Below are 72089 nucleotides of genomic sequence, written 5' to 3' on the forward strand. Positions count from 1 at the left end.
TTAGTAGCTCGACATATGCACATTACTATATTCTGTGTTTCAATCAGCAACATAACCACCTCCCCCACACCCACCCCCGCCCTTGCTTAACCATACGAAATCAAACAGAAACCCCCACCATTCCCAGTAGCGCCACTATACCCATATACGATGTTAATTAACAGGTGTCTGCCGGAACACTTATCAGCAAAAAGTATTCAAACATGCAAATTGGCGGGTAAAACATAAACCATCCCATAGCATGGTTTATAAATGGGCCCAGTCGAACTACACCACCTTTACCAGCTATATGTTACGAAAGTCGTTTAAACACTCTGTAGAGTGTATTGCAGGGCATGGGAGAGTAAACAAAGTTCTAATTCCCAAACTTTTGATATACAGTCCCTTTACTGTATCTATATTACAGATATTAAATGGAATGAATAAATTGACTAGTGTCTCAAAAGGGATAGTAAAGCTCATCATCAGTAAAACACGAACCACTTCAACACCTACATATATACACTACAGCGACACAGCCTGACAAATAGTATCACTTATAATCACATGAAGTTCTCTAATGTCAACAAACTCATACAGAAAATGTACCGCACATTTACATTTTTTTACCTCTCACACATTTATAAAACATCTCTTCTACAGAAGCACTCCCCAACCACTTCTATTCCATAAGAACAGACAATAATTAATACGTTTACTACCATATATTTTTGTATATCTACCTTTTTATTATTCACTAGTCAGAAACTACAAAAACTATTCACTATACCCAAATGGAAACCAGAAACCATATTCATATTTATCTCAACTTAGAATCACATGATTCAAACTATGCGTACATATAAAAGGAACGTATCACTTTTCCTATCTCCATCTCCTCTCCATGTAATCTCCAAACACTGTACACAGCCCCACTGTACAACAACCTACCCTGATTTACATTCAAACCTACCTCTCAGTGTCAAAAATAAGACCACAACCTGCCCACATAACATTTCTGCATTTTGTTTTATCGCTTTTAACTTAATACCACATACGTCTCCTACCACCACCACCCCACCCCACTATTTCCACAAAAGGTATCAGTTGCAAATGTGCGACATTTTCTTTATCTCCCCAAATACATTACAAAACTCAAATTAAAGCTGTATCTCATTTTCAAAACAATACAGTCCTATAAAGATGACAAACTACACTTCTTCTCTGTGAAAAATTCCTAAACATATATAAAATACTTATATAACAGCTCAAATTTTATGCATATTTCATAACCAATATCAAACACCACACTTTACTAACACTATATTACTTTGAAATAAAAAATACTTTCAAAATTAAAAACATCACCTCAAACTCTTAATCAATACTATAAAACACATAACACACCTTGTTCATTTCTAACTCACCTTTGTAGTTGTTATCCAGATTTCAAATGAAATACACATACAATTCTCTCTTTCTCATGTAAAGCTCCGACTTCATCAAGAATATAACCAGGAATGGCACAATTTCTCTGTCGCTCCACACATAAATACATGTAAAGAACAAATCAGAATACTTCATTCCTTCAACGACATTTCAAAACATACCTCCATTGGTTAATTTAGAATTTTCCTTCCGAAAAGCTACTTATTATTCCACACCACATACAGGTCACAAGTTCAACCTATTTTATCACCACACTTTCTGGAACCTTCTACAACACCTGCAAGTTAAAAGTTCATCTTTTTTTTTTTAACCTAACGGTATACTTTTGCAACATTTTATCGAACATTCAGCGGCACGTGCACGTTAAAACTTCACAATAGGGGTCAGTAGTTCATCAGCTTTATTCCCAACTCCAGCAGCACCTCACCTTATGCCCCCAGCGCCATCAGACCCGTAGGAGTGCTTTCCACTTTCCAAATACCAAATTCATTTCATGCACACAAATTTACCTTCACACTCCCTATAGAACACCCCCTAAGCACCATACACAAGTTACAATGTTCGAAACAAAAGTTCCTCCAAGTAGCTATAACTACATGCTGACACTACTTGCACAGATGTGGCACAGCGGCCAGAGCACATGACTTCACAGCATATGACACAAAGTTTGGGCTCATGCTTTCATCCCAGAGTCCGGCAGCAGCTCAGCCTAGCAGCATGAGACTCTACACACTACCTCACATATTTTCCGCACCCCAGAACTTTCAGACCAGTACGTGTCAGTAGTTCGCCCTAGTAGTTATAAAGACATGCTGACACTACTTCCACAGCTGTACTGCAGTGGCCACGGCAGATGACTTCACAGAATAAGACACACAATTTAGACTCACGCTCTAATCCCCGAGGCCTGCACCACCTCACCATAGCAGCATCACACACTAGCCAATACCTCACTTAATTTTCGTAGCCTAGAACTTCACACCGGTAGGTATGATTAGTTCACTTCGCACCCACTCTATAGCATACCCTAAGCACCCCACAAAGGTTACAGTGCTCCTACCCTCCTCTTTCCCACATTTTTTGCCCTTTTTCCCCCTTACTCACTTCAACGGAATCACAAAATGGTGGCCAACACTTCCTATTTGCAAACCCTCACAGCGCTCGCAGCCAATCAGGAGCAAGCTTGTGCTCGTAACGCCTCAGCCAATCAGATGACAGAATTCCCAAATATCGATATCTGTAAATTTTGATGTTTCTCAAAAACTACTGAACGGATTTACACCAAATAAACAAAAGCGTGCTTTCTAGACCAAGACCCTTCTCCCTGTCAAATTTGGGGATATTCCGTTAACCCGTTCGACCTGTAGCCTTGTCTAAAGTTTCCTATGGAAATTAACATTGAAAAAACATGTTTTGGGACCCTCCTTTTTTCTCGGCCCCCCCCTTGACAAATCACCCCCAAACTTTCAACATAGGAGCTGATCTCAACAAAGAATTAGTTTTGAACATTTCACGAAGATTCATCAATCAGCGCTAAAGTTATTGCGAATAGAATGTTGCCATTTCCCTATAGTAACTAGGTCCTAACTATAACTACCTACTGGCGACTGCCAGTAGGTAATATATATATATATATATATATATATATATATATATTACCTACTGGCGGTCGCCAGTAGGTAGTTATAGTTAGGACCACGTTTCCATAGGAAATCCGCAACATTCTATTTTGAATAACTTTGGCGCCGGTTGACGAATCCTCGCGCATTTTTCAAAATAGGTGGGGCGCTACGCTCCGCTCCTACCCTGAAAGTCTCGGGGGGATTCGTCAAGCGGGGGCTGAGATAAAAGGGGGGTCCCAAAACGCGTTTTTCCCATGCATTTTTCCATAGGACCTTTAGACACAGCTACAGCCCGAACGGCTGAACAGAATTACTTGAAATTTGGCAGAGAGGTAGTCCTCAGGTCAAGGAAGTGCCTTTTGTAGGTTTGGTGTAAATCTGTTCAGTAGATCCTGAGAAAATAGCATTTAAAAGCATATATATATGTGGGCGGAGCCTAACCACACATCTCATCCTGAGATCTGATTGGCTGTCAGCACTTCATCCAAGAAGTGTTGGCAGCCATCTTGGGACCAATATACATGATAGCACCTCATTAAAAAGCATTGCAGTTAATAAAAGGTTTTAAGACTTTAGTTACATTATAAATCATTTGTTGATGGTACCATACTCATTTTAGGAATTGTGGTATGTTCTAAGGTGATTTCACCATGTGAAAAAGCCTTCTGCTGGGATATCATGATTGAGAGAAAAATATTTTCTCATGCTTTTACCACAGAGGTTTGGAAGGTGATCTATAGGCTAAACTGAGAGCTTATTTTCTGTAAATTCACATTATCTTTCTCAGTCATGTGAGAATGAAGTCTGACATTCTCAGTAAAACATGTACATCCAACAAGGGCAGAGACTGTCAGTTGATTCCTTTGTGTTCTACTGCAGCTTCCCAGAGTGTTCCAAAGAACTACTAGAGCGCTAACAGTCCTACTTATGATAAACGTATGGCACACCTGAAGCCATCTTGCTTGGATTAAAGTGGTAACTCTTAAAACATTTAATTTAAAAAGGAACAAAATGAGGGGGTTCATTTTTCAATAAAAAGTATGATTAGTGCTGCAGAAAGAAAAATTAGGGCACATTTTGAGTGACTTCTCAAATCCTCTTCTATTTCATTAAAAAATTCTGACATGCAGACTGAAACATGCACTTTCAATACCAGCAGCAGTTTTCCCTGGTGAGCAGTAGCTTTACTGCAGTGATCTAATGAGCAAAAAGAGTGCTAACATTCTGAATTTATGGCAAATGTGTGACACATCTGAATGCCTTCTTGATGGAATCAAAGTAAAAAACTGAAAGTATTTCCTACTGAGGACACTGCAGTAAATGAGGAAATTAGGAAACTTCATAACAAATAAGTCTCCCAAGATGGCCACCAGAGACAAAAGAGCCCAAATGTAGCCCAAATATCACCCAGATGTAGCCCAAGTATAGCCCAATGACAGAATGTCCCAGAATGTTCTTAAAAACAACTAGAGCGCTTACTGTCTTCATTATGACAAAAGTATGGCACACCTGAAGCCATCTTGATTGGAATAAACTGGTAACACTTAAAACATTTAATTTAAAAAGGAACTCAATGAGGAGGTTCATTTTGCCATAGAAATTATGATTAATGCTGAAGAAAGAAAATGAGGGCACATTTTGAGTGACTTCTCAAATCCTCTTCTATTTCATTAAAAAATTCTGACATGCAGACTGAAACATGCACTTTTAATACCAGGAGCAGACTTCCATGGTGCAGTAGTTTTACTACAGTGATCTAATGAGCAACTAGAGTGCTAACATTCAGAATTTATGGCAAATGTGTGACATATCTGAATACCTTCATGATGGAATCAAAGTAAAAAACTGAAAGCATTTCCTACTGAGGAGACTGCAGTACATGAGGAAATTAGGAAACTTCATAACAAATAAATCTCCCAAGATGGCCACCGGAGACAAAAGAGCCCAAATGTAGCCCAAAATCACCCAGATGTAGCCCAAATATAGCCCAAAGACAGAAGTGTGCAAAACACTTATTATTTTGTGTTTTTGCAGTGTTATATAGTGCAGACTTGTCAGGTATTGGAGTGCTTTACATGAGCATTGGTTACATCACACAAGAACACATTCATTTTGGTTGTAGACATGGGGAGACTAAGTGATTTGACCAGAATCACAGAATGTCGAGCTGAAGCAGAAACTTCAACCTGGTTCCCCAGTTGCAAAGTCTGCAGTTCTGGAAGTAACACCACATCATCTCCCCTAAGTGCAACATTTAATCAAGTGGTCAACTGGATAAAAAAACATAAAGATAACAAATAATTTAAAAGTGCTTTGTCGCTATTTGAAAACTCAGAAAATATGTCCTTATTTTAGCCTTTTAGAGCACTAACCATAATTTTGATGCCAATAAGACCCTCTCATATATGTAATTTCTAAAGGAAATGCTCTAGGTATTACAGTTTTGATTACATCAAGATGATGTCAGGCGTTCCACACTTTTGTAATAAATATAGAATGTTAGCAATCTAGTTGTTCATTAGGATACTGTTGAGAGGCAGAGGCCAGGGGCACGGACTCTGAAAATTGAAGGCAGGTAGGAGGGTGCAAAGGCAACAATTTAACCACACTGAGCAGGCAGGAAGGGCCGTGGAAGCACAACAGACTATGGAGGGCAGTGGAAAGGGGGGCAGGGGCAACAAACCAACAATACAGGACTTGCAAGAGAGGCTGTTGGAGGCAAGATCTATTACGGGTCAAGGAAGCTAGGGGCGGTCCCCAGATCCCTGGGAGCCACCACAGAACTGAGCAGGAGAGTGAGTCAGGGACAAAAGGGGCACCTTAATTTGAGCCGGGGTGCCTAGGAACGCTTGCTCCAAAAATGAAGAAAACAGACATATGAGACATGGAATTGGAGGCAGAATACAATGGCAGTTTAATGAGAAGATGCAACTTCAAAGAAACCGCAGAATAGAGACATAAAGTACAAAATACAGAATCCAGATAATCATACAGCTGTCATGATATTCTCTGTATCTCAATTAATGTACTGACAGAGAGAGAGAGAAAACACATCTATAAATGCATCATGAGAAACAAGTTACACCAAGGAAAATGTTACCTAGGAACACTCACGTTTACTCTTAGAGCAAGCATTCCTGCAATTACAATACAAAATCTTTTAAATGCAAAAGTAAAGAGAACAATGGTTAAACATAACATGACATTTCATATAGGTAAAATAGAATAAGATACTTCAAGCAAAGCAGAGCAAGACATTTTAAGCAAAGGAAGACAAGAGCTCCCAGCTCTTGGGGAAAACCTGCACTGCCTGTTAACCTACATACAGACGGCGAGGTAGTCCGTCGATATCTGTGGGTGCTCCCTTTTTATATCATTTTGTGGGCTCCTTTGCACGCTACATCTACCTACGTATGCTACCCAAAAGCTTCGTCTGCAGATTTTACCAGACATTTCGTAATTTACCCACTTAATGCTGACAATGGACTGGGTGAAAAGGTCAGTCTCTCAGGTCAATCGCTTATCGTAAGTTCCATAGAGCAAGCAGAAAATAATGGGTATTGTACGGGAATTCAATATATTCATGTATAAAATCTCCTCAGTTCTCCTAACTTGACGCTCTGCGGTTGCCACTTCCTTAAAAGCGGCAAACCTGCCCAGGAAGCAAGTACCAGTCCAGGATGCAGCCTACTGTATGTCGACAGCTTCAGGGGGATGTTGAACTTTGATACCGAGCACGGAGCACTCGGGTAGGGTGGGGGCTACTGGTTTGGAGCAGAAGGCCTCGCAGACCTGCCTTCAGACTGCTATACACTAAAATTGCAGAGCTATGGTCAATTTAACAAAGAGGCCTACATATTGAACAGAAGGGCCTACACAGGGGTTTTATACTGGCTGAGTGGTAAGGATGTCTCAGGATAATTATATAGCAACACAGGACCCGCTGGTCAATTTAATACGGCCTACAAATGCAGCTGGCAGGGCAAGGACAAGGGTCTCATACTTCAGGTGTGGACAGAACGGGCCAGGGGCCCCCTGTGATACAAAATCTACCCTCCTTCAAGCCTGTGGCAATGTAATAGACCATTGTGGGCAGAAGGAAGAGGCAATGGTAGTACAACCATACATGCCAACAGACCCGATTCAGCCAGGAAACGTCCAATGTTTTTAAGCTCAAATGGGCTTTATTTGATCTGTCTCCTGTCTACAATATCCTCTTTTTCAATGTAACTCAAAGGGGAAAATCAATACCCCAGTTTTTTTTCAAAATCTCCCTCTTACCAAGTTCAAAATGTTCGCAAGTATGGTACATTGGATCATGGAAGGAAATGGGATAGGGACATGGACTTGGATAACAGAGGACAGGAGGGACATGGAGAGGTGCACCAAACTGACCCTGCAGGGCAGGCATCAGGGTTTGCAGCAGCACAATACACCACACAGGGCATGCAGGACGGGAGTGCAGCACAACAATCCATAGAAAGCAAGAGGGAGGGGACAGGACCATGCACATGGACAACAGAGAACAGAGGGGCAAGAGGCAATGGTAGCTAGCTGACCATAATGGACAGACAGGAGAGAAAGCTGCAGCATAACAGACCATAAAGGGCAGGAGGGACGGATCAGGGGCATTACAATGGAACAGACAAGCCAGGAGGGAGGGAGTAGGGCTGGGGGCAAGGGGGCAGGGCAGGAGCAGCAAGATAGCCATGGAGGTCAGGCAGGATGGGCACTAGAAGCAAGACACACCATGAAGAGCAACAGTGAGACTGTGATGGCATACACACAGACCATGGAGGGAAGGTGGGAGGGGGTCAGGGGCAGCTAACTGACCACACAGGGAAGGTGGGAGGGGCCATGGCAGCACAGAAGACCATGCATGGCAAGTGGGAGGGTTAGTGGCAGCACAATGGCTATGATGGGCAAGAAGGAGGGTGGAGGGGCATGCACAAAGGACGATGGAGGATAGAAGGGAGGGTCAGGACCTGTGCACAGACAAGAAAGTTCAGGGGAAGGGACCTCACAACAGACCACACGGGGCAGGCAGGAGGAGCAGCTGCAGCACAACAGACCAGGGAGGGCAGAAGGGTGTGGCAGTACAATGGACCATGTAGGACAGGAGGAAGAGGATAGGGGCATGGCATGTGGACAGGCAGGGTGGAGGTGGCAGGGACAGGTTACAGTCATCTGACAATGCTAGGCAGGTGGGAGGGGAGTGGCAGCTCAACAGAACACTCAGAGTAGATAGGAGTGGCAGGTCCATGGGACATGGTGGGCAAAAAGGATGGAGCAGGGGCATGCACAAAGACATCGGAGGGCAGGGGGAAGGAGAATAGGGGCAGCAAGCTAAGCACAGAGTTTAAGCAGGAGGTCAATGATGGGGCATAGAATTGGGCAATGGAGGGCAGGAGGAGTGGACTGGTACATCATACTGAGGGCAGTGGCAGCACATCAGACCATGCATGGCAGGAGGGAGGAGGCTAGTCCATGGATTCACACAACAGAGGATAGGGAGGAAGGGGATGGGGCAGCAAGCTAACTGTTCAGAGAAGGCGGGTATTAGGAACTTTATTGTTTTTAAAACATTGTGTCTGTGCGAACTACTTAAAATATGAACAAGTATGCAGCATAATCTCACTTTTATTCAGGAAGAAGAGGATGTTTGTGACTGTGACTCCGGGCTCACTTGGCAGAAACACCCCCTGACCCTCCACCCCCTATCGCAAAATGTAATGCCCGTGAAAAGGGTAGGTGAACAGTGTTATATAGAACATAGTCCTGAGAGCACGATTGAAAATGAAAACTAGATATAGTGTATGGTATAAACTATGCACCAAAAAGTGTGATATAAGATGAACCGGGCGTGAAATATAATATGCAATACATTGTGCGCAATGACAGATTCATTGGAGAGCGCGAGATATCACAGGCACTAGCGCGTGCTATGCGATATGCGCCTTGGAGTGTAATATGCACAGGGCAGTGTTGTGTAACCTAACTAGTCTCTAAAGTTGTAATATAAAATATGTGCTGGGGAGTGTAAGGTTGCATATGCACTGTGACAAAGATATGGATCCCAGATTGTAATATGTATGGCATAGCACTGTGCGTTATAACATAGGCATCGAGAAAGGAACGTTAGATGGGGCAATATAACCCGTGCAAAGACAAGTGTGGCATGACATATTCACGGGGTGGTGTTACAGTGCACATGGGCTAGAGAGTGTCATAGCATATGCACTAGCTAGTGGAATACAACACAGAGGTGTGTGGCACACGGCAGGCAATGGTGGGTGTAACACAGCATTGGGCTCTGTCAGGAGCGCGCTGTGACTCTCAAGTGATGTTCGTCCCCTTTCCAGAGAGTAAAATAAATAGTATTACACATCCGGCAGTGGATGTGTGTTTTATTAACCGTGAGGGGGGTTTCTTGCATAGTTTGTCGAATTTTTGTCGAATCCCCTTTGAATGGCTTGGTGTGCATGTGTATTAAATGTGCCCGTCAATAGCTACCCATGTTTGTATAAATAAACGACAAGGGTCTCTACCGGGATTAGGCACGGTAGGGCATCAGACATGTCAGAGCTTCACTAGTGGTGTAAATACATTCCACGTGGATTCATTGCATGCATAGTCGCCTTTTAATGAATATCACGCAAATCGTCATGGTGATAGGTACGTACGGTTTGTCCAGCATGTCCTAGGTGTGTCTATAAATATATATTTTTTAAAAATAATAAAAAACAGTGGCCGGCCCTGGGGATTGGGGTCAAAAAAATATAATTAGGAGACTGGCCCTGGGGGATGGGGTCATCAGGGCCAATAAATTAGAATAAGAAGGGGAACCAAACAGCCCCCCTTCTTAAAAAACTAAAATAAATAAAAGACTGGCATCGTGCCGGAGGCCATGCCCCTTCCGTGCAGCACTCTGCAAACGCGCCCCCAACAGGTATCTCCAGTATGCGCCAGGGAGCTGCGCTGCAGCCAGGTGTTCTGAGGCCAAGCCCCTTTTTACACCTCTCTGCAACGCAGCTCTGTGGCGCTTACTGGAGGTACCTAGTGGTCTAGTTTGACCCTAGGGACCCTTAGGATTCAAGGGGACTTAATCTCTCAACTTAGAACAGCCACAGGGCGTGTTTACACAGTGGTGAAGGGAGGGGACGGGGCCTGAGGTGACGTGTGCAAACACGCACTATGGCACGTTTTAAATTGGGGATATAATTTCCCTTCAATACTGAGGGCCCCTGGGGGCTAACTAGCCCACCAAGTGCTTCCAGTAAGCGCCACTGAGCTGCATTGCAGAGAGGTGGTCCAGGCCGTGCCACTTTTTACACCTCTCTGCAACGCAGCTCTGTGGCACTTACTGGAGGTACCTAGTGGGCTAGTTGGACCCCAGGGACCCTCAGGATTCAAATGAACTTAATCTCCCAACTAAAAATGGACACAGGGCGTGTTTACACAGTGGTGAAGGGAGGGGACGGGGCCTGAGTTAACGTGTGCAAAAACGCCCTGTGGCCTGTTTTAAGAGGTAGTTTTAATCCCCATGCCCTCTTATATACTAGGGGCTTACAGAGGAGGTCATGCTAATCACAGGGGTACCCCAACGCATAATGTTCCCTAGTGTATGTAGGTGTTTTCACTGTATTCTAAGTGTCTTTTAACATAGAACTGGCTCTAGGACTGGTTAGTCAGGCTCAGTTACCACCAGTATCCGTCTGAAAAAGTTGAGGGTACAGGATGATTTTGCAACACGGCTTCTTTCTGCTCTTCTTTTTGTTCTTTCTGCACGTTATCCTTCTTCCTGCACTTATCTTCGTATTTGAGGACTTCTGTTGCTTCTTTCTGCACTTCTTTTGTTTCTTTCTGTGCCTTTTTTCTTCTTTCTTCACATGTCCTATCTCTGTAGGCATAGTTAGAAATTAGCATTTAAAAAACCTTTGAAATTCACAGAAAAAACCATAGGTTTCAGGCACGTTATAGTTAGGAATTAGCATTTAAAAAACCTCAGAAATTCACTGAAAAAACCATAGGTTTCAGGGGTGTTATAGTTAGCTGGACTTTTCACTTGTACAAAACCATTGAAATTCCCCCGTTATAGTTAGTTCAGCTAACTATAACTCGGGCGCCCGCAATGCACTGCTGATGACGTCACATATTACATCACTCATGACATGGTCAGTGACATCACTCATGACATCACTGATGACATCTCAAATGACATCACTGATGACATCACTGATGACATCATCCTTGTGATAGAGTGGCAGACCTCCTCTCACCCTAATATAACCTTTGATACACACATTCAAAAATAGAGACTAAAATTTTCAAAACAATGGACATACCAATACCAGTTACAACAACCTCTTCAGTAATTCTAAGATCCACATACACATCCACTCATTCACCAACAGTCCTATACAGTCACTCATACATGTACTCACTCATCATATGTACTCATACACCTATACATCCTGTTACACAATGCCACTCATCCATAGAGTTACTCACACACATAGTCACTCATGCTAATAAAGAATCAAACATACATTTACTTGCATATACAGTTATACACACACCACCATACTTACTTCTACGGAAACTTACACATACTTAGTCTTTTAAACAATCACTTATAGAAACACATACTTATTCATACAGGAACTCTTTCAATCTCTCACTCTCACATATACTCACATATATACACCAATAGTCACATATACTAGTTTAAAACATATGTAGTTACTCATAAAGACACTATTGAGACAGTCATTCACTCACTAACACACCCATACACACACTCATCCACCCATACAGTCCTGCACACATGCTGTGTTCAAGACATACAAACAGTGAGTCACTCATTCATGCACCTATGCACTACGTAATACCCCCCACCGAACCATGCAGACACTCAGACTGATACTCAAAAAACCAACTAATAACCTATATAGACACCCATGTAGCTACTCACCAACCCATGCAGCCACTTGTACACAAAGTGAGAGACTGATACAGATATTTACATATTTAAACATTACTCACTAAGCCATGTATTCACTATGATACACTTAATCAGTCAGTTACACAATCAATTTTTCAAAAACAAATCATCCATTTAGACACTTATATACCCATTTATTCTTCCATCGACCTTGAGATATACATATATAAAACATATTTAATTTTCAGAAAAACACACATTCACTGGATGATGTCATCAGTGATGTCATCAGTGATGTCATTTGAGATGTCATCAGTGATGTCATGAGTGATGTCACTGACCATGTCATGAGTGATGTAATATGTGACGTCATCAGCAGTGCATTGCGGGCGCCCGAGTTATAGTTAGCTGAACTAACTATAACGGGGGAATTTCAATGGTTTTGTACAAGTGAAAAGTCCAGCTAACTATAACACCCCTGAAACCTATGGTTTTTTCAGTGAATATATATATATATATATATATATATATATATATATATATATATATATATATATATATATATATATTACCTACTGGCGGTCGCCAGTAGGTAGTTATAGTTAGGACCACGTTTCCATAGGAAAACCTCAACATTCTATTTTGAATAACTTTGGCGCCGGTCGACGAATCCTCGCAAATTTCTCGAAATAGGTGGGGCGCTACGCTCCGCTCCTACCCTGAAAGTCTCGGGGGGATCCGTCAAGCGGGGGCTGAGATAAAAGGGGGGTCCCAAAACGCGTTTTTCCCATGCATTTTTCCATAGGACCTTTAGAACGAGCTACAGCCCGAACGGCTGAACAGAATTACTCAAAATTTGGCAGAGAGGTAGTCCCTAGGTCAAGGAAGTGCCTTTTGTAGGTTTGGTGTAAATCTGTTCAGTAGATTCTGAGAAAATAGCCTTTAAATCAATATATATATCTGAGCCCGCTTACGGTACGCTTACGGTAAGCGTACGGTGGCGTGCGCGAGCGCGATTCTGATTGGCTCTTAGATCTTAGTAAACATTCGAATCGGTCGAAACCAGGAAGCGGCGGCCGCCATTTTGTGTATTTCACTCTGAAAAAAAAGAGTGAAAACAAGGAAAGGGGGCAATGAGGAGAGTTACAGACCCCCTAACATTTGTAAGGGGGTCAAAGAAGGACAGAAAAGTACAAAAAAAACATTTATTGATTTTAAAAAAAATCACGGGGTACGCGTACGGTAAGCTTACGGTAAGCGTACGGTAAAAAAAAAAAAAAAAAAAATGAAAAGCAGATTTAAGAGTTTAGATATTAGGGAGCTCTAAAAAGAGCTGTTGTGTTTATGAAGTCATTTTTTTAGTGGTACCTACAAGGTTTCACACACGTTATAGTTAGGAATTAGCATTTAAAAAACCTTGCAAATTCACTGAAAAAACCATAGGTTTCACACATGTTATAGTTAGCTGGACATTTTACTGATAAAAAACCAATGAAATTCCCCCGTTATAGTTACTGTAGGCAACTATAACTCACGCGACCGTAATCCTCTGCTGATGACATATGTGTCTTTATGAAAAAAAAATATTTGTAATATATGTATAGCTAAAATTTAATGGAAGAAGACATGGGCAAATAAGTGTCTAAATACAGTATTAGCATCAGCAGAGGATTGCGGTCGCGTGAGTTATAGTTGCCTACAGTAACTATAACGGGGGAATTACATTGGTTTTTTATCAGTAAAATGTCCAGCTAACTATAACATGTGTGAAACCTATGGTTTTTTCAGTGAATATATATATATACATATATATATATATATATATATATATATCCTTCCAAAGATGCCCCAGATCTTAGAAACGCCACTCCACCAGGGATGATTTTCACAAATCTTTATTCGCAGAGCAACAATCACAGCCCCAACTGGTGTCTTGTCCCTACGCGTTTCAGTGCACCTGCACCTTAATCATGGGAGAGGGAGACAGGTAAAATCTGGATAGGAACATCACGCCATTGTCCCACGGAGTGGCGTTTCTAAGATCTGGGGCATCTTTGGAAGGATGAATACACACGGCAAGCTCCAAGCCGTGGGAAACGCACCGCTGTAAAATAGGAACAGACCTGCGAGGCTGCAAATCATAACAGCCTGCCAGCACGAGGGATTGCAATTTGAGCCACAAAATCAGCCCTGAAGCCCACTGGAGGGCTTGGAACACTGTTAAAAAATCGGGAGTTAAAATAACGAGGTAAAAATCACGGAACCTACCGGAAGGAATAAGTATGGACTTCACTTCCCAGCATACCACTCACTGGAGAGTGAATGCTAAGTGGGACAATGGCGTGATGTTCCTATCCAGATTTTACCTGTCTCCCTCTCCCATGATTAAGGTGCAGGTGCACTGAAACGCGTAGGGACAAGACACCAGTTGGGGCTGTGATTGTTGCTCTGCGAATAAAGATTTGTGAAAATCATCCCTGGTGGAGTGGCGTTTCTAAGATCTGGGGCATCTTTGGAAGGATGAATACACACGGCAAGCTCCAAGCCGTGGGAAACGCACCGCTGTAAAATAGGAACAGACCTGCGAGGCTGCAAATCATAACAGCCTGCCAGCACGAGGGATTGCAATTTGAGCCACAAAATCAGCCCTGAAGCCCACTGGAGGGCTTGGAACACTGTTAAAAAATCGGGAGTTAAAATAACGAGGTAAAAATCACGGAACCTACCGGAAGGAATAAGTATGGACTTCACTTCCCAGCATACCACTCACTGGAGAGTGAATGCTAAGTGGGACAATGGCGTGATGTTCCTATCCAGATTTTACCTGTCTCCCTCTCCCATGATTAAGGTGCAGGTGCACTGAAACGCGTAGGGACAAGACACCAGTTGGGGCTGTGATTGTTGCTCTGCGAATAAAGATTTGTGAAAATCATCCCTGGTGGAGTGGCGTTTCTAAGATCTGGGGCATCTTTGGAAGGATGAATACACACGTCAAGCTCCAAGCCGTGGGAAACGCACCGCTGTAAAATAGGAACAGACCTGCGAGGCTGCAAATCATAACAGCCTGCCAGCACGAGGGATTGCAATTTGAGCCACAAAATCAGCCCTGAAGCCCACTGGAGGGCTTGGAACACTGTTAAAAAATCGGGAGTTAAAATAACGAGGTAAAAATCACGGAACCTACCGGAAGGAATAAGTATGGACTTCACTTCCCAGCATACCACTCACTGGAGAGTGAATGCTAAGTGGGACAATGGCGTGATGTTCCTATCCAGATTTTACCTGTCTCCCTCTCCCATGATTAAGGTGCAGGTGCACTGAAACGCGTAGGGACAAGACACCAGTTGGGGCTGTGATTGTTGCTCTGCGAATAAAGATTTGTGAAAATCATCCCTGGTGGAGTGGCGTTTCTAAGATCTGGGGCATCTTTGGAAGGATATATATATATATATATATATATATATATATATATATATATATATATATATTACCTACTGGCTGTCGCCAGTAGGTAGTTATAGTTAGGACCACGTTTCCATAGGAAATCTGCAACATTCTATTTTGAATAACTTTTGCGCCGGTCTACGAATCCTCGTGAATTTTTCAAAATATGTGGGGCGCTACGCTCCACTCCTACCCTGAAAGTCTCGGGGGGATTCGTCAAGCGGGGGCTGAGATAAAAGGGGGGTCCCAAAACGCATTTTTCCCATGCATTTTTCCATAGGACCTTTAGACACAGCTACAGCCCGAACGGCTGAACAGAATTACTTGAAATTTGGCAGAGAGGTAGTCCTCAGGTCAAGGAAGTGCCTTTTTTAGGTTTGGTGTAAATCTGTTCAGTAGATTCTGAGAAAATAGCCTTTAAATCAATATATATATCTGAGCCAGCTTACGGTGCGCTTACGGTGCGCTTACCGTACGCGTACGGTGGCGTGCGCGAGCGCGATTCTGATTGGCTCTTAGATCTTAGTAAACATTCGAATCGGCCGAAACCAGGAAGCGGCGGCCGCCATTTTCTCTCTCGCACTCAGAGTGGGGCAGCATAAATGAAGCCCAAAAATGTGTAAAGGGGCAGTATATTGAGATAATAATCACCCAGCAGTGATATACGGGCCCCCAAACAACCCCCAAAGCCCAAAAAAAAAATATTATTTTTTTCGAAAAATCGCCGATTACGCTTACCGTACGCGTACGGTAAAAATTAAAAAAAAAAAAAAAATTATCCACACTTTCCACACCCCATGTGCAAATGGTGCCCTAAGGGCTCCATTTGTGCATGGCATATCAAATAAATGAAAATAATAAACAAAACATTTCACAACGATGCGCATAATATGTCCCCCATGTGCGCACGGTGCGCGAAGCGCATCGTGCGTACATGGCCCATCCCGCATAATGTGGGAACGCGGTGCGCGCACTCGCGAATTTTCAAAACTAATGGGGCGCTCCGCTCAGCTCCTACCCTGAAAGTCTCGGGGTGATTCGTCAAGCGGGGGCCGAGAAAAAAGGGGGGTCCCAAAACGCGTTTTCCCCATGTTATTTTCCATAGGACCTTTAGACACAGCTACAGCCCGAACGGCTGAACAGAATTACGTGAAATTTGGCAGAGAGGTAGCCATAAGGTCAAGGAAGTGCCTTTTGCAGGTCTGGTGTAAATCTGTTCAGTATTTCCTGAGAAAATAGCATTTAAAAGCATATCAATATCTTTACGCGCGCACCGTGCGCGCACCGTGCGCGCACCCTGCCGTGCGTGAGCGCAATTCTGATTGGTTGTTAGATGTCGGTAAACATTCGAATCGGTCGAAACCAGGAAGTGTCGGCCGCCATTTTGTCTCTCGCAGTCTGAGGGGGTGAAAAACAAAGGTGGAGAACGTGAAATGGGGGCAGGGTGGACAGTTCCTGGCCCCCTAGCCTTGGTCAGGGGGTCACAGAAGGACCCCCAAGGGAGGAAAAAACAATCTTTTTGATTTTGTAAAATCGCGAGGTGCGCGCACCCTGCGCGCATGGCACGAACTTCGAACCGTTGGCGCTCGGTGCGCAAAGGGCACTGGTGCCCACAGCGCGCGCAGGGTGCGCGCACCTTGCGATTTAAAAAAAATATATATAATTTCACGGTGCGCGCACGGTGAAAAACCTGAATTTTTTTTTTTTTATAAATACATAACTTAGCATTTAAAAAACCGTACAAATTCACTGAAAAAACCATAGGTTTCACACATGTTATAGTTAGCTGGACATTTTACTCGTAAAAAACCAATGAAATTCCCCCGTTATAGTTACTGCAGGCAACTATAACTCACGCGACCGCAATCCTCTGCTGATGACGTCAGATATTACATCACTGATGACATATGTGTCTTTATGAAAAATAAATATTTGTAATATATGTATAGCTAAAGATTAATGGAAGAAGACATGGGTAAATAAGTGTCTAAATACAGTGATGTAATATCTGACGTCATCAGCAGAGGATTGCGGTCGCGTGAGTTATAGTTGCCTGCAGTAACTATAACGGGGGAATTTCATTGGTTTTTTACTAGTGAAATGTCCAGCTAACTATAACATGTGTGAAACCTATGGTTTTTTAAGTGAATATATATATATATATATATATATATATATTATTATTATTTTACGACATGAAAGTGATTTCACACGTGCTAGATGTAATTAGCCTAAGACTGATTACATGGTGACTTGCAGATTTTGATGATAGCAGAGTTGTGAGACTGGAGTGTTTAGGAAATGCAGCATGGTACCTTTACCAATTTGGATGCAATGATACCTGGATGGGCACGATTTAAGTCTCAGAATGGGCAATATGTCTTTGTCAAACTTGTATGGTACTTGTAACCGAATAAAGTTAACCTGACTATATTTGTCTGTTGAGATGTGATGTGAGGAGACCAAATCTACAATGTATTTGTTGTATATATGTGTATCATAAGATTTTTGATGGATTTTTGTTTTTGGATCAATTTTTAGCTGAGATTATCCCATTCATCCCTATTTGCCTTTAGAAAGACAAGTGATAATTTGCTACTGGTAGATGTTTTAAATTAACAGTTGTAACCAGGCTGGTATTATTGTAGAAGCTAGGATAATGATCACAATATATATATTTTCAATAATGAGACACATTTAAAGATTTATGTCACTGTTTTGTTTGATGTATGTACTCATTAAGAAATAGTGAGACTATTTCCTAAAGATGGTGGCATAACGCTTGTATAAAATTATTTTGGTTTTAGTGCTCGTTGACATTAAAGCACTTGGCGCAATACTTTCTTTATGTTAGTTACTTTAACATAGCTCATGTGAGAATAAAGTATGTTGAAAAGAAGAAAATGCAGCATGGTGCAAGGACGAGTGGTAACTTGATATTGGGAAATACTTCTAAATAATATTTTACAATTGGGGTGACAATTAACAAGCAGTTAGGATAACATTTGTAAACATAAATATTTCTAATAAGGAGTAGTGTTTAAAGATGGCTGATGGTATTTGCTTTACGTACTGTGAATAGAATATGTAGTAATTGAGAGAGCTCTGAAATTATCATTCATATATGGTCGAATCAGGTGTGTACAATAGGACTGTAATTCTAGGAATAGCTTACCGTCAAGTACTTGGTGTAGTACCTATTTTATGTCAGTTGCGTAAACGTGGTCTTTGTGAGATTGGGCTGTATTTAAATAACGAAAGTGCAATATGGCACCTTTGCTAGGGTGGACGCAATGACACTAGGATAAGTATGATTTAAGTTCCGTAATTCATTGTAATACACTGGTCTCTTTTGATGCATGGAAGCAAAATGGTCACTATATATATTTGTAGTACTAATACCTCAAGAGCTTGCACATAGGGGCCTATTACGATGGCGGTCGGAAAGCCTCTGACCATCGGTCAAAGGCTTTCTGACCGCCATTGTTGGTTTCAGTTCCAACTGGCTTATAAAGATGCAGCCGGTTGGAATTGAAACTGGCCGGTCGTTCCAGCTGGAATCCGATGGGCTCAAGGAGCCAGTCAGCCAGTCGGAACCGGTTTGTAATCCCAAAGATCAGGTCTTTCCACCCTTGAGATTATGATGCACGGTTTCTGGCATGGTTTCCATGCCGGCCTGTCTGACATGGAAACCATGTCAGAAAGCGTGTTTTGAGGGCCCCAGCAGGGCCCCCCTGTGTGTATGGCCTCCGGTTGGGGACTGAGGGGGCACCTATAGTGCCCCCCTGTTGATCCCTGCACCCCGTGGCAGGCACTTTGAGGGTCTCCCACGAGTTGCAGGGATGAACCACAGCTCCCATTTACCTATGAGAGTATGTATTACGGCTGGTTTATGGCTGTAATGCAGAGAAATGTAGGAATTCGACTGAACAGTGTTCGTTCGCATCCTAATTAGGCGGTCGGGACCGCCGACCGGGTGCCAGTCGGTCACAATTTCACCCAATATCCAAATTGGCCCCTAAGTGTTTTGTTTTCAATCCAGGAGAGATGTAACAATGAAATGTACACCCTCTTGGTTTGTAGTATAACATTGCGGACGTTGGGGTGTTATTGATCTAAAATGGCCATAGGTGAATTTTTTGTTTTAAAATAGTGCACTGATCCAGGTTTTGCTCATTTATATCCTTATGTTTTACTAAGAGGGTGGAGGGATATTTATTGCATGTGATAAATTATGGTTTGCTGGCTAATGTTGGTTGGAGTTGTTCTTAGAAGTGATGAAGTGTACTTTTGCACTTAGATATTATTAAGGGATTGACTCATTTTGAAAATGAAGAATCAAAGTAGACTCACATAAGAAATTATTTGATACAATTTTCCAGATGAAGACTATTAGGACTATTGATGAAACCTGAAATATGATTGTGTGGTCCTCTTAAAAAATAGTAGCGCAGCAATATAAACCCTATTTTGTGCTTTGCCTGTAGGAAAATCTTGGAGTTAGGAGATTTTTTTTGCTACTTAAAAGAATGGATAGCGATCAAATTGTAAATAATTTTCCCAGGAAAGGTCATGTTATTCTTTTGACGAGGAACGTATCTATCTATGGAGATTGGGTATAATGAAGGGTTATTTGTTTGGATTTGTTTTTTGTATAACTTTTCTAATAACTGTATGTTTTAATTAGGGTATCATGAGTTGGTAATAGCGCTTGAGTATTTTCAAAAATGGACATTCTTCTGCAAACAAATGTAATCTCAGTATTTGGATGTAAATAATTAGGATGAAAATCAATTGATAATGTTAATGGTCATTTATGTGTAATATATAATATGTTTTTTTTGTTTTTTGTTTGGTTTAAACTAGACCTTTATTGACTGTTTGTAAAGGTAACACAGCAGGGTGCCTACATCCCACCGGGCCGGCACTGCATCTCGCATGAGTTCATAGCGGAGGGGGTATGGGAGAAATCACAGCAAGCCGCCTACAACCCATGGGGCCGGCCGCGTACAGGTGGCATGCAATTTAGACAGTCAACTAAGCAGGTCTTTAACCAACGTCAAACATCCCAAAAAACCCTGAAAAGGCCACAGTTCCTTTGCCACTGCTCAGCATTCAGTTCAACCATCACTGCCACAATTCCCCGCTATGTGCTTCCGTCCCGCTCTCTCGCCGCCCCCAAGCTTGCAGATTGCATAATACCATCCAGACTATCCCCTCTAATAATTCATGAAGCTACCTCATCATGGTGCCCCTCCCCCTCGCATTCTCTCATCCTCTCTGGCGGTCGGACCGAGTTTATGTCATCAGCATCAGTATGTTTCAGGAGATAAGTTTGCACAGGGGCCCAGATATCTCGTGGGTGAGTTGTAGGTGGCATAAGTTCAGCATAAGTGTGAAGCTGATTTTGAAAAAGTATAAGATCGTTCATCCACTCCTTAAATTTAGGGGCTCGCCCTCTCCCCCACCAGCATGAAATCCGCCTTTTTGCCAACAGAAGAGCCAGTGAAGTGTATCTCCGGATCTCCGGTAATTTCTAAGTGTACCCCAAGAGCGCCGCAAGGTGGGTATCAGGCACATGCACCCCAGTCATCTCATCCAATGCACTAAAGACCTCCCTCCAGTATTTCCGGATCAATGGGCAATCCCACGCCAAGTGTCCAAACCCCGCACCCTCCACTCTGCAGCGTTCACAGCAGTCAATGTTGTGCAGCCGGAGACGGTGCAGTCGGGCAGGTGTATAATAAAGCTGGTGTAGATATCTATAGTGTATGAGTCACAATCTGCTGTTAGCTGAGATGTCATCAGTCTCCCGACAGCAGAAAGACCACTGTTCTTCCGTGAGGGGGTGTCCCATGTCTTCCTCCCACTTGGCTTTGGCCGGGACGGGGTCGCTCACCCCCTCCCTCTGTGTAGTGGTGTACAGTCGTGAGACTACATGCTCTGGGGGATCCTGCTGCATCAGGACATGCAGGGGGGCCATGACCAGCGGTTCGAGTGGGAAGCAAGGCGTAAGGGCACGAACGTCCTGTCTAAGTCGCACATAGTAAAAGCGTTCCAATGGGGTGGGGGAGGAGGTACCAAAAAATTCTTCACTGGTGCAAAAGGTCCCTCGTGTGTATAGTTGACCCCAAGTGAGCCGAGAAAGCTTCTGTAGCATCCGGCAGCATCCCCCCTCCTGTGTAACAGGGATGTCGCTCCGTCCCCGCAGAGGTGCCAGAGGTGAATATAATATGGGGCTTTGGAGTCTCTGCGCCAAGTCCCACCAAGCACGTATGGTGCATTAGACAGTAGTGGAAGCCAGGTGTCTAGGTACAGTGGGGGCGCTCAAATACGCCGAGTAAGGAGTGGGACCCATGTGTCCATCCTCCACCACCAGGTGAGGCATGTATGGGGGGGTGTATCCAGTATGCCGCAAAGTGAGCCTGAGCGCAAATGAAATATAATTAAATATCAGGGACCTCCGGCCCTCCAGCGTCAAAGGAACACATGAGGACTACCCGCCAGTCTGGGCCGCCTCCCGCCCCACACCAATTTGATCAACTGTGATTTGATACTTTTAAAAAACTGGTGGCTCGGAGCGTAAGGTATGTTAGTAAATAAGTAGAGAAGCTTAGGCAAGATCACCATCTTAATCAACGACACCCTGGCGGCCATTGATAAGGGCATCGCAATCCATCTGGTTATTTTGTCTATCAATTGATCCAATAAGCGGCCATAGTTGTCCCTCATCAACTCTTCCCGGCAGGGGAGACGCGGGTGCCCAAATACGTAACCGATTCTGCGCTCCAAGCCAAAGGATACTCCGGCTCAAAATGCGGGGTGGAGGCAGTAAGGGGGAATATCTGGGATTTCTCCCAATTCACCTTCACTCCCGACAGTCTACCGAATAGTATCATTACCCGAAGGATTGGATTAAGACTTACGTCGGGGTCGCGCAGGTATAGCGTCAAGTCATCTGCATATAATGATATTAAAATTTGTCTCTCCGGGTAGACATGGGCGTGTTCTCGATGGAGTTGCCAGATTTTAGCCGCCAGTGGTTCAATGGCTATAGCAAATAGAAGGGGTGACAAAGGGCACCCCTGTCGGGTGCCTCTGGTTATCGCAAAGGGAGCTGACCTCGCGCCATTGATAAGGATCCGTGCCTGCAGGCCCGAGTACAGCAGGTTGATGCAAGCCAGAAAGGGGGGGGGGACCCCATCTACTGCAGCACAAAGGCAAGGTAGTCCCATTCCAGGGAATCAAACGCCTTTGTGGCGTCTAACAATATTGCTGCGACGTTGGTCTCCGGGTCCATGTCCTGCAGTAGCGCAAACAGCATGCACAAGTTGTGGGAGGTACCTCTGGTAGGTACAAAGCCCGACTGGTCCAGGAGAACCAGTGCAGTCATCAGGGGGCTGATACGGTTAGCAATTAATTTAGCTAGGATTTTCGCGTCCACGTTTATTAAGGAGAGGGGCCTGTACGAATCGCAATACTTAGCATCTTCCCCTGGTTTGGGTATGGAAATAATGTGGGCCTCTCGCATGGAGTGGGGGAGAACTCCGGCCTCCCTAGCCTCCTCAAACACATGATGAAAAATTAGGATGAGCAAGTGATGAAAAGTTTTATAAAATTCCGCCGGGAGGCCATCCGGCCCGGCGCCTTCCCGGATGATAGTTGCATTATTGCAGTTGTCATCTCTTCATCCTCATGATGACGTAACATAAATTCCCGTTGGCCATCCCCCAACCACGCAATCGTGGTGTCTTCAAAGAAGGACACAAACTCAGTAGAGTGATCCCTTTGAGTCTTATACAGACACTTATAGAAGCATCGGAATGTTGCCACTATATCCTCCGTATCCCTGTGGATCTGACCGTCTGCAGCCGCAATCTCTAGGACTATATTCGAGAACCGCGGGGGCCGGATTAGAGATGCCAGCACCCTCCCAAGCCTATCTCCCTCCCCAGACTGGCATGCCCTAAAGTACTTTCCCCTGAATTTAAACTCGCTTTCCGCAGTGTTTTGGTATTCATCTACTATACTCCGATATTGTGCCTGCAGTTCGGGCGTCGGCGCTGTCCGTAATGTCGTTTCAATGTGTTTAAGATCGCCCTCAAGCCTCCGCAGTCTGGCCCTTATATCTTTCAGGATCCCCCCACTCTTAACTATGCACAGGCCCCTTATAGTTACTTTAAACGCCTCCCAAATCGTAGAGTAGTGTCCGACCGAGTTTTCATTACGTTAAAAGAAATCTGTGATCTCCTGTTCAAGTTCTCGTTTAAAAACTGGGTCAAGCAGGGAAAGTGGATTCGAGCGCCAATTCAAGAATGGAGAGTTTTCGTGCGGGGGGGTGAGAACAATGAGCACCGGGGAATGGTCGAGTACGTGCGAGGGAGATGGAGGGTGTGTGTCAGCCATGGGATAAGCCCTTTAGTGATAAGCCACATGTCAGTTCTGGACCAGGATGCCCGAGCAGTGGTGAAGCAGGTCCCTTCCCTCTGTACCGGATGCATATGGCGCCACGCATGAACGAGCTCATGACCATCAACGATCAGTTTTAAAATGGATTGGGATGCGGACCAGTGGCGTGGTTGCGGGTGTGAGGGGTCGAGAGCAGGCGCAATGGTGACATTTAGATCTCCTCCCCATAGCAAGTGTGTGGAGCCTATTTCCAGGATTTTACCCCAGAGTAGTCTAAAAAATTCAGGATCATCGGAATTAGGCCCATAACATGAAACAAATGTAAAGGTCTGTGCGGCTAGTCTGCCCCAGGCGATGGAATAACGGCCCTGCTTATCTACCAGAGACCCTATAGGAGTGTATAGGAGAGTTTTCTTCACGAGAATGCACGTGCCTCGGGCATACGAGGAGTAGAAAGAGAAACTGGCATAGCTAGCCCAGCGAGATGCAAAGGTAGGGGTAGCGCTAGGATTAAAATGGGTTTCCTGCAACATCGCGCAATGTATGTTGTGATGGTCTAAATACCCAAGATGTGACCGCGCTTGCATGGGTCGCCCAATCCTCGTACGTTCCATGTGAGGAACCGGTAGGCCAGATGATTCGGGGAATCAGTCACAGCGGCAGACATAATATTACAGTTTCAGCAGCAGTGTGTAGCAAATAGAAGCGGCAAAGCGGTTTCACACTCAGGGTCTGATGTCCAGGGTCCTGTGGCAGGTCATGATTCTGTTCGGTTCTGTAGCAACAAGTAAACTTCCCCCCACCCCCCTCCCACATCAGCAGCCCAATCCTGCCATGGTCCCCTTCCCTCCCTCCCCCCCACAATACCGTGTCTTAAGAGACACTTCCCCGTCCATCAAAACAAGAAGACTGAGGGAGAAAATCGAACAACTAAACTTCTCTTCCCCAGCCAAAGATTACTATCAGTAGGTAGGGTTCACCTAATGGGTGGGTTCCAGAGGGCGTCCAAAGCCTCCTCGCAATAACGAGGGCGTTCGGGCAACAATGGAAAGTCTATCGTGCCAATTCATATATTCAGTCTGTAGCTTAATGGGTGACCAATGCGAAAATATGAGCGTTCTTTCAGGATAAAGTCATTACCAGCTGGCGGGTCACAATGCTGGAACAGAGAACTTACCAAAGCCTTCCCGACCAGTACCTTGCAGCCTCAGCAGTGCTGGGCCGGAGGGGGAGCCCGCCCCAGGAGTCAATACAAACCATCCTGTTCAGTGTCTGTTTCGTAATTCTTCCCCTCCACGCCCAGCCGCCACAACGTAGAGAGTGCTGCCAGAAAAAGCATATCGTGATGGCAAGTTCTTGTCCACTATGCAACAGTCACGGTAGGGCCGGTACGGCAAGTCGTCACTTTATGTCAGAGGCGCCGCCATGTTCTTCCTGGGGATGGAGAGGAGAGGCGCGGGCAGCTGACTGTCTTGGCAAGTTTTTAAGGAAGTCTTGTGCCTGTTGGGGGGTATTGAAAAACATCTGTTTCCCCAAGTGCGTATTTTTAAGCCGGGCCGGGAAAAGCATAGCGTAAGGCAGATAAAGCTGCTGCAATTTATTTTTGACTGGGATAAACTTTCGCCTCTGTTCCTGGACTGCCATGGTGAAATCGGGGTAGAGGGAGGCCTCCATTCCCTCAAACCGGAGCCGCCCACGTTCTCTGGACAGGCGGAGGGCAGCATCCCAGTCCCGATAATTGAGCATCCGGGCTATAATCGACCGGGGGGTTGCCCCTGGGACAGCTCGCGCAGACAGGGTGCGATGCACCTGCTCCACCACCAAGACTGGCGAGAAGGCCTCCTTCCCAAACAGCATGACAAGTAGTCGCTCGACAAAGTCCTCCATCCGTCCAGTAGCGGTCGTCTCAGAAATTCCAAGGATTCGGAGGTTATTGCGGCGAGAACGGGATTCCAAATCCTTGTTCTTAGCTGCTATTACTTTGAGAGCCCTCTCCATGTCCGAAGTCCGGGAAGTGGTGGCGGTAGCAGTGTCCTCGAGGTCCGATATATGACGCTCCGCCTCCGTCAGCTGGTCCTCGTGTTTATCTACCCTATGCGTAAACCCGTCCAGCCGGGCATTCATAGAGTCCATCTTGGATTCGATGGAGGTTAAGCTGGACTGCATGATAAGCAGGAGTTCCTTTAAATCTGCGGTGGAGGGGGGTGAGGATTCCGCGTGATCATCCTCCTGCTCTGCCTGTGAGTGGGTAGTGTTTCACGCTTCAAAGGTCAGCTTTGGCTGGCGGCCGTCCGGTTTCCCCATCTTTTTAGGCTGGGATGCATGATATTGTACCGTTGTAAAAGGGGAGGGGGACCATCCGCGAGCGCCCGGTCGCTCACTATCTCTCCGCCCTGATTAGATAGCGTATACAGATCTGCTACGTGATGCTCAGTTCAGTATTGGATCCCCAGGGCCAAGGCAGCAAAATGGCACAGCGTCCCAGTTGCGGTCAACCGAGAGAGAGCTCCGGCGCAGCAAAGCCCATAACCAGTCTCCACCGGCAGCAGCGCGTTCCCAACTGCAGCACTGTGTCAAACAGCCCCCGGTTCTCTAACAGCTCCATATCCAATTCCATCAGACGGAGGGGGGGGCATCCGCAATCAACTCCCCTCCTCCCAGCAGCAGCAATGCAAGGTCGGCCGCCCTATATTTCAGCAGGGACAAATCTCCTCCAGCAGGGCCCCCCAGACCGATATGGGCCTCGCTCCTCCCGATCCCCCTCTCAGAGGGCAGCCCAGTCCCAGGAGTGCTGATGTCAAATCCAGGGTCAGACGTCCCGACCTACCAGCGGAGCGCTCCTCCAGCGTTATCTCACCAGTTCCAGCAACGGGTCGTCTGCCGGGCGCTGCGAGTCTCGGGCCCGAGGGGTTTCCTGCAGGGGGCCGGCAGCACTATCCCTACGGACTTTCCAGGGCACTCCTGCGGCCCGCCGCAGCTGAGAAAGCAGTCAAGGCTGCAAGGGGAGGGGGAAGGGGCGCCGCAGCCACTGCAGCAGGATGCCGCCTCCGCACCATGGCCACAGGCCTTCTCTCCTCTCCCCCCCGGACAGGCGTCAGTCTGCTTCTCTTACCGCCCGCCAGGCAGCACCGGGAGCCCCTCCGTCCTCAAGGCCGCGCACAGCATTCACGCGCGTCCTACCGGGCCCTCCCGCTCGGCGTCCTCCGCAAGTCCCGCTGGTGAGATGTCGGGCAGGAGCACAGCCGCGGTCAGAGTCATCGGGCAGCCGTTTCCCCCTCCAGACGCCGCGAATCCCTCCTTCTCCTCGGCAGGCAGCCTCCTCTCGCGGCCTCTGTCAATCCTCAAGCCGCAACGATCGCCGTCATCTTGCGGAGCCCAGCTCCGGATCGAAGAGGGAAGTCTCCAATTTACCGCTGCTATCTATCAGGCATGTCGATTTCTAAACGACACCGCTTCACCTTCCAAGCCTTCCCGATGCTCTGGTGTGGTTTTCGGCCGAGAATGACGCAAATATCAGGCGGATGGTAGCCCGAACAGCAGGAGCCTCACACCAGTGCGGCCATCTTGCTTGGCGTCCTCTAGCGCCCCCGTGTAATATATAATATTGATTCAACAGTGAGGTTGGTGTCATCTGTTCCATATTCGAGTATTTTACCTTTGGGTAATGTATTTACAAGAAAAAATTAATATGTACAGTAGGATGTATTTTGTGGTTGAATATTTGGGACATTATCTCCTGTCGGATTTATGTTTTAAATATGATTATGTGTTTGTTTTTATCACAGCCCTGAAGACGTCCCAAGGTAGTCCGTTGAGGTCTTTTATTTTTTTTTCTACATTATAAATGAAATAAAGAACATTCCAGGAACAATACACATTTGAAATCTTTATTGAACTTATTGGATATTGTTGCGTATTTTTTTTTAACACAATTTTATTGATTTTATAATTATGCTCAATACATACAAACATGTCATTTTTACTTTTACAGTTGGTATTAGGCATGTAGAAGAATAATCGTGATTAGGCCAGAAGACTACCACGTATACATGCATTCACTATATTGTCATTAATACGGCTGACTACTGTAGTCCCAGTTTCGCATAAATATACCAACCGTATGCATCCGTATTAATGAAAGGTTAATAGTATTGTATGCATTTCCAAATCCCGTTCCGAACCCCAACTTCTCAGAACATATCCCTGGATATTGTTGTGTATAGTAACATAACAATGTAAAATTGGAATGTGGACTCTTTAGTTTGTGTCCCTCTCATCTATTTGTATGTTTTACTAGTCTGTTAGTACATTTGTCCTTGCAAAGTTAAAAGGAAGAACAGGATAGAAATATACTGTAAGCAGCTCTTGCTAACTTTCACCTGAGGCAGCGCATGTGCTGTTGCTTGCGAGACATTTTGTTAGCTTACAGTAGGCTTAGAACAGCGCATTGGCAAAGCCGTTCTGCTCTGCAACATAGCTACAACTACTGACAAAGACAACATCTCACATAGGTGCGATCAATTGGCTGTAACAATGCTTGTTTATTGTTGTTGGTTTTTTTTTGTTTTTTTTTTTTTACCTCAGGCCGTTTGGTCACCTAGTTCATGACTACTACACTCTTGAACTCACCTTCCATATCTCTTGCATGTCCCCTAGACCTTCCCTCCATTTCATTTGATTCGGTTTCACTTTTCCTAGACTTTTGTGTTTTTTAAACGTATTCCAGCTTAAGTTTTGCCTTTCAGGTTTTGTTGGTTTTATCATGGACAGTGACAGAAGAAGATTGGGAAATGATTTTACCATGGCAGGTCGCAGAACCAGATTTGAAGAGGGTTTTAACTTGGACGGCTCTTACAACAGATTTGGAGAAGTGATTTGTCAGAATGCACTTTGACCTGATGCTGACAACATGGGTAAGGCCATGAGGGTCTGTTATCATAGGTAGAATGGTCTACTGTGGCTTAATACTGCCAGGTAGCTGGAGTCTGGCAAACCCAGCATCAAGCATGCCCCCACTTGCCAAACATCAAGGCCCACAACAGAGGCCTTCAGAATGAAACTGGTTTGAAAGTGGACGTAACAGGACCAACAGCTTGGAATGGTAAAGCATGTTATCAGGGTCAGACTGGGACTGCAAATAGGTCAGAGCACCAAAATAAAAGTGGACAAATTAGTGAGTCAGATCGCTAAAATAGTGGCCCGCATTTGCAACTTGGAGATGCAGTATACGTTTATTGCAAGATACGGGAGAATGTATGCATTTGTGCTCTCTGCAGGCAAGGTTTGTGGTAGTAGTAACAAAGAAATCAACAGTAAAACCAACTTCCCAGACTATAAAACAGTGCCATAAAGATCCAAAATACTGGATCACACACCCGACGTGTAAGACCAGCTCTTCTGCCAGATTGCTCCATTGATCAGTCGCCCCCTGCATGTTATTAATTAACTTAATTGTGTTCTGTTCTTTGGGCAGCACACGTTTGAAGACCATGTTTATATTATGATACTGAGGAGAATGTGATGCTCTGAGAAATGATTCCCAAGGAGAGGAATTTTACTTTGTAAAATAACAAGTCAAGTGGAAAAATTGATAGTTTGCCCTTGGTTCACTTAAATTTTTAATTTTAAAATTGTGCTAGTGCCAAGACAACATCCATTTGGCTGTAAATTTAATGAATTTCAGATGCATAATGTCTCATCACTGCAACAAAAACTGTAATTGGTACATACATTGCTGTAAGCAATTAATGAAGTCTATAATTATATCTTTCTTCCATGACTGTTAGGAGCTTGCAAGGAATTGTTGAATGTCACACTTCCTCCCCCCTAACGATTTCAAGTCTGTAGTGCAAGCCCAAGTAACTCCCAGGTTGGCCTATAAATCACAACCCTCTGGGGCTTGCGGAGATCCAAAATGGCTCCTCCAAGGGCCTTGCCCGACTCTGCTGCAAGGCTCATCACTGGATCAAAAAGAAACAACCACATCATCCCTGATTTGAAATCCCTCAACTGGTTACCTTACAAAGCTAGAATTCAGTTACAAATTACCTGCATAACCCATATACTCCTACGCTACAACTCCCCGATATAACTCGCTCAGAATCTGGATCTGTCTGGCAGCTTCAGATCCTCCAGGAGATCCAGCACCTTACTGCTGTAAAGTCAGAGATTCCAAAAAAGAAAACCTACAACCAAGCTTTCTATAGTATTGACTTGAGAATTTGGAACACCTTGCCCCCTTGAAATTAGACTGAGTCTTTCAGCAGCAGCTTTCAAGAAAGAAGTTACAGTACTACTTATGAACAAGATTTCCTCTCTTCGGATCGCTCACGACATGTCAATTATACTCATGACTATTGCTTTCCTTTTATGATATTGTATTTGATCTAGTGCTCCTGACTGTTTTGTATCTTCCTTTATCAGGGGTCATGCCTTATCCTTTATTGTTTTTGTCTTTTGATACTATTGATTCTATTTGTCTTTGATCTATTGTAAATCGCTCTGATATCCGCAAGGGTCAAGTTGCCGCTATATGAAACTTCCTAAACAAATAAATAAACATGTGCTAGTGTGTCATGTAGTTCCTGTAACCAATCTGCTTTCCTTCTCAAGCGCTACCCAAAATAGATCATATGGATTCACTCCCACCTTTGTGACACGGATGTTGATGCAGTCATCTTGTCTTGTGTGGAAGTGAGAATTTGGGTGTGTGGGACTGGGACAGTCTAGATGAGCAATAAGGTTTGTGGTTTATCTGCAAAGAAGAACTAGTGATCAGTTAGCATAATGGTGACCCAGGAAGGGCATTAAGGTCACATAAGGAGGTTGTTAGAGAAAATCATCAAAAAGTACAGACCCTATGGGCTGTGCTTCCCTCCTGATGGAGAAGAGGTAGGAGGGTAAGCGGAGCTGCAGCATTCATTCACATAGTATGAAGTGCAAAGCCTGCATAATTCCACCCGTATTCTTCTCCTACTACATTAGCAACAGCAATTGCTTCCAAGTGCCTTGTACTGTGGTTTCTGTAAAATGTGTTTTGTCTTCTTCCGCAGAACAACGGGAACTAATAGCTAAAGGGGCTGGAGAACCGGGCAATAGTAAAGCCGCAGCAGCCACAGGTGAGGACTCAGGCTACGTAGTAGAAGAACCCTAGCATCTGCCATGTGGGACCATAGATTCAGCTGCTGCAGTTGAAGAAGGTAAAGAAAGTGATGTTTCGCATCAGATGGTTACCAAATGCTGAAAAAGAGCAACTGCGGTTTTTGCCAGCAATCACCCATGGAAGGTGCACCATTGGCCCAGGCAGTATACTACACACACCAGCAAAAGAGACAACCCAAATGGACAAAGTGGCTCCCATGTGTTAATGTGGTCGGCTGGAGAAGCCATTGAACATCCAACACTACAACAGACAAAACTATGGATTCTAAGGCAGCAGGCCCAGCAATCCGAAGAGCAATTTAAATCCTCATTCTGTCATACAAGAACCAATTAGACTGTTTCCCTTATTTATCCTTCAATCTCATCCCCCCTACTTCCTTCAGAATGTGTGGTGAAATTAGGAAGAGGGTTGTACTAGGAAGAAGAGTTGAGGCCAAGATGGGGTAAAACTGGGGATGGAATTTGAATTGTATTTTTGTAGTTTGTTTGTTTTCAGAAGGGGTAAGAAAATGCAACTGGGGTGTAGTGTGTTGAGATGAGGAATTAGGTGGAACAACTGGACATTTTTTAAGGGTATATTTGGATTATGGAGGGAATGTTAAATATTTTTGTAATCTAGTATTTTTCTCTCAAATGAATTCATTTCTTTCAGAAGCTGAATATGCATATTAAACTGGAAAATTGTTATATTATTTAAACATTGCAACCATCATTATATAAACATCATTGGAACCATTATAATTTTTATGAATTTACATACTTCTGGTTAATGACAATGCTGCAATGTCAATGATGAAGAATAAAGCTGCTTTTGCTTTTCTACTGAAACAAAAATACGCATCTCAGTGAATGACTGTTCTTCTGTGCAGTTGAGGATTTTATCTCCCAGTCACAATCCAAATTCTCTCATCCAAAGTGACTTATATAGTTCAGATTCTAGGATCACGTTAGTTCCACTTGTTACTGGGTGGCTGCCTATGAGACAATCATACATTTTTGTGCATATAAACATTTTGTGCTAGCAGTTGTTATAATGTATCCTCCTGATCATTGGATGTTCTTTGTTATATGTGGATTGTCTGTGGAATTATCGCCAGTTTTCCATTTCATCTCAACATAAGAAATATATTATTGATAGACTGACATGTATCCTACATCAAAAAGAAACAACATTAGGAGTCAGATTAATGCACAGCCTTTTTCCCTTTATCCTAGATATCAAAAAGTAAGATATACATACTCATTGAAGTTGGCACATAGTAGCACTGGTTTAGGCAGCACATGTTGGAAATACAACTTTAGTGAAATTATGCCTGTTTCTATATTCCCAGGGACCGCACCAGCAGGATCATCAACATTATCTTAATCTATGAGCCCCTCTTCCTCTTTTGATGCTTCCGTTGGTTCCATGTTACCAATTTCAGCCTTGTTAGCCAATGAGTGGACAGACTGACCCTAATGTCACTGATGATTGCTCCACCTGCACTCAAACACTGAACACAGATTCTGAGGTCACAGTGGCTGAAGGAGATGAAGATATTTGATTGCCAGATTGCTTAATCCTGGCATCTGTCCGATTTTTTCATGACAATATCTTAATGACTCTTGATCCAGAGCAAGCAGTACATTTTAGCCCATATACTCTAGTACTTCTGTCTTTCTAGGCAAGAGCTGCTATAAAGTTTGCTGCAACATTTACTGCTGTAGAGGTCTCTTGATAGTAAAGAGATGGGAGCCATGTAGACCGTGAAATGGTTGACTTAGTTAGACTGAATAGAATCAGACTACAGCACAAACATCTCATCTAAAGTCGCTCAAATTTCCAGATTCTCTTATAGAGGAAGTAAGATTATCTCATAACTAGGTAGCCCACACAGAAAAAACACGACAGGACCTGTTGGTCTTCCTAGATCCAGCATCAATAAAAGTAATTTTTAAGCTGACCCAGTATCTTTTAAATTGATATATCAGAAATCTAGGTCCTCTTCAATGTGAAGTCAAGTGAGTTGTACCTAAGGGCTTCAACTGGATATGTCCTGCAACTGGAAACCAGTACAAATCTTACCTAGCCAGGGGGACATGGTTCTTGTAGTTTAAGCATGTGAACCTTTGAACTGCTGTTTTGTTTCCACTGTAGTTTTCCCAGTGATTTCTTCATATTGATTCAAAAACTATTTTTATTAAGTTTTAATACAAAGTAACAGCTTTCACCTATCGACAGAAACATATTTAACAGCTAGCTTGCAATACCCCTTTCTTTCAGAATTTAAACATTTTGGCAAGTAGACCTGCAGAAAGGGCAACATGTTTATAATAAACAAACAATAGTTATCCTGATTCTTGAGTCTGCAAGTGTGCTGTGCTTCACAAAAATAATTTGTCTATACATTCTTCATTGTTTTTGGTATTGTATTCAGTGAGGCCACATCAGCGATTTCTTTGTGCACTAGTTTCAGAACTGATTTGAGAAAGAATGAAGTCTAGAGTGACTTTTTGAGAGAATTTCAGATAGCAAAAAATATATTTCGAAAAGTTACAGGTGGATAAAACCTGCACTGGCCATTTTATTTTTCTTCATTTCAATGGACAAAGCACAACCAATCCAGATACCCAAGTTCTTTACATTGGTTGTGAGGATTGGACTTGAACTTAGGGTGGTGGCCAGAGATGTCTTGGCCAGATTCTCAGTGGAGAGTCAACTATCATAATGTGAGGCATGCTGGGATTTAATTATAAAAGACTAGCTCACATCCAATAAACAGTCTTCATCATAATAGTTTGAAAGTTGGTATTTGCTTCTTGAGGTAAGTATTATCTTGAAAATCAGCTGGGACTCTTCAGCATACTTATATAACATACATTCTGACAAAGATAGATATTGAAAATAATGAAGACGGGAACACCACACTTCAGTTGATTCCTAGTACCTTTATAAGATATAAGTGTTGTAGTTTGAAAACTATTAGTAACCGGTGAGTCACAATAGGCCAGCTCTGAGATTTCTAATGCCACACTCCCAGTGTCTTTGATGTAAGATCTTGTGATTGAAAGAGTCTTATTTCTCTGAAAGATGCTACAAACTGAGAGCCCTCAACATGGCCATCATCTGTTATCATAAGAAGAACATTCTATAATAGCAGTTGAAATTGACTCCCTGCTTTTTTAGAGGATGGAAGCCTGCCTGGTGGTCATCCAGTATTTTGTAGGCGTTCATATATAATGAAATTGTTTTCTGATTGCTTGCTCAATATGTTTTGTTCCAAATGGATGATTGAATATTGGACTGTAGTTGGCATGTTAATCTTAAAGTTGACACTGCTCACAATCTAGTCTCCTTTTCAGCTTCTTAGATTTGGCAACTTATCTGTAACCTTGGTTTACCCTTAGATTCAATGTGTTTCTTTAATTTGCATGATCAGACCAGGAGAGATCCATTTTGAAATCCAATCAAAATATCAAGATGGTTCATTCATTAAATTAATTTGAAGTTCATTCTGAATTATTTCTTTTTTTTAAAAAAATGTTATTGAATTTTCCAGCTGTAAAACCCTCCTCCCTACCCCACCCCCCACCCTCCTCAGACAAGTACATAACAGGGAGAAAAGCAGTTAAAAGGGAAAACAAAAACATGCACAATTTATACAGGTATGTTGATTCCCCAAAAAATAGCAGCAAATAAGGAAATTAGGTTGCATGTATCCTCATGGATTTTTACAGCATCATTATTTAGATAAAGCTATAAATTTAATTCCAAGTGATATAGGCCAGCTAGAAATCAGGATAGTGGGGAAACAAAAACATCTAAGAAAAAAAAAGAAAGAATAAATGGAATGCGAGCCTACCCACTCCGCTATGGTTTCGCATCCACTCCACCAGGGGCTCCCATATTTTCATCCCCTTTTTGCGTTTTCAATGGCCTTTTCTTTTATATATGGCTGTTTCTAGACTACATGTCGCCAGTAGTCGAGCACGCCATTGTTGGAATGTTGGTGGATTTGGGTCCAACCAGGCTTATGCAATGCATATCCTTAGGACTGCCATAGCCACAAAGATCAATCCTTGTGTATACCTTGGTCGACTTCCATCCGAAATACCTAAGATTATATCTACCGCTGAAATTTCTATTCTATTTTTTAATACCTCTGATAAAAAGTCTGATATCTCACAAATTAATTCTTGTAATACATTACATGATGCGAAGATGTGTATTTTATCGGCCTCATACAATGAACACCGAGGACACACAGTTCCTTTACCGGACCCCCACTTAGCTATCTTACTAGGCGTGTAATATAACAAAAAGCACGTCTTATAATATTGCGCCTGTAGTCTAGTAGACATTAGGAGAGACTGATATAGATCAAATGAGCTACAAAAAAAATCAGTAGAAATCCCTAATTTCGTCTGCCATTTCACAGAGCATTTTTCCATATCGTCTGGAAAAGATGCATTCACGTCTTCATAAATTTCTCCAATAGCCGGTAGTCTATTTTTAGTTAAGGTTTCTACAGTTATAATTTTTTTTAATTTAGCTTCTCCTCCCACCTTCCTCCACATATAATCCCTGGCCTGGATAAATTTAAAGAAGTCTTTATTCTCTAAGACATACTCGCTTTTAAGTGTATCAAAAGTTTTTAGCCCATTTAAATAGTAGAAGCACCCAATTTGATTGATCCCTGCTCGTATCCATCTGTTCATACATGCATCGGAAAAAATTGCAGGTAGATTATAATTTTTTCTTATAGGTGTATAATAAGAAAGTCTGCCAATTCCCAGCATTTTTCGAGTATTATTCCAAACTTTATAAACAGCCATGATAGTTTTGAACCAAACTTTCTTGAAGTAACTATCATGGAGTTGTCGCCAGAGAAGCCCTCATGCATTTTCACCCAATACAAGTTCCTGTGGTGTAGGGATTTTAATATTCGGAGTACTATCAATATCTTTTTTTTTTTTTATTGTGCAGCGACAAATAAATACATAACAGCAATATATATTATACAAAAAAAAAAAAAAAAAAGAGATAGCAGCTCAGATAATAATAGCATTTTACAAAAAAGAGTGAATATTATTCCAAGTTACATTATAAATAGAATACAATATTAAAACACATTATCACAAGTATATTCCAACTTATGAGTCCCCCTTCACTCTGTCCATCCAATCTGCAATGGGTAGCCAGATTTTTTGACCACGTGATCTATGGTGTCTACCCCTAGTTGTATATATAGCTGTTTCTTGATTAAATATGGCCAAAAGTCTGGCAAGCCACATTTGAAAAGACGGTGGAATCTGTTCCTTCCAATTAGTTGTAAGTAAAATTCGAAATACCGCCGATCCAATAAACAGGCATAATTCTGCAGATTTGTTCAACCCCAAAGAGCTATCGCAACCTAAGATAAGCAATGAAGAGGAAATACATAAAGGATATCCAAGTACCTCTTCCCAATATTTACATATTCTAGCTTTTAGCTCTGATAATTTATCACAGTCATAAAGCATGTGACTAAGATCCGCGGGTCCCAGTCCACATCTAGGACAATGATCATCGAGTCTCTTTCCCCATGTAAACAACTTAGCAGGAGTAAAGTATAGATTAAAAATAGTTTTATAAGCTTGGGCTTTAAGGCTCGATGACATTAATATTTTATCTATCAAATACAAACTCTTATCAATGTCCACGTTGGGGTTAACAAGTCTTCGAGCCCAGGAGGACTCAGTATGCTCTAAGTCATCGGATAGGGTATTTAAAAGCAAGTCATAGACTTTCCCAATTTTAACGGATTTTATGCAAAGAATATCAAAAAGTGGTATTTTTTCTAATAGAATCTTAGGGTTTTTTGATTTCAGAGCTATTTTAACCTGCATAAACTTAAAGCTATGTGCTTCAGGAATTCCAAATTTATTCTGAATCCTAGAGAAGTTGCAATCTAATTCTTTGCCACAGAAATCCCCAACTGTTCTTATACCTGCCTTTTCCCATTTTTTTGCCATATCATCATTTGCTAATAAGGGCAATAGCGAGGAGCCCCATAAAGGGGTGTATCTGTTGTACTTTGGGATTTTGAGAAGCCTTGAGATCTTACACCAGACATTCCACGTATTTTTAATAATATTAAATTTACTTTTTTTTTTAAATAACTAGGCTCTAATTGGATTAAGAGACAGTCTTGGTACTTTTTTCCCATCAATAATTCATAGATGGAGGGGATTCTTGATGAAATATTCTCTGTAGCTGGCGTTAAAATAGTAAATAAGGGAAGCATCTGTTGGAGGAAGGCCGCCCAGTGATAGAATACCATATTAGGGAGTGCTAAGCCTCCTCGATGTTGTGGCAGCGTTAAATATTTAAGTGACCTTCTTATTTTCCCATATTGCCACATATAAGAAGATAGCATCGAGTCGATAGTTTTTAATGTAGTGTCTTCAATTGTAAGAGGTATCGTGCGAAATAGGTAAAGAAGCTTCGGTAATACATTCATTTTTAAAAAATTTCCCTTCCCAATAATAGATAAATGTAGGCTGTTAACTCTTTTCAGATCACTCTCAATATTCTTAATTAGCGGGTCATAATTCAACTTATTGATCAGTTCAACCTTTGATGTTAAACATATACCAAGATATGTAGATTGCTCAGCTCTCCGTGGGTCGCTATATATTGTATTATCAGTACATATGATAATTGTTTTCCCTTTATTAAGTAAATATCCAGAAAAAAGGCCAAATTGGTGAGTAATTATATCGATTTCTGTAATTGCCTCAGCGGGATTTGGTGTTAATATAGCCACATCATCGGCATATGCTAGAACCTTTGTTTCATAATTGCCAATTCTTATGGGTTCAATTTTTCTTTCTTGCAGTAGTCTTAAAATTAATGGATTAATATAGAGGGCGAAGAGAATCGGGGAACAGGGGCAACCTTGTCTTGTTCCCCTAGATATATTGATGAACTTTGATTCTTTGCCCATTATCTGCAGTTTCGCTTTTGGGTGTTGATACATAGCTTTAATCGAGTTTATAAAATTAGTCCCAAAGTTGTTTAAGGAAAGGACCCTCCATAAGAACTCCCAGGAAACTCGATCAAACGCCTTTTCGGCATCGAGTAGGATCATCGACATACGACCCCCCACACCGGACATATAATCAAAGAGCGCAATGGCTCTGCGGATATGATCCGCTGTGCCCTTTCCCGGAATGAACCCGTGTTGCCAGGGGGAGACCAAGTGTTCGATGACCCTCCCGAGGCGATTGGCTAGAATCTTCGCGTAAAGTTTAGAATCTGAATTAATTAGGGAGATAGGACGATATGATGCTGGATTCTCGGGAGGTTTATTCTTTTTTGCAAAAATTATTAAGTCTGTATCCTTCCAGGAATCTGGAGAATGACCGTCCTGACTCTGTTGGACACGGTCGCTCCCTCCTGCCCTGCTCTTCCCTTAACGCTGGCTGGGTATCGTTAGCGCTGCTACTGTGCCTACTTTGACTGAAGCATTATTTAACTGCGCCTCTGCTTGCTTGAATTTACTGTATCTCGCTAGCGCTGTGAGAGTGCCTACATCGATTGAAGCTTGTTATTTTTCACAGTGCCTTGCTCCTAGAGATAGCGCTTTGTCTGTCTGCTTGACTGTCTGCGCCCCGCTACTCACCACAGATTAATTATTTAACTATTTCTCCCCAACCCGGTCGGCTATTGCCTTTGAGCCGCCATTACCTGGGTTGTTGTTGTTGTGGCCGGAGCCCGCCCCCTACACCACGCACCCGCCTCCCAGCAGCTCCTCCCTCCCACTCAGAGGCAAGGCTTCCTCGCGCACATCGCGACGCTGTGACCGTCCTGACTCTGTTGGACACGGTCGCTCCCTCCTGCCCTGGTCTTTCCTTAATGCTGGCTGGGTATCATTAGCGCTGCTACTGTGCCTACTTTGACTGAAGCATTATTTAACTGCGCCTCTGCTTGCTTGAATTTACTGTATCTCGCTAGCGCTGTGAGAGTGCCTACATCGATTGAAGCTTGTTATTTTTCACAGTGCCTTGCTCCTAGAGATAGCGCTTTGTCTGTCTGCTTGACTGTCTGCGCCCCGCTACTCACAACAGATTAATTATTTAACTATTTCTCCCCAACCCGGTCGGCTATTGCCTTTGAGCCGCCATTACCTGGGTTGTTGTTGTTGTGGCCGGAGCCTGCCCCCTACACCATGCACCCGCCTCCCAGCAGCTCCTCCCTCCCACTCAGAGGCAAGGCTTCCTCGCGCACATCGCGACGCTGTGACCGTCCTGACTCTGTTGGACACGGTCGCTCCCTCCTGCCCTGCTCTTCCCTTAACGCTGGCTGGGTATCGTTAGCGCTGCTACTGTGCCTACTTTGACTGAAGCATTATTTAACTGCGCCTCTGCTTGCTTGAATTTACTGTATCTCGCTAGCGCTGTGAGAGTGCCTACATCGATTGAAGCTTGTTATTTTTCACAGTGCCTTGCTCCTAGAGATAGCGCTTTGTCTGTCTGCTTGACTGTCTGCGCCCCGCTCCTCACCACAGATTAATTATTTAACTATTTCTCCCCAACCCGGTCGGCTATTGCCTTTGAGCCGCCATTACCTGGGTTGTTGTTGTTGTGGCCGGAGCCCGCCCCCTACACCACGCACCCGCCTCCCAGCAGCTCCTCCCTCGCCCCTCGCCCCTCCCCCTCCACTATCCTTATATGACAGATGCAATAGCGCGCAGCGTTCACGCGCAGCGATCGCGCCCCAGTCGCGCCGAAGGTGCGCCAAAGGTAAGCCCGTCTACGCCCGTCCGCGCCTGGACCGCGCCCAGCGCCATACCCCTGGTCCTCGTAATGCCCACCCCTCCCGCATTACTTACGATGCCATCACCCTCCTAGCCCTCAACCCCGGCCGTTCCCCCAACTGCGTCCAAGCCGCCCCTGGACACACCCATGGACCCTTCTCCTGCAACTCCTGCAAGTTCGACGGCACCAAGAACAACTCCTCATCCACGAACACAAAACATATAACCGACCCCAACCATCTAAAATGCATCCTACTCAACACCCGATCGGTCCACAGGCACGCCATTGACCTCTGGAATCTACTAGACACCATCTCTCCGGACGTCGCCTTCCTAACAGAAACATGGATGAATGCCTCTTCAGCCCCAGACATCACCATTGCCATCCCGGAAGGCTATAAGATCATTCGCAAGGACCGTACCGGCCACACAGGAGGAGGCATCGCTATCGTCCATAAGAAATCCATCCGCATCTCAACCAGCTCAGACGTCAATCTCGCCAACTCTGAACACCTTCACTTCCAGATCCACACCGACCCCAAGACCACGCTCAGAGGCACCCTCCTTTACAGACCACCAGGACCCCGCGCACAATTTAGTGAAGACATCACGGACTTCATCACTCCACACGCGCTCCCCTCCGAGGAGTACATCCTTTTGGGAGAGCTCAACTTTCACCTTGAAAAGAACAACGACCGCAACACCACCACCCTTTTGGACAACCTCGCCAACCTCGGACTTAAACAACTTGTCACTACCACCACCCACATCGCAGGTCACACACTCGACCCTATCTTCACCTCCAGCAAACATGTCTCCTTCAGCCACACCACAGCTCTCCTTTGGACTGACCACAGCTGCGTTCACTTTACCTACAACAAGCCCACATCCAACATCCTCCCCCAACCCACTCTGCAAAGAAACTGGAACAAAATCACCATCGACCAGATCTCCTCATCGCTTCTGCAAAACCCCCCAGCCCACTCCTCAAACCCAGACCAAGCAGCCCCCAACCTCACCCAATGGTTATCCAACAGCGCCGACATCCTAGCACCACTGAAAAAACGACAAATCAAACTAGGCAGCAAGAAGGCCTCCTGGTTCAACGATGATCTTCAGAAATCCAAGAAACTCTGTCGCTCCCTTGAGAAGGCCTGGAAAAAAGACCCAACCACCAGCACCAAGGACGCCTTCAAAAACGCCACCCGCATACACCACCAACTGATCCGGAATGCCAAGAAAGCCGCTTTCAAGAACCGACTAGATAACAACGCCCACAACAGCAAGGAATTATTCAACATCGTCAAGGAATTTACCAACCCCTCAGCCAACTCCAACGACGTCACCCCCTCTCAAGCCCTCTGCGACTCCCTAGCCTCATTCTTCCACAACAAAATTGCAGACATCCACAACAGCTTCGACAACCGACCCAGAGACCAACCCACCCAACCCCCTGCAGGACCCCCACCCCCCCGAATAGCCTCAATGACTGGAAGCCAATCTCCACTGAGGACACCATCCGTCTGATGAACTCTATCCACTCAGGATCCCCCACAGACCCATGCCCTCACCACATCTTCAACAAAGCAGACTCCGTCATAGCACCACACCTCCGAGACGTCATCAACTGCTCCCTCAAATCCGGCACCTTCCCGGAAAGCTGGAAACATGCCGAACTCAGCGCCCTTCTGAAGAAACCCACAGCTGACCCCACCGAACTCAAAAACTACCGCCCCATCTCGCTCCTCCCATTCCCGGCCAAAGTCATCGAGAAAGCGGTCAACAACCAGCTCGCCGCCTTCCTCGAAACCAACAAATCCCTCGACTCCTCACAATCCGGCTTCCGAGCCAAGCACAGCACTGAAACCGCCCTCATCGCCGCAACAGACGACATTCGAACTCTACTGGACAATGGAGACACAGTCGCCCTCATCCTCCTCGACCTCTCCGCAGCCTTCGACACGGTCTGTCATAGCACCCTTTTACAACGCCTCAGAAACGTCGGAATCCAAGGAAAAGCACTGGAATGGATCACCTCGTTCCTCACCGGAAGAACCCAGAGAGTCCGCCTTCCACCATTCAAGTCAGAGGCCACTGAAGTCATCTGCGGCGTACCACAAGGATCTTCACTCAGCCCCACCCTCTTCAACGTATACATGAGCCCCCTCGCGGTCATCGCACGCCAACATAACCTCAACATCATCTCCTACGCCGACGACACTCAACTGATCTTATCACTCACCAGAGACCCTAACACCGCCAAAACCAACCTGCATGAAGGAATGAAAGAAGTAGCCGAATGGATGAAACACAGCCGTCTGAAACTGAACTCAGACAAAACAGAAGTCCTCCTCCTAGGCACCTCCCCCTCCGCCTGGGATGACTCTTGGTGGCCAGAGGCCCTTGGAAAAGCACCCATCCCGACAGACCACGCACGGAACCTGGGTATCATCCTGGATTCCTCACTCTCGATGAACAGACAAGTCAACGCCGTTTCTTCTTCTTGCTTCAACATTCTTCGCATGCTCAAAAAAACATTTCGCTGGATCCCCACCGAAACTAGAAAAACAGTCACCCATGCTCTGGTCACGAGCCGACTGGACTACGGAAACACCCTTTACGCCGGTACCACCGCAAAACTCCAGAAAAAACTCCAACGCATCCAGAACGCTTCAGCTAGGCTCATATTAGACATCCCGCGTAAAGAACACATCTCTGGTCACCTGAAAAGCCTCCACTGGCTCCCCGTCAATAAGAGGATTACTTTCCGCCTCCTAACCCACGCACACAAAGCACTCTACGAAATCGGACCCGAATGCCTCAACACACGACTGTCCTTCTACACCCCCCCCCGCCAGCTACGATCCTCCAACCAGGCCCTTGCCACTGTACCTCGCATCTACAAAACCACCATGGGAGGTAGATCCTTCTCCTACCTGGCAGCTAAAACCTGGAACTCACTTCCCACTCACCTTCGCCTTACTCAGAACCACCTAGCATTCAGAAAGCAACTTAAAACGTGGATATTTGACAAGTAAGTCCCCACCCTTCTTCAATCGCCTTGAGACCCTCTGGGTATGTAGAGCGCTATATAAATTTATTGACTTGACTTGACTACCAGTGAATAAATCATGGAGAAGAGGAGCGATGAATGGGCCTAGAATCTTATATATTTCTAGAGGAATTTTATCAGGGCCTGCTGCCTTCCCTGGGGCTAGCCCATCAAGGGCTTGTTGTATCTCCGCGATACTAAACTCTTTCTCCAGATCCTCCTTAGTTACATCATCTAATATCCCCATTTGTGTGGTATTTTCGATGAAATTGGTCAGAGCGTTCGTAACTTCGTTGGCATTCTGAAAAGTATCGTCCATATACAATCCCTGATAGTACTGGCGAAATCCTTCAATTATTTCAACGGGATCTGTACAGTTACTGCCATTTATATTAATAGATGCTATCGAATTATACGAGGCCTTCTGGCGAGTACGTAGCGCTAGTTGTTTGCCCACTTTCTCACCATTTTCATATACATTTCTATGATGTGTCTTAAATATCTCGGCCGAGCGTTTTGTTAGCCAACTGTTCAACTCAGTTTTAAGGATTAGTATTTGATAGAGAATATGAGCTCCATCCTTACCTTGGGAAATTACTGTAATATGCTCTTCTTCGGCTTTTACTAGATCTTTAATTAATTGTAGCTTCTGCACCTCACGCTGTTTCTTTACCCTAGCCACATAGCTAATCGTTTCCCCTGCCTTAAAACAATCCCATACTACCCCCCTGGAAGCACTGTATCGATTCATATCAAAGAATTCCTCTGCCCATTTTCTGATAACCATTATATACTCTTCGTCAACAAGAAGTTTTCTGTCAAATGTCCATTTAAAGAGTGGCCTGGTATAATTGGTTACCTCGATTGTCAGAAGTAGAGGGTTGTGGTCTGAGATGATTTTGGGGAGTTTCTTTATTTCTGCTTTAGTGATTAAATCGCGTGATGTAAAAACATAATCTATCCTAACATATCTGTTGTGAGGATATGAATAGTAGGTAAAGCCAGGATCATGATGTTTCTTTATACTCCAAATATCTACTAAGTCATGGCTAGGGCAAAGATGGCTAATAGCGTTAAAGACTTTAGGCTTTCGGCCTGCATAGTGATTTTGTATATTATTGCCAGAAGAGGGGCCTAAAGAAATATTGAAATCACCACAAAGGATTATTGATTTTGGCCACAAGGCAAGTTCAATCTCCAGATTTTCAAACAATTGTGGCTCATCTTTATTTGACCCATAAACTGAGCAAATGGTGATGCCAGATGTCAGTGTTACGATAGCCCATCTACCCTGGGTGTCGGTTAGCTTACGATTAGGCCTCCCCAAAGCAGTTTTAGCCATAATTGCTACTCCCCAGATGTTCGAAGTTTGAGTTGTGGAGGCCAGCAGATTATAGCCAGCAATTTTTAAAAGCTCTTTTTTCTCCCAAGAAATGTGGGTTTCTTGTAAGCAAACGATGCCGTAGGAGCCTTGCCTTATTAATTCACAGAAACACGCCCTCTTGTTTTTATCATTCAACCCAGCCACGTTCCAAGAACAACATGTTAATCTCCCCATAAACAATTAGAATAAAAGCTCTCAAATTCCTCGAAACCATCTGCTATATAAAAATAGATCCAATCGTATTCTCTGGGTATATACTTCACAATCGCTATTCCTTTATATTGTACTGTCATAGTATTAAATTTGAAGCTGCTTGTTTTTCCTTTAGTCTTGACCCTCACCCCTCCCCCGCCCAACTCCTGCCCTCCAACCCCCCCCCCCACCCACGGATCCCCCCCACCCCCACCCAATAGTGAGACAAACAGACTCCATAAGAGTCCGAAATGATGGACGTGCAGCATGTGACCTGAGCTCCCTCATCTAGCCTTCTTATTCACTTCTCCTCCCTTCTCTCCATTCTCTTCACCCTTAAGCTCCATTGAACTTATTCGTACAACGTGTTCCCTTTATTTATTTATATATATATATATATATATATTTTTTTTTCCCCTTCCCTTCTTCTTTCCCCTTTCCTTTCCCTTTCCTTCCTTTTTTTTTTCCCTTTTCTCCTTTTTCTTTTCATTCCCCATATATTATTGTGTGTATCACATTTTTTACTAATTTGCCGTGCTTTACCCTGCAAAGAAAAAAAAAAAACAACTAGATTGATGACAACACATAGTACACATAGTACCTCAAACCTCTGACCTATATACTTAATTCATCTAGATATTCCTTGGCCTTGATCTCTGAAAGAAAAAATTTGATCTGGCCTTTCCAAACCACTTTTAAACGTGCTGGGTTATTAAGATATGCTTGTGCGTTTATATCCTGAAAAGGCTTAATTAATTGCCTCAACCTCCAACGCCTCTCAACGGTAGTATGGCAGAAGTCCGGTCGGACAAAGTACTCAATCTCATTTCTTGTTCTTTTCGCCTCAGGTCGGGCCTTTTCAAAGACTGCCTGTCGTAGTAGGAAGTTGCCAAAATAAACAAGTATGGCTCGAGGGTATGCTCCAGATTTCTGCGGGTGTTTCAAAGTAAGAGGTACACGGTGAGCCCTTTGAACCTCCATAGCCCAATTCCATCCATTGAGCTCAGGCAGAGAGTCTCGAAAAAGATCGACCACATAGGACCTAGCGTCTCCCCCTTCAACCCCTTCAGGTACTCCTAAAATTCGTAAATTGTTTCTTCGCTGGCGATTCTCAAACTCCTCCAGCTTCCATTTAACATCTGTTAGTTGGGCTTCATGTGTATCAAGACGTTCACGATCTGCGACTATTTCTGCCTCGTTGAGCACCACCCTGGTCTCTATCTCCGTAAAACGGTCCCCAAATAGACTGCATGTTTTAGTGAGTTTACGTACAACTCCTTGCATTTTATGCATTGCAGCTCTGTTTCTACGAGCGTCTTGTCGGGTCTCGTCGCGATGCATGGATATAGCCTGCAGAATAGTATCTAGGGGTGAGGGGGTTGCTAAGTCAGACTGATTATTCTTCCCCATCTGTTCATCAGATAGCGTCACCAATGGGGTGGTGAGAGGGTTTTCTGTATCGTCCCAGGCTAGGTCTTTTACCTCATGTCGTTTTTGGGTTTTTTTAATGATGGTTTTAGCTCTGGAGCATCCAGTGCCAAACTGATCGCTGACGCTCTCATCAGTGGTAGAGGAGATATCATCATCTGACCATTCACCTTTTTCTGAAAAAGAAAAGAAATCGCTAGGGTCTTTCTCAGTTTCACCATCAGTCAGGGCAATCGAGAGAGTCTCATGAGGGGGAGTATATTGGTAGTTTTTAGATACGCCTTCCCCAGATTCCCCTTGCTGTTGTGTATTTTGTATATGTTGTTTATTTTGAGTACCCTGTATTTTATCGAGTGGTTGTGCCAGATGCTGTGCACTCAAGGTATTCTCGTGGGACCCATCATGGTTGACTGCGCCATTAGATAAAAGATCAGAATTCAAAGTTTGTTCAGTGCACGAGGAGAGCATACCTGTTGTTTGTTCAATTAGTCCGGGCCCTGCCACGTCCACGTCTATGGCGGGTCCAGACTGGGACTGTAGCTGTAGCTGAAGTTGTGGAGCTCCTGGATCTGATCCGCGCAATGCGGGAGGAAAGACCTCCCCGCCTCTTACTCCTCCTACTCCTCCCTCGGACGGAAAGCCGGTCTCAGCAGTGGTTGCCTCCGCAGCAGTTGCGGCATCAATCGCGGACCCCTCATCCACCGCACGCCTCCTACTCGAGCCCGGCTTCACAGCACAGCGAAGGAGGTCAGCGACTGAGGGGGCGGTCACGCGCACACCAGACGCTGCATTCTACCTCGGGACTCTAGAGCCAGACGGGACCTCTGGAGCCTTTCCCGCTTCGAAAGCTGCCGAGTCTGAACTCTCCTGTTGTAGGATCTTTGTGTGCTTTGCCGCTCTAGCCTTGGCGGCCGCGGAAATCGCCACCGGTTTCGGCGCCATAGGTTCGGCCGTTTGGATGAATCCAGGAGTGCAGGAAGCCAGGTGAGTGCCGGGTTGATGTTCGTGTTTCTTCGCTGCTTGCTCAGAGCATGTCTCGGTGAATGATTGGGAGGCTCTAGGGTTTCTTAGAAGAATTCGTAGGATATTCAGCCCGTTAAAGGTTCCAAAAGAATATAGATAGGTATTCACAGGTTTCGCCTCCGAAAGCTCCGACTCTGCCCCGACTGGTAGCATCTGTATTGAGACTACTTCAGCATTTTATTTTGCAAAATCAATCGGGAGCTCCTGTCACAGCGCTGCACTACGGTCTAGCAGGCGACCGCCATCTTGCCTCGGAGTACTATCAATATCTAATGAGAGGAGCTCCTGACTGTATCTTAATGTAGTTGCCCAATAATATAGTTTAAAGTTAGGAAGAGCCATACCCCCTCTATCCTTTGGCAACATGATAAGCCTTAATGCTCTTTGTGGTTTCATATAGCTCCATATAAATCGAGAAAACATACTCTCTATTGTCTTAAACCACTGGGGTGTGAATTCCAAGCAAATTGTTCTGAAAAATAAAAACAATTGGGGAAAAAAAGCTTTTTTTAAAAGTTACATCGGCCCCCAATAGATAAATGCAGATTGTTTAGCCTCGTGAGGTCCTTTTTAGTACGTTGCACTAATGGTCCTAAATTATCATTAACTACATTTTCTAGCTTTGATGTAATACTAACACCCAGGTATGTGGCTCTGTCTACTACACAATTATCCCTCATCTCACTTTTTTGATTGAGTACTATCTGCGTTTTACCTGAGTTTAGCTTGTATCCTGATACTGCTCCGAATATTTCAGCCTCTTCTTTACTGCCTTTATAGCAGAACAGGGATTTGGTGTTACAACATCTATATCGTCCGCGTAAGCCAATGTTTTTGTGGCCCAGTTCCGAGACTGTATAAGTAGAATGAATACGGTGTTTTCAAGTCTACGGATAAAGGGATCAATAAAGATCACAAATAATAAGGGCGAGCATGGACATCCCTGTCTAGTCCCCCTCGTGATAGGTATCTTTGCTGATAATGTACCATTGACCATTATTACAGCTGATGGTTCCGAATATAGCATTTGGATCGCCCTGATAAAGTGTGCTCCAATACCACTTTTCACCATGGCTGCCCATAAATATTTCCAGGAGACCCTATCAAACGCTTTCTCAACATCCAATAGAATAAGCGCCTTAGGGTCTCCTGAAACATCGGTAAAATCAAATAGAGAGTTCACTCTTTGAACATGATCGTGGTAGATCTTGTCGGTATAAAACCATGCTGTCGCTCCGACACAATTTTATGGACAACTAATGCTAACCAGCTGGCTAAGAGTTTGGAATAGATTTTGGAGTCACAGGTTATCAGGGTAATAGGCCGATAAGACCCAAGTTCGGTAGGATCTTTGGGTTTTTTTCATGAAGACCACAATTTTGGCTAATGACCATGATCTTGGGGGGTGTCCCCCATAAAAAAATGTAAGAATAAGTTACACATTATTCCGCTCAGCTGTTGAGAAACTTTTACGTAGAACTCCGCTGGTATGCCATCTGTGCCAGTGGCTTTCCCCTTGGCTAGACTTCTTATAGATACCAAAATTTCCTCCCATTGCAGTATTTGATCCAAGCTATCTTGATCTTCCTCCTCTAATCTGGGAGAAAGGATTCGATTTAAAAAATCCTCCATCTTATCTTGCTCAACATGGGGCTCTTCGTACAATTTCTGGTAATGCCGCTGAAATGTTGCTCTTATTGCTTGGGACTCGGTCTTGGGGCCATATTCTGGATCGTTAATTTTACGTATTAGATTGGCTGTGTTTTGTTGTCTAGTACGGACGGCGAGTTGATGTCCGACCTGTTCATTTAGTTCATAAGCCATTTCTTTATGTGTTGTTGCCTTTACTATAGCTTTCTCAGTCTATAATACGATTTTTGGCAATCGCCACCAATCTTAGTTCGCCTTTGAGTTCACATCCCTCCTGTACGGCCCTTGTAAGTCCTTCCTCAGCTATCCCTAGCTTTCTCTGTAATGCCTCCATTTTCAGTTTAGCCACTTTGTTTAGATTGAATGAGAATCTAAGTGTTTCCCCTCTGATCCCTGCCTTCAGAGCATCCCACACCACATTAATTGTGGTGCTACCCATATTATCCTCAATGAACCCAGGAATCCACTCACACATGTGTCTACAATAGTCTTTTTTAAGCAACAATGCCCTTTCAAAGGTCCATATTGGTACAGTAGCGTTCACTGTCCCTACTTCTATACTTAAAGCTAGTGGATTATGGTCTGATAAGACTCGTTGCATTTTTTCAATAATACAGTTTTAGCTCATCGTATTTGAAACAAGCATGTAATCTAATCTCACATGCTTTCTGTGCGGGTGGGAAAAAAATGTGTATCCTTGATTGCCTGGATGTTTTGTCTGCCAGCAGTCTATCAAGCCATGTGTCTGACACAGATTTTTAATGGCCTGAAAAACTTTTGGTTTCCTCTCCTGATATTTATACCCGGAATCCAATGACCAATCCCAGGGTAGATTAATATTATAGTCCCCACAAATAATTATAGGAAGGGGCCAGTGAGCAAAGTTTGTTGGAGAGATAATCCAGAACTGTTGGATCATCGCATGTACTTCCATATACCGTGCATATTGTCATCTTCTTGTCTTTATTGTACTGACATTCAGTGATTGCCCACCACTCATATTAATCCGAAGCCGACTGAGAGAACTGTAATCCACTCCCTTTGGCTAACATAGCCACCCCCTTGGTTCTTACTCCCTGAGTTGTTGCGGTAATCAGCCTATACCCTAGTGAGTTAAATATATATAGCTGTGATCCCTCAATATGTGTCTCCTGTAAACATATAATATTAGCCTCGAATGATAGCAGTCCAATGGCAGCACTTTCTCTCTTCTTCACATCGTTAAGACCACATTTGTTGACAGTAAGGATTTTATTATACGTTTGAACTTCCATTCTTGATCTATCATCTGTCTACCAGTCTTGACCCTCTCTATGTCCTTGCTTTTTCCTCCTGACTCCTTAATTGTTGCCACACCACTAGCTCCCATCACCTGTCTAAACCTTCCCCCTCCCCCATTCCACCCTCCCACCCACCACCCTCCACCAAATATAAGGCAATCAGGCTCAATCCTGAGCCTGCGTGATAGTGTCTGAACCACTCTTCCCCATTCTCCCCCTCTCTCCCCGCCACCGGTGCTCACTTATGCTCGTACCTAGATTGTGACGTTCCTGATAAACGAGAAAAGAACATATTCAACCGATCAAGGCAAAGTCACTTAAAGTAAGAAAGGGGAAAAAAAGAACAAAAAAAAAAAAGAAATTTGAAAAATATGCAAGTATTTGGGTTGAAAGTAAGGGTGGGCGCTTTGCTCCGCTCCGTGCACAGAGTGTGCGTAGTACTGCCCACTTCGCGCAAAGTAGGCGTAGCAGGGGTAGACTATGCACACCCCGCGGCGGAGCAGAGTTGCCCGCCACCCACCTCCCTCCCGCCCTCATTTTACAATTACTATAATCATTAGATAAAGAAAAAATGACTTACCTGAGCAGCCGCGTCCCGGGGCTCCATCTGATGTTTGCTTGATAGCTTCCTCCTCACGAATGCGCATGCGCGGGCGCCCGCGCATGCGCATTCGTGAGGAAGAAGCTATCCAGGAAACATCAAGATGGAGCCCCGGGACGCGGCAGCTCAGGTAAGTAATTGTTTCTTTATCTAATGATTATAGTAATTGTAAAATGAGGGTGGGAGGGAGGCGGGCGGCGCGTAGTGGGGCTACATGAAGTGTGCGGGTGGGTGTAGATTTGCCCCCACTCCGTAATGCTTCACGTAGCCTCACTACGCGCACTACGCCCAGGGTTAGTTGAAAGTATTTGGAGTAATAGCCTCTATTTTGCTATCTATATTGTTATCTATATTGAGGTTCATAGTCTATTATTTCCGGTAGATCCAGTATTCCTGTCTGATATCGCCTCCAGAACTTTCTGTGCTTGAATTTCTGAGGTGAAATCATAGTTCCGGCCTTGAAAGGATACTTTCAGTTTAGCGGGATTCTGCAAAAAGGCTGTAGCTCCAATATTTTTTAAAGGAGTTATGAGCTGCCTGAGCCTCCATCTTCTTTCCACTGTCGCATGAGTGAAATCTGGTTTTGCGAAGAAAGAGAAGGTCTCCCAGTTTCTTTTCATATTAGGCCTGGTCAGATCGTAGAGATCTTAGACAGCTTGTCGCAATAGCAAGTTTCCAAAGTAGACTAAGATTGCGTATGCATATGACTGGGAGTTTGACGGACGTTTTGATATTGTAAATGGAAATCTGTGCACACGTTGAATTTCTCTGTCCCAGTCCCATTGTGCTAATTCCGGTAGTGAATTTTTTAGCATATCGATGGTAAACTTCCTGATATCGTTGCCTTGGCTGGGTTCGGGTATCCCTAGTAGCCTCAGGTTGTTCCGTCTCTGGCGATTTTCTGCGTCTTCTAGCTTCCACCAGATATCTTTCATTGTACTTTCTTGTGATGAGGACTGGATTTTCAAGGTTTCCACTGTGTTTTCAAGAACTCCTGTGCGTGCTTCTACCACACTTAATCTCTCTGCGATCTCCGTACAGGTCTTCCCAACCTTGCACATTGACCCTTGTAGTTTTATGTCAGACGTGCATGTCGGTTTTCAGTTTTAACCTCGTTTTGGAAAGATCTCAAGAACTGCAAAATTAATGAAGGGGAGGGTTCGGGGGGCTGCTCTCCGACTTTCTGAATGATTTTATCAGATAGTTCCCCTCCAGTCGCGTTTCTTTTTTCCATTAATCCACTGGATGGTAAAAATTGAGTGGTGGAATAATCCCAGCCCAATTCTTTCACTTCCTCCCCTGAGGTTCTCTGAGGGTTCAATTTTTTCCGGCCAGATACTCATTTTAGACTTTTTGACAATCTTTGTTCCCCTTGAGTACAACTGTTGTTAGTTGGGGAATCCCAGCTATCGCCATCACTACTGCTGGTTATTCCAAAATCTGACTCATCTGAATCTTCCGTCAGGGAGAAGAATTTTGCCAGGGAGTCAGTGGAGAGGTAGCCAGCCTCAGAGCTTTTCGGATTATATTTCTTATTGACCCTGCTCTGATTAGTTTTCTTAGGTCTGCTGGGTGTTCTGCTTCTCTCTTCTTTAATGATTACCGGGGGGTTTGATAGTTCCATTGTGGGGTAGTCTCTTCCCTTAGCAAGTTCGATCTTCTTAATGTTGCCCCCATCTCCCTGAGCGTCTACGGGTACCTCAGTGACTCCCACTACTGTATTTTCACACATTGAGCCCCATGCTGTTTCCTCAGCTAGAAGGTCTGCGACTATGTCCTGTGGGCTGTGCTGCTTATTCAGTAGTGTGGCGTGTTCTTCACCGATTATGCTTTGTTCGCCTGACTCCCCTTGAGCCCCTGTCTCCTTGTTATATTTTTCCCTGTGTCACTTACGCCTGGGGGAAGGAACATACTTGGAATAGCAAGTTGTTTTTTTTCCCCCCGGTTTCCCCACCGGTGTCTCCTTCTGAATAGTATGCATATTTTTTTTTGGATCTATTTTCTCTTTTTCCAGCTTGTTTCCCTTACCGGCTGATGTCTCGACCTTTTTGCTGGTGATCTTCAAAGCGTTTTCCTCACTTCGCGCTGGTGCAGATTGAGCGTCTTGCCTCGTCTGCCTCATGCTGCCATCCCAGGAGAATGAGCACCACGAGCTCCGTGTGCATCTCCGTAGCTGGGCAACCCGATCTGGCGGCCTTCCAACCCGGAAATCGTTGTCAGCAGAAGCCAAGCTAAGGATTCCCAGCGCTTGAAGCAGTTTCTGCCAAGGCTCCCGGTCAGAGCCCCCTGTTTTGATTTCTGTACATAGTGCTTGGTGATATCAGCCCAACGAGAAGCCCCCGCATGCAGAGTCCATCACAAATCGGGAGATGAATCCGATGGCGTAGCGGGAGAAGAGGAGGTGAGTAGTAGCGGTCTCACTCAGACGCCATCATGCCCCCATTTGTCTAGGTTCAATAGATGTTTGGTCAATTATTTCTAATGTTCTGACTTTTCTGTTTACTTTTCATAATAATTGTATTTGATTTTTTAGACATTTATCAATTTTATGGGACAAATTAAACATGATCAAACAATAATATGACTACATAACTGATGCCAGTGTATTATCTTCATAGAATGATGGTGCGGGCACAAATTATAGTTAATTCACAAAATTTTAACTGGTGTATTTCAGTGGTTTTTGGTTTATTTAACTTTAGCCCATGTTTCATTCCAACAGTTAACTATAAAGTCAAAGTAGCCCTTGTTTTTTCAGTGCATATATATATATTTATATCTATCTATCCATATATATATATATATATATATATATATATATATATATTCTGATCCAAAATGCAATAATACGCGCTCTCAGGAGTTCAAGGAGGATATTTAATAGAGGTACAGGCTACGCATTTCGGAAGTCAAACTTCCTTGATCACACGAAGAGCCGAATACAAAACACCCATTACATAGTGAAGGGTACTAGACATAAACATAGGACAGCATTACAGCAAGTGTACTTCCGTGCTAGAAGTTTGTCGGCCATCTTGTAATGTCCACAGGTACATTCATGTATACCTCAAGGGTTTTTATCCTTGTGGTCACTGTAAGGCCTGTAAAACAAGTCATATGGTCAGGGAATTCAGTGTACCACATACTCCTAAGAAAAATACCATATCACAATTCCTCACGTGTAGTTCCACCTATGCCATATATGTGCTAGTTTGCCCATGCCAGAAATGGTATGTGGGGAGCACTACTCATATGGCCAAGAAAAGGGTCCTAGAACACCTTAGGGCCATAAATAACAAAGATAGCCATTACCCAGTGGCTAGACACTTTGCTGAGTATCATTTATCCAACAGTTCATTACTCAAGTACTTTGTAATTGAACAAGTAGTGGGCAGTGGAAGAGGTGGTAACAGGGAGTTGGTACTCAGAAAAAGAGAATCCAAATGGATCTTAAATCTTGAGACTAAGTACCCGCTAGGACACAATATAGATGAGGAGTTAGCGACACATCTAATGGAGCATTGACATGTTTTTTCGCTCTCTCTGCTAAGTTTCAAGATGTATGGTTTGATGTTTTTGATGCTCATGAATCTGTAAATACTGTATGATACAACTGTAATTGTCATTTTTCTATTTTATTATCTTTTCTAACTTTGTTCTTTTTCCTTCTCTTCACAGGAGGAAAGGAAGGGGCCCTTTGGGTATTCTCTACACGTCACGGGTCACCTACCCTTTTCTTCACTATCCCCAGAAGAAAACATCACCATGTATAGATAAGATTTTCTACTCACTTTTTTACTGTATTTTACTGTATTTTGGATAGTGCTTTTCTATCTTTTTGTTTTTGTTGTTGCCAGTACTGAGAACAGTGCTAGACATGGGTTTGCATCTGTGATTCTGTCTTAGATAACCTGTTGGGACATTTTTTATCACTGCTGTAGCATTAGGCCACTTGGCGCCAGTATTAGCTATCAGCTTTGATTTTGATTTCTATCTTGTTTATTCCACTTGCTGGTACATTGGTGGCATAGATTTAGGGCTTTCAGTTGTAGATGCGCTAAGCCACTTGGCTGTTATCTTTATCCCTCTATCTTTCTTTTTACTTTTTTACTTTTTTCCTTTCACTATGAGGAAATAGCAATAGACTGTACACAGTTATTGTAAACTAGGATCTTTCCTATGTTTTCTTGTGCACTATGCACCCATATGCAATCATGCCATTTTCATTTATTGTATACATGAATGTACCTGTGGACATTACAAGATGGCCGACAAACTTCTAGCACGGAAGTACACTTGCTGTAATGCTGTCCTATGTTTATGTCTAGTACCCTTCACTATGTAATGGGTGTTTTGTATTCGGCTCTTCGTGTGATCAAGGAAGTTTGACTTCCGAAACGCGTAGCCTGTACCTCTATTAAATATCCTCCTTGAACTCCTGAGAGCGCGTATTATTGCATTTTGGATCAGAGTATTTCGCCAGCTGTGCCTTACTGGCTTCACGCGCCACCGATCAACGGGCGGAGCTTCCAGGAAAGGCGAAATTCATTTCAGAATATATATATATATATATATATATATATATATATATATATATATATATATATATATATATATTTATAGATACATATATTTTTTTTTTCACTGCAAAAAAACATAGGTTTCAGCAACGTTATAGTTAGAAATTAACATTTGAAAAACCTTAGAAATTCACTGAAAAAAACCACAGGTTTCAGGAACGTTATAATTAGAAATAAGCATTTAAAAAACCTTAGAAATTCACTGAAAAAAACACAGGTTTCAGGGACGTTACAGTTAGTTGTACATTTCACTCGTACAAAACCAGAGAAATTAGGCCGTTATAGTTAGTAGAGCTAACTATAACTCGCGCCCCCGCAATGAACTGCTGACATGGTCAGTGACATCACAGATTACATCACTGATGACATCTCACATGACACCACGCTGCAAATGCAGCTTCTGGTGCACTGCTGCTTGGAGGATGAAGTCCACTTCTGTCCTAAGGTCCTCAGGACACAAGAGAACCTCATTGTCCCACCAGCAGTGCTCCAGCAGCCGCGTTGCAGAGTGGGGTAAAGAGGGGCATGGCCTCGGACCAACTCTCTGCAACACAGCTCTGTGGCGCTTACTGGAGGTTCTTGGTGGGCTAGTTGGCCCCCAGGAACCCTCAGGATTGAAGGGGACTTAATCGCCAGTAGATGAGCCTTGGCATTCGGGCGTATCCTCAATCCTGTGTTTGGTGCACTCCCGGCTTGTAATTTCACCAACAGGACACTATGTGCACTCCAATGGGATGCATTTCCATCAGGGACTCAAACTCCCATAACACAATGCACTATCTCAATTGTGCAGCCCATCAGGGGGCGTGTTATGACATGTATTTACGAGAGGGAGTAAACTGGACTGTGCACGCTTCTCTTTCGTCATGAGCCTCTGAGGAAGAAGATGATTTCTTTGAAACACGTCCGGCAATAGTGGCGTGTGAGCTGGAAAGGGGATTGACACTCGGACGGCATCTGTACCTAATTGGAGGCTTTTGGGCAGGTGTTGGTGTGCAGAGTGCTTCTTGCCAATTGGGCACAACTTTGAGCATCAAATATATATATATATATATATATATACATATATATATATATATATATACATATATATATATATATATATATATATATATATATATATATATATATATATATATATATATATATATATATATATATATATATATATGTATATATTATCTACTGGCGGTCGCCAGTAGATAGTTATAGTTACAACCTAGTTTCCATAGGAAATCTGAAAATTCTATTTTGAATAGCTTTGGCGCCGGTTGACTTATCTTCGTGAAATTTTCAAAACTAATGAATGGGGCGCTCCGCTCAGCTCCTACCCTGAAAGTCTCGGGGTTATTCGTCAAGCGGGGGCTGAGGAAAAAGGGGGGTCTCAAAACGCGTTTTCCCCATGCATTTTCCCATAGGACCTTTAGTCAAAGGTACAGCCCGAAGTGCTGAACGGAATTACACCAAATTTGGCAAACAGGTAGTCCTCAGTTCAGACTCGTGCCTTTTGCTTAAATGGTGTAAATCCGTTCAGTAGTTCCTGAGAAAATCAAAAGTAAAATCATATACATATCTGGGCGGAGCCTAACCACACATCTCATCGTGAGATCTGATTGGCTGTCAGCACTTCATCCAAGAAGTGTTGGCAGCCATCTTGGACCAATATACATGATAGCACCTCATTAAAAAGCATTGCAGTTAATAGAAGGTTTTAAGACTTTAGTTACATTATAAATCATTTGTTGATGGTACCATACTCATTTTAGGAATTGTGGTGTGTTCTAAGGTGATTTTACCATGTGAAAAAGCCTTCTGCTGTGATATCATGAATCATGTTTGAGAGAAAACTATTTTCTCATGTTTTTCCCACAGAGGTTTGGAAGGTGATCTATAAGCTAAACTGAGAGCATATTTTCTGTAAATTCACATTATCTTTCTCAGTCATGTGAGAATGAAGTCTGACATTCTCAGTAAAACATGTACATCCAACAAGGACAGAGACTGTCAGTTGATTCCTTTGTGTTCTACTGCAGCTTCCCAGAGTGTTCTAAAGAACAACTAGAGCGCTAACAGTCCTACTTATGACAAACGTATGGCACACCTGAAGCCATCTTGGTTGGAATAAAGTGGTAACTCTTAAAACATTTCATTTAAAAAGGAACAAACATGAGGGGGTTCATTTTGCCATAGAAAGTATGATTAGTGCAGCAGAAAGAAAAATTAGGGAACATTTTGAGTGACTTATCAAATCCGCTTCTATTTCATTAAACAATTCTGACATGCAGACTGAAACATGCACTTTCAATACCAGCAGCAGTTTTCCCTGGTGAGCAGTAGCTTTACTACAGTGATCTAATGAGCAAAAAGAGGGCTAACATTCTGAATTTATGGCAAATGTGTGACACATCTGAATGCCTTCTTGATGGAATCAAAGTAAAAAACTGAAAGTATTTCCTACTGAGGAGACTGCAGTAAATGAGGAAATTAGGAAACTTCATAACAAATAAAAAAAAAAGAAAAAAAAAAAAAGGGGGAAAAATAAAGTATAATGATTAATGGAATTAAAATTAAACAAATACATGTGAGGAGACATTGGAGCATCGGTCAGGCACTGCACGTCCATTGCTACAGACTCTAATGGAGTCTAATTGCCTCAAATATGGGGGGCTTGGGAGGGGGGTGGGGTGGATCCGGGGGGGGGGGGTCAGGGGTAGGGGGAAGGATAGGGGGAAGAAAGCATATAAAAATGGCAACCGCAAGGCTGGGAATGTAAGTAGAACTGATAATGGCAAAGGAGAAGGAATTCACGAGACTGATACCGAGACTGATACTGAGTCTGAGTCTGATCACGGGGTTGAATTCGAGTCAAGAAGAAATACAGTAGAATATGGCTAGGCTAAAGCTGTGCTCCTGGAATATAGCAGGACTTAATGACAGGGGAAAGAGGGATCAAATGTTTGGAATGATTATTCAAAACTCTTTTGATATATTATGTCTCCAAGAGACTCATATACCATGGGCAGAAAGAGATGTACTGAGAATCCCCGGGTATAATTTATTGGTGAGTACCACCCACACCGCTAAAACACGAGGTGTAGCCATTTTGGCTAAATCCTTTTTGGGACAGCCTACACGGAAGGCAGCTGATCCTTTGGGTAGGTGGGCGATTGCCGATCTCAAAATTGGGATTACTATATGTTCAGTTTATGCTTCTAATTTGGACGACCCCTCTATTTTTATCGATCTTGAGATGGAGTTAGCATCATGGCCGCATACATTAATATTCTGTGGGGATTTTAACATATCACTGAAGCAAAAAGGGCGAGCACATAATCAAGATCAATCCAAATATATTGGTCGCAAACCAAAGGTATACAGAGCCATCACACAACTTAAAGAAAGCCTGGGTTTGGCGGATGTTTGGGATACAAAAAATTATCATGATCCGGGATATACGTATTTCTCCTACCCGCACAATAAATATGTGCGTATTGATTACATCTGGACGACTACTAACTTTGTCAACAAGACACAAATAAATAAACTACCAAAGACTATCTCGGACCACAATCCGTTAGTACTCACAGTTAGTATTGATAATTTTTTAAGACCTCGGTCAAGCTGGTCCTTTGATAGAAAACTCTTAGTTAACAACGAGTATATAGAATATATCAGGTTATGGGCACAGGGATTTATTGATTGTAATAGCTATAGTGCCTCTCGAGATATGGTCTGGGATTGTTTCAAAGCTTCACTTCGTGGGGTAACAATAAGCTTCGTGACCAGACAGAGGAAGGAACTCGCCAGGGCCTACGAATTGCAACTTTTGGAACTAGCTGGCATAGAGGAGAAGCACACTGATATAATAATGCAAGGTGGCGATGGAGGGCCAACTCTCAGAAAGATGTTGATTTTGAAAATGAAGATAAATAGTAGGTTATCTCAGAGAGCGGCCGAGATCTATCAATCTCACCGAAATAAGATCTATGAGGCAGGTGAGAAAGTCGGTAGACAACTGGCGCTCCGCACTCGCCAAAAACAATCCCTTAGTTTAATCACTAACATTAAGGCTGATGGTCGAGAATATACAACACCCGAGACTATCGTGGAGGTCTTTAGAAAATATTATCAAAAGCTATATCAAAATGAGGACACTTTAGAACCGGTTATAATCAGAGATGAACTTGCCAGGTGGGCAACTGAGCAGGATACTAATTCTGGAATTGGGACCATTTCTAGACAAGACCTAGAAAGAGATATAACACAGTTGGAGGTACAAACGGCTCTTACAGAGCTTTCTTCAGGTAAAGCGGCTGGCCCGGACAAGATACTGTTGGAGCTGTATCAAATTTTGGGTAATATTATAACACCTTTATTACTTGATCTTTTTATAGGTATTCAAGCCCGTGGCCTTCCTCCAAGATCTTGGATGGAAACGAATATAGTGATCTTTCTAAAGAAAGATAAGCCTTCTGACCTAACTTCATCGTACCGTCCAATATCTCTTATAAATTCTGACTCGAAGCTCTATTCCAAGATTCTAGCTAATCGTCTCAGGGGGATCGTCGAGCGTCTGGTCTCCCCGTGGCAGCACGGATTCATCCCGGGCAAGGGTACCATGGATCATACCCGTCGTGCTATTGCTCTGTTTGACGCCGTGGAGGTCGGGGGGGATCAGATGTTGATGATCCTTCTGGATGCTGAAAAAGCTTTTGATAGGGTGTCGTGGGAGTTCTTGTGGGCGGTTCTTGAGCAAAATAACATCGTCCGCGCTTTTTGTAGTCTATCAGGGCTATGTACTCCACACCTAAGGCGAGGGTTCTTGCTATGGGTCTGGAATCTAGCCTTTTTGATATATCTCGCGGAACTCGGCAGGGCTGCCCATGCTCCCCGATTCTCTTTGCCCTATATATAAATCCCCTAATTCTTAAACTTGCTATGGCAGCAACAATTAAACCGGTTACAGTAGGTTCATTCGACACCAAAATTCTAGCCTATGCAGATGACGTGGCAGTAATACCATCTCATCCCACTGATGCAATCCATGAAATAGAACGAATTACACAACTCTTTGGTCGGATCTCTGGATACTCTCTAAATCGAGATAAAACAATGCTTTTATGCACCCACAATACTCAATTTCTAGATACAAGAAGGGTCGAAAGTGCAGTATATCTGGGAGTTCGCATATCCCCCAAGATTGAGGAAATTATTAAAATAAACTACGATCCTCTACTTCCAAAAATTAAGAACGATCTTAAAAGGGTAGATGGATTGCATCTCTCAATTATTGGAAGAGGGAATTTCCTTAAAATGAACATTTTACCCAGGGTCTTATATCTGTTCCGTGCGATTCCACTGTTAGTGGATGATAAAATTATTAAGGCCCTGGAATCCCAGATGGTTAAGTTCGTTTGGGGTTACGGAAAGATAAGGAGATCTATCCGATACCTCTCTCTGCCAGCTATAAGAGGGGGTTTGTCAATCCCCAATCTGGGATTTTACCTGTGGGCAACCATGATTCAACAGATGACTGTATTATTCTTTGTTAAAACACCTGAAGAAGTTGTAAGGGATAAGTATATACCTTCTATTTACGAATTGGTTATTGGGGATAAGGCTAATGGCCTCTTGGCAAAGCAACTGGAACCCTCATATTACAAGAAAGTTAAGTTCAATATATTATCCAGTGCCTGGGCAATCTGGAGGAAAGCTATGAGACATCTAAATATTCCTAAATACAATAAATATACCTCGCTATGGCACTCTACAATACTACCAGTAGAAATGTATGATATAATATCTAGAAGATGGGAATACTCGGGAGTATTAACGATAGGTGATTTTTTATTGCCTAGGAATGGGAATAGATTTCAAACCCTACAGAGTAAATTCTCAATCCCAGATAATGGGATATTTAAATTTATTCAGACCAACACGATCTTGAACTTAAAAATAGCTGAGTATTCCCTGGATAATATTCCTTTATTGGATCGTATGGCCATATGCACGACCAGGATTGGGACTATATATAATATTCTAATTGAAAGCCAACGGGATGATCTTGAATATAGGGAAGAGAGGTGGTCAAACAAATTAAATAACCCCAATGTGGATATTTATATGTCTCTGGCTCTTGCAATGAAGGTGTTTGTTGCTTCTAATATGAAAGCTCAGCTCTATAAGACCATATTTGATCTGTACTTTACACCTGCCAAACTTCACTCTTGGGGGAAGAGAGCAACCTCTGAATGTCCAAGATGTGGTAAAATCGGAGCACATCTACTACATATGCTTTATGAGTGCGACAAACTTATTGTGTTGAGAGGTATGATAGCAAGCTTCTGGCAGGAAGTCTTTGGGCACTCGATAGCTGAATCTCCCACACTATACATCTTGGGCTATGATAATACACTGAAACACACTAAGGAGGAAGAAACATGTCTTTTCTTGGGTACGGCGGTCTATAGGATAATCCTTACAGCTCGCTGGAAGGATATCGATGCCCCTTCCTTTCAGGTATGGCTAGGTCGGTTGTTGGGCATGTACAATCAAGAAAGTGCAATTTTTGCTTGTAAAGGAAAGGAGGCTAGGGCCTTGGGTAACAAGATATGGAAACCAATTGAGATCTGGACCAACAATAATAGATCTGTATAAATGAACCAGCGGTAACCCTCTTGAACTATGTTTACTGAATATTTAATGAATCACTCTCTTGAATCCTTAGATATTCTGTTTTACAATTTCTGATTCGTGATCATTACTAATGATGTATGATTTATGTTGTATGATTTTACAATTGGATGGAATTTCAATGTAATGCCTACGGTTGCAATAAATATATATTAAAAAAAAAAAAAAAAAAAAAAGGAACAAAATGAGGGGGTTCATTTTGCCATAGAAATTATGATTAGTGCTGCAGAAAGAAAAATTAGGGCACATTTTGACCTCTCAAATCCTCTTCTCTTTCATAAAAAAATTCTGACATGCAGACTGAAACATGCACTTTGAATGCCAGCAGCAGACTTCCCTGGTGAGCAGTAGCTTTACTTCAGTGATCTAATGAGCAACTAGAGTGCTAACATTCAGAATTTATGGCAAATGTGTGACACATCTGAATGCCTTCTTGATGGAACCAAAGTAAAAAACTGAAAGTATTTCCTACTGAGGAGACTGCAGTAAATGAGGAAATTAGGAAACTTCATAACAAATAAATCTCCCAAGATGGCCACCAGAGACAAAAGAGCCCAAATGTAGCCCAAGTATCACCCAGATGTAGCCCAAGTATAGCCCAATGACAGAATGTCCCAGAGTGTTCTAACGAACAACTGGAGCGCTAACAGTCTTACTTATGACAAAAGTATGGCACACCTGAAGCCATCTTGATTGGAATAAAGTGGTAACACTTAAAACATTTAATTTACAAAGGAACAAAATGAGGGGGTTCATTTTGCCATAGAAATTATGATTAGTTCTGCAGAAAGAAAAATTAGGGCACATTTTGACTTCTCAAATCCTCTTCTATTTCATAAAAAAATTCTGACATGCAGACTGAAACATGCACTTTGAATACCAGCAGCAGACTTCCCTGGTGAGCAGTAGTTTTACTACAGTGATCTAATGAGCAACTAGAGTGCTAACATTCAGAATTTATGGCAAATGTGTGACACATCTGAATGCCTTCTTGATGGAACCAAAATAAAAAACTAAAAGTATTCCCACTGAGGAGACTGCAGTAAATAAGGAAATTAGGAAACTTAATAACAAATAAATCTCCCAAGATGGCCACCAGAGACAAAAGAGCCCAAATGTAGCCCAAATATCACCCAGATGTAGCCCAAGTATAGCCCAATGACAGAAGTGTGCAAAACACTTATTTTTTGTGTATTTGCAGTTTTATATAGTGCAGACTAGTCAGGTATTGGAGTGCTTTACATGAGCATTGGTTCCATCACACAAGATCAAATTCATTTTGGTTGTAGCCATGGGGAGATTAAGTGATTTGACCAGAATCACAGAATGTTGAGCTGAAGCAGAAACTCCAACCTGGTTCCCCAGTTGCAGTCTGCAGCTCTGGAAGTAACCACATCCACATCCTAGCCATGGGGAGATTAAGTGATTTGACCAGAATCACATAATGTTGAGCTGAAGCAGAAACTCCAACCTGGTTCCCCAGTTGCAGTCTGCAGCTCTGGAAGTAACCACATCCTCTCCCCTAGGTGCAACATTTAATCAAGTGGTCAACTGGATAAAAAAACATAAAGATTACAAATAATTTAAAAGTTCTTTGCCGCTATTTGAAAACTCAGAAAATATGTCCTCGTTTTAGTTTTTTAGAGCACTACCCATAATTTTGATGCAAATAAGACCCTCTCATATATGTAATTTCGAAAGGAAATACTCTAGGTATTACAGTTTTGATTACATCAAGATGACGTCAGACGTTCCACACTTTTGTAATAAATATAGAATGTTAGCAATCTAGTTGTTCATTGGGATACTGTTGAGAGGCAGAGGCCAGGGGCACGGACTCTGAAAATTGAAGGCAGGTAGGAGAGTGCAGATGCAACAATTTGACCACACTGGGCAGGCAGGAAGGGCAGTGGCAGCACAACAGACTATGGAGGGCAGTGGAAATGGGGGCAGGGGCAACAAACCAACAATACAGGACTGGCAAGAGAGGCTGTGGCAATATAATAGTCCATTGTGGGCAGAAGGAAGAGGCAGTGGTAGTGCAACCATACATGCCAACAGACCCGTTTCAGCCAGGAAACGTCCAATGTTTTTAAGCTCAAATGGGCTTTATTTGATCTGTCTCCTGTCTACAATCTCCTCTTTTTCAATGTAACTCAAAGGGGAAAATCAATACCCCAGTTTTTTTCCAAAATCTCCATCTTACCTTGTTCAAAATGTTCGCAAGTATGGTACATTGGATCATGGTAGGCAGGAGGAATTGGGGTAGGGACATGGACTGGAATAACAGAGGACAGGAGGGACATGGAGAGGTGCACCAAACTGACCCTACAGGGCAGGCATCAGGGTTTGCAGCAGCACAATACACCACACAGCACATGCGGGACGGGAGTGCAGCACAACAATCCATCAAAAGCAATAGGGAGGGGACAGAACCATGCACATGGACAACAGAGAACAGAGTGGAAAGAGGCAATGGTAGCTAGCTGACCATATAGGACAGACAGGAGAGAAAGCTGCAGCATAACAGACCATAAAGGGCAGGAGGGACGGATCAGGGGCTTTACAATGGAACAGACCATCCAGGAGGGAGGGAATAGGGGTCTGCACATGGAAACAGAGGGCTGGGGGCAAGGGGGCATGGCAGGAGCAGCAAGATGACCATGGAGGTCAGGCAGGATGGTCACTAGAAACAAGACACACCATGGAGAGCAACAGTGAGACTATGATGCCATACACACAGACAATGGAGGGAAGGTGGGAGGGGGTCAGGGGCAGCTAGCTGACCACACAGGGAAGGCAGGAGGGGCCATGGTAGCACAGAAGACCATGCATGGCAAGCGGGAGGGTTAGTGGCAGCACAATGGCTATGATGGGCAAGAAGGAGGGTGCAGGGGCATGTACAAAGGACCATGGAGGATAGAAGGGAGGGTCATGACCTGGGCACCGACAAGAGAGTTCAGGGGAAAGGGCCTCACAACAGACCGCGTGGGGCAGGCAGAAGGAGCAGTTGCACCACAACAGACCAGGGAGGGCAGAAGGGTGTGGCAGTAAAATGGACCATGGAGGACAGGAGGAAGGGGATAGGGGCACGGCATGTGGACAGGCAGGGTGGAGGTGGCAGGGACAGGTTACAGTCATCTGACAATGCTAGGCAGGTGGGAGGGGAGTGGCAGCTCAACAGAACACTCAGAGTAGATAGGAGTGGCAGGTCCATGGAACATGGTGGGCAAAAAGGATCGAGCAGGGGCATGCACAAAGACATCGGAGGGCAGGGGGAAGGAGAATAGGGGCAGCAATCTAAGCACAGAGGCTAAGCAGGAGGTCAATGATGGGCCATAGAATTGGGCAATGGAGGGCAGGAGGAGTGGACTGGTACATCATGCTAAATGGAGGGCAGTGGCAGAACATCAAACCATGCATGGCAGGAGGGAGGAGGCTAGTCCATGGATTCAGACAACAGAGGATAGGGAGGAGGTGGATGGGGCAGCAAGCTAACTGTTCAGAGAAGGTGGGTATTAGGAACTTTATTGTTTTTAAAATGTGTGTCTGTGCGAACTACCTAAAATATGAACAAGTATGCAGCAAAATCTCACTTTTATTCAGGAAGAAGAGGACGTTTGTGACTGTGACTCCGGGCTCACTTGGCAGAAACACCCCCTGACCCTCCACCCCCCATCACAAAATGTAATGCCAGTGAAAAGGGTAGGTGGATGCAGTGTTATATAGAACATAGTCCTGAGAGCACGATTGAAAATGAAAATTAGATATGGTATATGGTATAAACTATGCACCAAAAAGTGTGATATAAGATGAACCGGGGCTTGAAATATAATATGCAATACATTGTGCGCAATGACAGATTCATTGGAGAGCGCGAGATAGCACAGGCACTAGCGCGTGCTATGCGATATGCGCCTTGGAGTGTAATATGCACAAGGCAGTGTTGTGTAACCTAACTAGTCTCTAAAGTTGTAATATAAAATATGTGCTGGGGAGTGTAACGTTGCATATGCACTGTGACAAAGATATGGATCCCAGATTGTAATATGTATGGCATAGCGCTGTGCATTATAACATAGGCATCGAGGAAGGCACATTAGATGGGGCAATATAACCCGTGCGAAGGCAAGTGTGGCATGACATATTCACGGGGTGGTGTTACAGTGCACATGGGCTAGAGAGTGTCATAGCATACGTACTAGCTGGTGGAATACAACACAGAGGTGTGAGGCACTCGGCGGGCACTGGTGGGTGTAACACAGCATTGGGCTCAGCCAGGAGCATGCTATGACTCTCAAGTGAGGTTTGTCTCCTTTCCAGAGGGTAAAATAAAAAGTATTACACATCCGGCGGTGGATGTGTGTTTTATTAACCGTGAGGGGGGTTTCTTGCATAGTTTGGTCGAATTTTTGTCGAGTCCCCTTTGAATGGCTTGGTGTTCGTGTATATTAAATGTGCCCGTCAATAGCTACCCATGTTTGTATAAATAAACGACAAGGGTGTCTACTTGGAGAGTACCCACCGGCGGGAGCACAGGGATTAGGCACGGTAGGGTGTCAGACACGTCAGAGCTTCACTGGCGGTGTAAATACATTCCATGTGGATTCATTCTATGCATAGTCGTCTTTTAATGAATATCACGCAGATCGTCATGGTGATAGGTACATATGGTTTGTCCAGCATGTCCTAGGTGTTTCTCTAAATATATATATTTTTTTAAATAATAAAAAACAAAGGCCGGCCCCGGGGGATGGGGTCCCCGGGGCCATAAGTGGCCTGAGGAGGGGGGCAATGCAGCCCCCTCCTAAAGAATAAAAATACAAAAAAAGGCCATGACCCGAGGGTTGGGATCCCCGGGGCCGATTAAGGCCTTGGGAGGGCCAAATGTATTTTTTTCGACAAAAAAAATTAGGGTGCAGGCCCTGGGGGATGGGGTCCCCAGGCCCAGTAAATTAGAAAAAGAAGGGGGGCCACAGAGCCCTCCTTCTTTAAAAACAAATAAAATAAAAGACCGGCATCGCGCCGGAGGCCATGCCCCCTCCTTGCAACACTCTGCAAACGCGCCCCCTGGCCAGTTGTAAGTTGGGGAATTAATTCCCCTTCAATACTGAGGGTCCCTGAGGGCCAACTAGCCCAACAAGTATCTCCAGTATACGCCAGGGAGCTGCGTTGCAGACAGGTGTTCTGAGGCCACACTCCTTTTTACACCTCTATGCAACGCAGCTCTGTGGCGCTTACTGGAGGTACCTAGTGGGCTAGTTTGACCCTAGGGACCCTTAGGATTCCAGGGGACTTAATCACTCAACTTAGAACGGCCACAGGGCACATTTACACAGTCGTGAAGGGAGGGGACTGGGCCTGAGGTGACGTGTGCAAACACGCCCTGTGGCGCGTTTCAAGTTGGGGAAATAATTCCCTTTCAATCCTGAGGGACCCTGGGGGCCAACTAGCCCACCAGGCGCTTCCTGTAAGCGCCACTGCTCTGCGTTGCAGAGAGGTGGTGCAGGCCGTGCCCCTTTTTACACCTCTCTGCAATGGCGCTTACTGGACGTACCTAGTGGGCTATTTTGCCCCTAGGGATCCTCAGGATTCAAGGGGACTTAATCTCCCAACTTAAAAAACGGCCACAGGGCGTGTTTACACAGTGGGGAAGGGAGGGGACGGGGCCTGAGGTGACGTGTGCAAACACGCCCTATGGAGCGTTTTAAGTTGGGGAAATAATTCCCCTTCAATCCTGAGGGCCCCTGGGGGCTAACTAGCCCACCAGGTGCTTCCAGTAAGCGCCACTGAGCTGTATTGCAGAGAGGTGGTCCAGGCCGGGCCACTTTTTACACCTCTCTGCAACGCAGCTCTGTGGCGCTTACTGGAGGTACCTAGTGGGCTAGTTGGACCCTAGGGACCCTCAGGATTCAAATGAACTTAATCTCCCAACTAAAAACGGCCACAGGACGTGTTTACCCAGTGGTGAAGGGAGGGTACGGGGCCTGAGTTAACGTGTGCAAACAAGCCCTGTGGCGCATTTTAAGTTGGGGAAATAATTCCCCTTCAATCCTGAGGGACCCTGGGGGCCAACTAGCCCACCAGGTGCTTCCAGTAAGCGCCACTGTGCTGCGTTGCAGAGAGGTGGTCTAGGACGTGCCCCTTTTTACATCTCTCTGCAACGCAGCTCTGTGGCGCTTACTGGAGGTACCTAGTGGTCTAGTTGGACCCTAGGAACTCTCAGGATTCAAGGGGACTTAATCTCCCAACTTAAAATGGCCACAGGGAGTGTTTACACAGTGAGGAAGTGAGGGGACGGGCCTGAGGTGACGTGTGCAAACACGTCCTGTGGCGCGTTTTGAGAGGTAGTTTTAATCCCCTGCCCTATTATATACTAGGGGCTTACAGAGGAGGTCATGCTGATCACAGGGGGACCCCAACGCATAGTGTTCCATAGTGTATGTAGGCGTTTTCACTGTATTCTGAGTGTCTTTTAACATAGCACTGGCTCTACGACTGGTTAGTCAGACTCAGTTACCACCAGTATCCATCTGAAAAAGTTGAGGGTACAGGATTATTTTGCAACAAGGCTTCTTTCTGCTCTTCTGTTTGTTCTTTCTGCACGTTATCCTTCTTCCTGCACTTTTCTTCGTCTTTGAGGACTTCTGTTGCTTCTTTCTGCATTTCTTTTTTTTCTTTCTGTGCGTTTTTTCTTCTTTCTTCACATGTCCTATCTCTGTAGGCATAGTTAGAAATTATCATTTAAAAAACCTTTGAAATTCACTGAAAAAACCATAGGTTTCAGGGGCGTTATGGTTAGCTGGACTTTTCACTCGTACAAAACAATTGAAATTCCCCCGTTATAGTTAGTTCAGCTAACTATAACTCGCGCGCCCGCAATGCACTGCTGATGACGTCACATATTACATCACTCATGACATGGTCAGTGACATCACTCATGACATCACTGATGACATCTCAAATGACATCATTGATGACATCATCCTTGTGATAGCGTGGCAGACCTCCTCTCCCCCTAATATAACCTTTGATACACACATTCAAAAATAGAAACTAAAAGTTTCAAAACAATGGACATACCAATATCAGTTACAACAACCTATTCAGTAAATCTAAGATCCACATACACATCCACGCATTCACCAACAGTCCTATACAGTCACTCATACATGTACTCACTCATCATATGTACTCATACACCTATACATCCTGTTACACAACACCACTCATCCATAGAGTTACTCACACACATAGTCACTCATGCTAATAAAGAATCAAACATCCATTTACTTGCATATACAGTTATACACACACCACCACACTTACTTCTACAGAAACTTACACATACTTAGTCTTTTAAACAATCACTTATAGAAACACATACTTATTCATACAGGAACTCTTTCAATCTCTCACTCTCACATATACTCACTTATATACACCAATAGTCACATATACTAGTTTAAAACATATGTAGTTACTCATAAAGACACTATTGAGACAGTCATTCACTCACTAACACACCCATGCACACACTCATCCACCCATACAGTCTTTAACACATACAAACAGTGAGTCACTCATTCATGCACCTATGCACTACGTAATACCCCCCACAGAACCATACAGACACTCAGACACTCATACTGATACTCAAAAAACCAACTAATAACCTATATAGACACTCATGTAGCTACTCACCAACCCATGAAGCCACTTATACACAAAGTGAGAGACTGATACAGATATTTACATATTTAAACATTACTCACTAAGCCATGTATTCCCTAAGATACACTTAATCAGTCAGTTATACAATCAATTTTGCAAAAACAAATCATCCATTTAGACACTTATATACCCATTTATTCTTCCATCGACCTTGAGACATACATATATAAAACATATGTAATTTTCAGAAAAACACACATTCACTGGATGATGTCATCAGTGATGTCATTTGAGATGTCATCAGTGATGTCACTGACCATGTCATGAGTGATGTAATATGTGATGTCATCAGCAGTGCATTGCGGGTGCGCGAGTTATAGTTAGCTGAACTAACTATAACAGGGGAATTTCAATCATTTTGTACGAGTGAAAAGTCCAGCTAACTATAACGCCCCTGAAACCTATGGTTTTTTCAGTGAATTTCTAAGGTTTTTAAATGCTAATTCCTAACTATAAAGTACCTGAAACCTATGGTTTTTTCAGTGAATTTATAGATATATATAGATAAGAAAGCAGAGGCCCATTACTGGAAAAACAGCATTTATTTCAAAATCTCAGTAGGCTGGGCGCTCCGGTAACAGGAGACTTTGTGTTTGGAACTTAAGGAGGAGCATGACCCACACACGTGCCCAGCCTACTGAGGAGATGCCAATATGGTGAGAGGGCATGCGTGCTGGAAGGGATTCATGATAAAGGACATTTATCTACGATCGTGCTGGCCGGTATTAACATCGTATGCTGAGTATAGAAATGAGGACTTCCAGTTTACATATTTAAATGAAATCTGCGGTGCACTGTGGGACTTGTATTTTAACATTTAGCCACGTGATTCAAAAGAACTTTGAAAAGCACGCATGAGCGCACTTGGCAGTTTGAATCTCACCTTCCACCTGTGAGCAAGGCCAATTGGGGCCGAAAAGTTAGGTGAATGGAAGGAATCTGCGCTGCGAGATTTTGAAATAAATGCTGTTTTTCCAGTAATGGGTCTCTGCTTTCTTGGTGTTTAAGTTGATGGGCTGGTCCGTGCCCATTTTACAGAGGTCGCCCTGAAGGGTCGAGGGCTCTGGTAACAGGAGACTTTGTGTTTGGAACTTAATGAGGAGCATGACCCACACACGCGCCCAGCCTACTGAGGAGATGCCAATATGGTGAGAGGGTATGCGTTCTGGAAGGGATTCATGATAAAGGACATTTATCTACGATCGTGCTGGCAGGATGGTGTTTTATTCATGTCATTATGAACATTTACAGCAATGTGCAAGGAATATTTACTCACCTGGCTGACATTGGATTCCACATTAACGCATGTGTCACCGCTATACAGGTATTAACATCGTATGCTGAGTATAGAAATGAGGACTTCCAGTTTACATATTTAAATGAAATCTGCGGTGCACTGTGGGACTTGTATTTTAACATTTAGCCACGTGATGCAAAAGAACTTTGAAAAGCACGCATGAGCGCACTTGGCAGTTTGAATCTCACCTTCCACCTGTGAGCAAGGCAAATTGGGGCCGAAACGTTAGGTAAATGGAAGGAATCTGCGCTGCAAGATTTTGAAATAAATGCTGTTTTTCCAGTAATGGGCCTCTGCTTTCTTGGTGTTTAAGTTGATGGGCTGCTCCGTGCCCATTTTACAGAGGTCGCCCTGAAGGGTCGGGGGCTACGGTAACAGGAGACTTTGTGTTTGGATATATATATATATATATATATATATATATATATATATATATAACACCTACTGGCGATCGCCAGTAGGTAGTTATAGTTCGGACCTATTATCCATAGGAAATCCACAACATTCTATTTGAAATAACTTCGGCGCCTGTTGAAGAATCTTCGCAAAATTTTCAAAACTCGTGGCCGACTCCGGTCCGCTCCTATCCTGAAAGTCTCGGGATGATTCGTCAAGCGGGGGCCGAGAGAAAAGGGGAGTCCCAAAACGGGTTTTCTCCATGCAATTTCCATAGGGACCTTTAGTCGCAGCTACGGCACGAACTGCTGAATGGAATTACACCAAATTTGGCAGAAAGGTAGACCTTGGTTCAGAGTCATGCCATTTGCTTAAATGGTGTAAATCCGTTCAGTAGTTCCTGAGAAAATATATATCTATGGCCGTGGATGCGCGCACCCTGCCGAGCACGAGCTGTATGCTAATTGGCTGTCAACACTCCAAACCATGAAGTATTGGCAGCCATCTTGTGCATCGGTAGAACCGAGGCCCAAGAAAACAGAAGAAAAAACACACAGAACGCAAGAAAGGGGGCAGGGTAGAAACACCCTGACCCCCTAGGCCTGTTCAGGGGGTCCCACAAGGACTCTCAAGGCCCCCCCAATTTTTTTTTTAAATCAGCAAAATTCGCGCTGGGAGTGCGGATCCTGTCGATAAAAATAAAAAAACGAAGCGCTGGCTCCCGCGCTTCGATGCTAATTAGACCACGGGGGGGCCAAATCCTGGGGGCATGTTGAAAATAAAGTGTGGGGGGGCTCAATCACCCCCACATTGCACCAGGGACTGCCAGCCCCCGGGGCAAAGTATGAATAATTGCGTGGGGCACACGGCCCCCCTGCAGCCCCGGGGACCGCCACCCCCAGGGGCTTAATAGTTTAATGTTGGGGTGCCCTCTAAGGCCCCCCCGAGCCCCAGATACGGCCACCCCTGGGGCTCGACTTAATTTACATTG

Source organism: Triturus cristatus, chromosome 1_2 (assembly GCF_964204655.1).
Source record: "Triturus cristatus chromosome 1_2, aTriCri1.1, whole genome shotgun sequence".
NCBI classification, from domain to species: domain Eukaryota; kingdom Metazoa; phylum Chordata; class Amphibia; order Caudata; family Salamandridae; genus Triturus; species Triturus cristatus.